Raw genomic sequence first — 70,853 nt, 5'->3', positions numbered from 1 at the left:
AAGGCTGGTGAGCGCTCAGCTCAAGTCCCTTGGAAGACAGGGTGGAAAGCAGGACCACACACCTGGTCTGAGTCGTTGACGGTGATCTTGAGTCCCCGCAGGATCTCTCCCTGAGGTGGGTGCTCGTACATGGACAGCTCAAATCTGTTCTGGGGTCCACTTTCACCATAGAATGTAGGCGGATGGTTGTTGAGGTCCACGATCCTGATGGTGACTGGGACCATGGCCTGGGCGGCTGGGATCCCGGCAGAGCTGACCTCAGTCACCTGGGGTGGGGACAGGTGGCTATTGCTGTGTGGCAGGAGACTCCAAGATGGCCCCATGGATCCCTGCCTCCACGTGTTCATCCTCTTGTATAATCTCCTCTCTTTAAGTGTGGCCTGCCCTAGCAACTGACTTCGGATAGCACATGGCAATGGTGATGGCATATACTTAGTGATTAGACCATGAAGATTGTAACTTCTGTTTTCTAGCAGACTGTCTCTCTTGCTGGCTCTGGTGAGACGAGTAGCTATGTTGGAGAGGCGCATGTCTCAAGGAGCTAATGGTGATCTCTAGCCTACAGGACACTGCCCATAATCATGTGAGCCTGGAAGCTGATCCTTCCACAGTCAAGAGAACCCAGTCCTGGCTGACAATCTGATGGCAGCTACATGAAAGATCTCACATCTGTGGACCTGGCTAACCTGGAATCCTGGCCCACAGAAACTGCGAGATACAAATGTGAGCTGTTTTAAGATTCTAAGTTTGTGGAAACGTTTCAACAGCCACAGGCAACAAGATGGTGCTAGTACTGATCCCATTTCTCAGATGAGGTACAGAGGGGTGAAGTAGTCACCTGGGGTCACACAGCTAGTGAGTGGCAGAGCTGGAACAGGAAGAACTCAGGTGTGTCTGATTCCTTGACCAGCGCTCTCTCCATCCCCCCACACTGGCCCCTCTTTGCATCCTGAGACATATGGGATCAAATCCCAGCCCTGCCGCATTCTGTCCTGGTGTCCATTTGGCCACAGGGAGGCTGTAGGGAGGGGAGGTGTGGTGACACAGCAACAGATAACTAACACAGGCGGCAAAGCCAGGGCTGAGAATCCACAGGCTCCATGTGAACCACTCCTTGTGACAGATACTATCAAGGACCTCCCTGCCCTTGTTCTTTAAGCATGCTCTGTCCTACCTATCCTGAAACTCTGCTCCTGGGAACCACTCTGTCACACCCTAGCTGCTATCCTGGATCCCTTCTCAGAAGCCTACACCTCCATTTCCTAATGCCTCTTCCTCTCTCAGCCCATCCCCAACAGAGATCCTTCACACCAATTTCCATGCTGCATGCAGCACTGTCACCTCCTTTGCCTTCCTGAGTGTCCTCTGCTAATGTGACTCTGCTCTTGGCAGGCTCCTCTCTACCTCTCCGATTGTTCCTGGATTTCCCTCACCTGCTCCCCCACCCCCCACAATCCTCACTCAGCCTCCAGTGCCCCCACAGCTGCATTCTCAGCCAGCGCTCCTCTGTCCCCACGGCCACTCTCTGGGCAATCCCATTCCCCCAAACCATCCTTCCACAGCTGCCTGTATGCTGACACTGTCTCCCCAGGTTCCAAACTTGTATATCCAAGTTGTGTGTTCAACCTGAATGTTCCTGAGACAGAGAAGCTTTCCATGCCTGTCCTCCCTAGCTGGACTCCTCTTCTGTGCTCCTGATGGCATGGCACCACTCCAGATGGCCCATCCCTGTCCCTTCCCTTACCCCTCACAGCCACATTCTGTGGAGTCAGCCTCCTTCATATTTTGCAATTTGTCTATTTCTGCTCTTCCACCTCCCTCCATCCCCAAGGGCCTTCTTAACTAATGGCTTTGCCTCCCTGCCTCTCATCCAGTTTCCTCCAAACTCAAGGTGGGACCAGTGTTCTCAAATTTTAGGCTGGAACTGGTGCCAGAGTCACTCGAGAGATTAGAACATGCAGAGTCCTGGATTTCTTCCAGACACACAAACTTCCTGCTGCCAGGACTAGGTCCTGGAAATCTTTGTTTGCCAAACTCTGAATCTGAAACCCGCCATCCCCCTGCCCCTCCACCCCTGGTCTAAAGCAGACAGATGAGTTTTTTAACAAGACTCTAATCATGTTCAAAACCCTTCAATGTCTCTTTACTCCTCTTGGGGAGAACCAGCTACATAATTTGCAGACCCAGTGAAAAATGAAAATATTCTCTAACAAAAATTTTCTTAAAAATTGTTTTAAAATCTTGTTAAAAAATTATTAAGGATTTCAAGACAGCAAGAGCAGAGCATTACGCCCAGCATGGGAACCTTCTGACGGTGATCCCTGTGTAATTACATAGACCACATGCCCACAAAGCTGGCCCTGTTCCAGGATAAAAACTGTATCTCATATTCAGGGCTTTCACTCCTCTGGCCCCAGCCTGGATCCAACTGTTTCTCTGTCTACATGCTGCCCGTGAACTCTAGTTCTAGTCATGGCTCTAGCTCATGACTCCTTGCTGCCTCCCTAGTCCGTCATGTGCTCTCACCTCCAGCCTTGTCTCACTTGGCTCTCCTAGCCCACGGTGCCTCCAGCTCACCCTCACCCCCACCAGTGGTGCCCCTCACTGATCTCCACCTGCTGGGTCCTCCCCTGTTCAAGACCTTGCTGCTTCAGTCCTACCTCCTTGTGAATTCACTTCTCCTCTTGCCAGGGGCTTTGTGTGTCTGCTGCAACATTCACCCAGGCTATGTGATGTAGGTGTTCTTTGGAGCAGCAGCTAGCTCTTTCCCTGGGTAGAAGGTGGGGTGCTGGAGGTGGTTGGGTCTCATCAACTTTGGAATCTCCCAGGGCCGGAGGGTAGGAGGAAGGGTCAAGCTAGAGGGAGGGTACCTGTACGTGCAGCTCATACACCTCTCTCTTGAGCTGGGCAGGGCTCTGCATGACTGAGATGACTCCAGACGTCTCATTAATTTCAAAGGCTCCATCACTCCCTGTCAAGGGGGAAAGACGTGCCCTGTAGTTCCACACATGGCCATGGGAGGCGCAGGGGAGCCAGGCCAGGCAGGGTGCCCCGTGCTCCTCAGGTGTTCATTCCCTTATTGAGGTCTGTATACAATGTATTTCTATCAGCTGGATCTTGCCAATGAGGAAACTGAGTTCCAGAAGGGCTAAGGCATTTTTCTAAGATTTCACAGCACGTGTAGAGCTGGGACTTAAACTCACTTCTGAGTCTGGCTTTCAGGTTTCATAGAACTGGCTTCTCTTACTGCCATGTGTATGCATGTGTGTGTGTGCGTGTGTGTGTGCGCGCGCACATGCGTGTGTGTGACGGCAACAGAAAAGGCGAAACAGACACCGAGATAAGGAGACAAGGAGGGAGAGAGAGAGGAGAGAAAGGAAAAAAGGGAAGAAAGAGGCCAGAGGCTGCGAGAGAAGAACGGAGGAGGGAGAGGAGAGAAGAGATGGTAGGTGCTGGGTAATTGAGGGAAGGCTGCAGAGGTGAAGGTCAGGGACGGGGAGCAATGGGGTGAGGGTGGGGTCTGGTGGGGGTGTCTGCGTGCCTGAGGAAAGGAGCCTGCAAGTGATGGGGGCACATTCACGCATACGTGAGCTGTTGGAGGGAGAGTGTGCACCAGGCATATCCCAGGGATAGGGTCAGGGAGGGGAAGGGTCTGAATGAGAGCACAGAGACATGTGCACATCTGTGATCAGGCACCAAGCGTGACCATCCCACTGAGGGGTCTGGGCCTGTGGGGACTGGCTACTGAGGGCCACAGAACCCACCTACCCGGGGCCACCATGACCTGCTCAGTTGCTGCTCAGTTATGCAAAGAAGAGTCTTGGAGACAGGAGACTTAGGTTCAAATCAAATGGGAATGTGGGATGCCCCTTTAGCTTCTCTGAGCCTCAGTTTTCTTGTCCACATATAGGGCTTACGGTAGGAAATGTCCTATCATCATTGCATTTAATTCTCTTAATCCAACTATATGCTCTAGGCCAGAAATGTAAAAAAATGAGAGGGGTGACTAGGTGGCTCGGTCAGTTAAGCATCTGCCTCTTGGTTTGGGCTCAGGTCGTGATCTCAGGGTCATGGGATCAAGACCCATGTCAGGCTTTGTGCTGGGAGTAGAGCCTGCTTAGGATTCTCTCTCTCCCTCTGCCCCTTTCCCATGAGGGGGAAAAAAACCCCAGTAATTTTAAAAGTGCAAGAAATGTGGCCATTCCCTCTTGTTAATCAGCGTGTGCCCAGGGTGAAGGGACATGAGTTGGAGCCACACACATTGTTTTCGGTCCCCCCCCCCCACCAATGCTTCTCTCTGTTGCTGGACATAGTGACAAACAGGAGCACATGCCCAAGAGACTTGTCACCTCCTGGAGGGACCCAGACCCCCCACCCAATACATCTTGTACTTCTGTCTTTACAAATGAGGAAACTGGGACCCAGAGAGATCTGGGCAGGTCACCCTGGTCACCCAGGAAGAAGGAGCTGCAGTCTAGCCACGGGCCTGTCCTCAAAGTTGCCCAGACTTACCATTCAAGAGGCTGTAGACAATTTGGTTGGGTTTGCCTCGATCTCCATCCATGGCAACCACCATCAGTACCTCTGAGCCCTTTGGGGGAACAGAAGCAGCTGCCTGAGGCCAACCGGTATGGCTGGGGCTCTCCCCTCCCCCCAAATATTGCCACTGTCAGAGGGGAGGTGTTCCTGCCACCCAAGAAAAGGGCCAGGCCTCTGTGGGGCCCCACACCAGTTCTACAGGGAGATCGGAGCACCCACTGCTCCGGGGGGAGCAGTGGGCTGGAGGTACAGCCTGAGCCCTGCTTCTTCCCACCACATAGGTTAGCACATGGCCACCCAGCGACACTCAGGCCCCCCAAGTAGGCCTCTTCCTCACAACCCTCCCTTCCCCCACACACACTCAGCTCTGGCCTCCACTATCCAGCCCTCAAGTCTCACCCTTGCTGCCTCATCCACCTTTTGCCTTTGGAGGTAGACGGAGGGAGAGTCAGAGACAGGTGAGAAGGGGCTGGCCACAGAAGGGTCTAATGCCGGGGTTTGGTTTGGGATGGCACAACTAACCAGCCTGCTCCACCTCAGCCTGCTCTTCTAAGCCCTCTGCTCAGGCCCTTCTCCTCCACCTGTCCACACTCATGGCTGCCTCTTGACTGTCCCCATGCTGCCTGCTCTCCCTCAGCAATGCTTTCCACCCTTAGCTCCTGGCAGGACAGCTGGCCTCCCCCGGCCCTGCCTTTGGCCCCCACCAGAGGAACCCGCCATTTCTCCCTCACTCTGAGCTCATCTCTACCACTCAGCTGCCAGCTTCTGGACAAGAGGTACCTTAACTTGGGCCCAGCATGTGAGCGGTCCTCAGAAAGTGCTTTCGTTATCTCCTCAAGTCTAGAATCATCAGACCAGGGGAAGGGAAAGGGACAATGCGGTTCAGTTCTACAGAGTCTTTGGGAAGTTTGTTCCCGCCTGGTCTCTGCCTCCAGGGAGCTCTTAGTCTGTCTGAGGTGGGGACATGTCAATCCATGGATGTATCCCAAGGCGGGATGGGGAGAGTGTGGGAGCGAAGAAGAGAGCTTCCGTCTCAGCTGAAGATGGCAAGGAAAACAGTGCCTGGGGTGACTTGAGAAGGGCAAGGAGCCTCAGGCCTGGGGGCGCATTTTAGGCAGAGGCTAAAGGCACAGCAGGGAGATTGGCTGGGTGCTTGGAGGCTGAGGACTCAGGGGTAGAGGGGAGGCTGGCCCCTAGATGCCAGAGTTGGGGGCAGGACCTTCCCTGAGAGGCCTGAAGACAAGCATAGTCACCAAAACATCAGGGGCAAAGACTGCACTGAAGGGGAGGAAGATGAGGCTGGCCTTGAAAGTGGGCCTTCAGGACAACCGCTGGTCTGAGCCACCCCAGGCTACGGGGCTTGGAGCTAAGGAGGCATAAAGGAATCTCACCCCCCTTGCCCGCCTATTGGTGTAGAAAAGGCCCCACCCAAACCAAGGCAAGGGGCCACCTGCCAGCCCCTCTTCTCAGCCCTTTTGAGGGGTAGAACATCAGCAGCTGGATTAGAGTAAGTTGAATGAGGGAAGAAATGCCTATCACAGTCTTGGCACCCAGCAGGCGCTCCACACACCAGCATCTGCTTCCTCTCCCTTCCACTCCCACTGGCAAAAGGACATGCACAGGGGCTGAGCCTGGGCCCGTCCAGAGCCAGCCATGTGAGCCAAGCCACAGGGGATCCCAGGGCAGTGCTGCCTGGAGGGGACACTGGGCTGAGGGACCAGCCACCCACCGGAAGGGTGTCCTCATACACATAGCCATAGTAAGGTGTGCCCACGAAGACGGGGGGCATGTCCTGCACGTCCTCCACATTGACTGTGACTGTAGTGGTGGTGGAGAATATCACGTTGGCCCCTCGCAACCTCCCTCCGCCATCCTGGGAGAGAACCAGAGAGTGAAGAGAGGTTGGGCCCTGGATGGCCCCCGGCGGCATCTGGCTTCTGCCACTTCCTGGCCTCAAGACCAGCTTCCTTCTCTGATTTTTGTCTGCTCCTGTGTCACCTGGAGATCAGTTCCTCCTCGAAGAGCTTACTGAAATGAGCTGATGCGTGGAGGTCTTTAGTCAGTGCCTGGTAGGCCCTAGGCACTCAAGTGCTCCTTTGGGAAAGAGTGAATTCCTTCTCCTGGGAAATTATGTTGGACAAATGGAAGAGGAGCGGTCAGTGCCAAACTCCCCTTCCTGCCGGGAGCTGAGCCTCCAACTCCTGAGAACCTACTAAGAGCGCGACGGGGGCCGTATGATGTAGATGTGTGCCCAGGAAGCCCAGCCCTTGAGGAGCTTTGGGCAGGTGCTACGGGCTGCAGAGGGATGGCCTGCAGCCATACGTGACCAGCAAGAGCCTTCCTGTTCCTGGAAGAGACAATGTTGAGCCCAGAGGGACAGCTGGGCTGTCCCCCCCTCAGGGGACAGAGTGCCACCTTGGCGGAGCACCCGCTGACTTGCGGCTCCCGCTCCCTGCCCTTTAGAAATCTGAGGAACTGCTTAGCCTCAGGGGTGGGCAGATAAGAAACCCCAGGTGCAGAGAGAGCCACTGATCACCCAGAGAGGGTGAGGTGAGCAAGCCCAGGCAGAGAGAGGGAAGCGCCTAGAGACCAGGCTGTGGGGGGATGGGAGGGGGCCCGGGTCTCCAAGCCATGGCCACCTGGTCCTCAGGAGGGGAACCTGGCCTGTCACGGGACATACACCATCTTCCAGAACAGAATATACCCTCTCCAGCCCCCACACTCCAGCCTCCCTGGAGACTATTTCCATGTCCAGGCAGAGTCCACATCAACAGAGGTTCTGAGCAGCTGCACCCCCCCACCCCTGCTGCCATCATACTTTCAGCCCTCCAAAGCACTCCCACTCCCTTGCAGAACCGAACTCTTTGTTCCAGTCCCCGGGCCCGCTTCCCATGGTAAAGCTGAAGGAAGACCAGAGGTTTCCAGTGCCTCCTTCTCTGTTACCTTGGCAACCACGGTGACAAAATGGGCCTGGGCCTTCTCGAAGTCCAGGGTGGCCCCAGCCCGGAGGCGCAGCACGCCGCTGTGGTGGTCCAAGGCGAATTTAGTGGCATGTACATTCTGTAAGAATGAGGGGCACGCTAATCCTCAGAGGGGGACCCAGGCTGGCCCAGGAATGGCTGCTTTGCTTCTGACGGGGTCTTCACTGTCCTCTGTCACAGGAACGCTGGCCTTGTGGGCCCCGAAGGTCCCCCTCCCATCCCTCAACATGTTCCCGGTAGGGCCCTAGCCTTCTTGCTGCCCAGCTCCGGCCTGGGCTTTCCAACAGGTAGACATGGCAGCAGAGTGCTCTAACCTAGAGAGTGTCAGGGCTCAGAAGCCACAGTGGTGGAGACAAGCTTCAGGATCATGAACCTCAACAAGGAAGGGCCTGGGGGCCAGTCACAGGCATCCTGGGGGATGGTGGAGGTGGGTGGGGACAGGAGGTGATCCTCAAGCTGGAAAAGGGCTACTGTGTGTCACAAGCTGTTATCAGAGCTGCATGTGTATTTAATCCCCACAAGAACCTGTGAGGATGGGCTTGTGCCTTTCGAGTTCTGCCCACGAGGAGCGAGAGCTGGGAGAGCTAGATGAGGGGGTGAAGGCCTCCCCAGGGTGGGGTGGCATCTTTCCGGTACAGGTGGAGCCTGGGGGATTTCTCCAGGAGCCTTGTCATCAGCCACCAAGCTGTACTGCCTTGACAGTTGTGAGAGCCAGGGACTAACCCAGGGGGAAGCTGAGGAGCGGCCCCAGGACCAGCAGCTGTGAGAGGTGTGGCTGGTTCCTGTGGAGCCCAGGGAGGAGGACAGGGAGGAGGAGGAGGTGCAGGAAGGGGTCTCTGCCTTTGACAGGGTTGGGGGAATGGAAAGGGGTGGGGCGGGGGTGTCATCACTCTGTTCCTCCTGACAGATGCCCTTTTCGCCCTTTTTCCTCTCCTCAGTTCTAGGCCAGGCAGGTTTTTTGTTTTTGTTTTTATTTTTGTTTTCCCCACCCTGTGTGGGTGTAATATGCCCAGACCTCTCCTGGGGAAGGGGTTGGGGGTAGAGAGCTGAGGGTCCTGGAGATCCAGGGAGAGGGTGGCAGGGAACGCAGACGGAGCCAGGATGGGCCGGTCAGGGGAGGATGGCCTCCACCCACACTCCTCTCATCTCCCCACCAGCCCAGCCCAGCCCTGAGAAGCTGATGTGACATCTCTGACAATCTTTGGGAAGACTGGAGGTGCTGACTCAGAGCCTTGGCGATGGAGGTGGGGGTGGCCATCCAGGTGTCCCTTCTAGCCTGGGGCCTCTGGTCATAACCCGTGTGCCCCTCCTTACCTGTAAGAAGTAGGTGACACTCCCTCCAGAGCCTGTGTCCTTGTCCACTGCATGCACCTTCATGATACTGCTCCCAGTAGGTAAGTCCTGAGGGGTCACAGCCATGGAGGTGGGGGAGGGGTCAGTCCCAGGGCAGTGAGAGAATGCTCAGGGGCGGGGGGGGGGGGGGGGGGCATAAAAAGATGGCGTCAGGGAGTGAAGGGCTGAGTAGAGGTGAAGAGGGGAGGATTAACCAGGGCACCCCGCTGGGGAGGAGGCAGCCAAAGTCAGCGTAGGTGAGTGGGTGCCGGGAGGAAGGAAGGGGAAAGACAGGCGGGAACAGACATTCTCTCGAAATAAGACTCCCGTTAGACAAAGCGTTTGAACATGAAGTGCGGAAATGGTTAATAGACATTCCACATTCCCAGGGATCGCGTACATACCATTTAGAGCCCAAATGAAGTATCTTCCTCCTACTGAATTAGCAAACATTAAAAAATTCGAGAATCCCCAGTGTTGGGGAGGGATGGGGAGACACACGTAAGGGGAGAGAGCCAGCGCGTGCTGCTCTGGGAACTCACGCTTTCAACCTCGGCACTTCACATCTTGGACCATTTCTTAAGGAAATGGTTCTAATTAGCTATATGGAAGTTTTATGTTGATGTTTAATGTTCAGAATTTGATGTTTCTTATGACAGCAAAAATCTAAAGCATCTTAAACATCCAGATGTAAAGGACTCATCCAGTCAATGATGGACTATGCACTAAGTGGAACCTATTAAGACGACAGTTGCCTAAACTTCACAATTACTGAGGAAATGCTTGTTGTGCATTATGTTGTGAAATTAAGTGAAAAATAGCATACAGAAAGCATATGTTTAGTATTGTCACAATTATGTAAATAAAACAAACAAAATAAATCCAGTAATCCCAAAATGACTAGAGAGAAGAACATCAAAATTTGACAATATTGTCTCAGGCTGGAGAAATTTGTTTTTTTCTACTTTTCTATATATTTCAAATTTCCACAATAAACATATATTATAACAGAAAATGGGAAATGGACATTCCTGTGGATAAAAAAGAATGTGTGAGGGGATGGCAGCAGAGGTGAGGGGAGGACATGAAGTGGGGGTTCTCCGGAGGGTGGAGGGCAGTTAGCATGAGGAGGTGTTCATCCCTCTGGGGCTGGTCCCCTGGGGGCAGGTCACAGGGCAGCCCAGGGGGAAGGCTGGGCGGAGTCTGGGGATGGAGTGCATCGGCTCTGCCTAGAGGCCTCTTGCTCACCTCAGGAACCTGGACAACATAGGGCTCCTGGATGAAACTGGGGGCCTCATCATTGGCATCGGTCACCAGGATCGTGACTTTTTCTTTCACCTGAGAGGGGGCAAAGGGAACAGGAGTTGGGGCGGTGAGACTTTCTGGGCAATAAAGGGACAGTGGCCTCTAATAGCCCAGGTGTATGTCTCTGCCTGGTGTCTCTCCTTCTTCATTCCCTGCCTCTCTCCCTCTCTCCCTCCCTCCCTCCCCCCCCTTCCTTCCTTCTTTTCTTCATCCATGCAACAAATACTACGAAGCAACCACTAGGTGCGAACACTGCCCTCCATCCCAGAGACAGAAGACACCCTCTAATGGCGCGTGTTTTGCAGAATGGGACGGCAGGGCAAGATCCCCGTATAAAAGAAAGGTGGTGATCTCACGCAGGGTGCTAACAGGGGCATGCCAGGCACTGTGGGCAGCCCCCTGTGCTATCTGAGTCTGGGGGCACGATGGCCTAGGTAAACGCACCCCTTGGGTTTGTAGGCACATGGTCTAAGAGGCTGTCTCCAGAGGCCCCGAGAAGAGGCATCTAGTCCAGCCAGTGGTGGGGACGGCAGAAAAGCTTCACAGAGGAGTGAGATTTAAGCTCCTCAGCAGGTGAGAGGGAAAGAGGTGGAAAGGTATGCCTGGAAGAAGGAACAGCATATGCAAAGGCGAGAGGAGTGGCATGTATGATGAGTTCAGAGAACATAAGCAGATTTGGGGCTAGATGTTCAGGAGGGTGAACGTGAGAGGGAAGGTGGGCGAGGCAGATAGTGCTAGATGGGGAGGCTCTGAGGGCCAGACGGGGGCTTGGACCACATTTTGAGGGCAGTGGGGACCTGCTGTGAGTGCTTCTGCAGCCAAGCTGTGGCCAAGCCTAAAGTTTCACGGTGATGGCTATGGCTGAACTTCAGAGATGGACTGGGGTCAGGTAGCCTGAAAGCTGAGGAACCCCTGCAATCACCCCGGCAAGCACTGATGAGGGCCGGGTGGGAGTGGTGTCTGTGGGGGAGGAGGTAAAGGAGCAGCTAGGTCTGGGGCCCCAGGCGTTCACCTTGCCTGGCTGGGCGGGAGCTGGTTGGAGGAGGCAGATGGGAACACATCCCCACTGGCCTCCCCTGGTGCAGTCCTGTCCTGTGGGCACATTGGAGGGCCTCGGCTTGGATTTACCAGAGAGCCCCTAGGAGGGAGGAGAAGCTGTGGGCAAGCCTAGGGAGCAGGTGCCGCCAGGAGGTTGGCTCAGGGGCACACTTACCAGATTCACACCATCGGAAATGCTGATGATGGCTTCAATCTCGTCCTCCCTCTGTAAAGTATAAAGCTCCAGTGAGTGTCTGAGAGTCTGATGTACCTGGGGACCCTGAGGCAGGGAAAGATTCTCCCTGCCCCCACTGAGCCCACCAGAGCAGACCGGTGCATGTCAAGGGAGCCCTGGTGCAAGGCAGGGTGACCAAAATCTGCCTCTGGCCATGTTTGAGACCTTGTTTCGGGTCTTGGCACATCAGGGGTTCTCATAAACCCACAGTAGTACTGAGGCACCGAGAGAGAATGTTCCCCTGCTAGAATGAGGAAAGACGCTAACCCAGCATGCTGGACATCCCAGCGAGCTGGACTTTTCCCTTTTTTCTTCTTTCCCCTCTCTTCCTCCCCAACCTCCCCATCTCTCCCACACCTCTCTGTGTTCCATGGTCCAGGTCTGCAGTGTCTCAAGCACTCCCTAGCCTATGGTGGGACCCCAGCGAGGAAGGGTATTGAGGTCAACAGGCCCCCAAGGGTGCTGGGGAGGGATGCATGGTGATACTTCCCCCTCGTGGTCCCTACAGCAGCCTCTGAGACCCAACTTTCTTTTCTCGACTCTGGCCTGCGGCAGGGTAAGTCGGCTGTCGGACCAGAGCTGGCAGTAAGCCCACAGTGTAGGTTCAGTTATGGGGTCCACGAGGCCCAACATCCTGGTGTGGGACTCAAAAAAGAAATGTAGCCCAGGCCCCAGCACCTGTAGGTTCAGAAAGGTGCAGAGGGATAGAGGGGTGGAGGTTTACCAAACTCAGACCCACTCTCTAAACCACTCTTTTCCAGGCTGCCTCAGTCAGTAGAACATAAAACTCTTGATCCTGGGGTTATGAGTTCGTGTCCAGTGTTGGGCATAGAGGTTACATATTTAAAAAAAAAAAAAAGTACTCTTTCCAGTCCTGAGCTGCTTTCAGTTTTCTGAGGCTTACAGGATCTCTCCAGGGATGACCTCTAGGGAAACATCCAGCCCACAGAGGTTTGTCTGCACACCTGAGAGATAGCACTTCTCACACCTCTCCATACCTCTCTGTCCAGCTCTTCAACCAAGGTGATGTTTCCAAAATTGGGATCAACAGAAAAGACACTTCTAGCACTGGGGTCAAAGCTGATGTGGTAAGAGACAGGGTCTCCTTCGGGATCTGTCCCATTTAGAGTATAAACATGAGAACCTGGAAGGAGACACAGAAGGGGAGACTAGAATCTGGGACCCAAATTTCCTAAAAGTGGCATCTATTCAGACCAAGGATTCAGCTGTTTCTAAGGCAGGTAATCAATCCAGTGCTAGAGGTCCTGAGCCGAAGTGAGCACTGGCCACTGGCTCACCCCCAAGGGCTGCTTCCTACCCCCGACCCTTTTCTTTACAACTGTCAGGGAGATGTTAGTGTCAGTCACTGTATGGACTGTAAGCCATAGTACAGATGACAGAGGAGCTTCAGGGCTGCTGTGCCTAACCCCAGGGCTTCTTCCAGTCCCAGGCACCAAGACTGGGGTTCCCTGGTATGGGGGGGGTGGGAGAAAAGGGAGGAGCCATTAAGACAGGAGGGGTGACCCAGGATGCAGCATTATGCCTCCATGTCTGAATGAGTTCTTTGGGGATTTCTAAGTAGATGCATTTTTTACACTGCTATCCTGCTCAGTGTTCCCAACCCAGACAGAGGGAGAGGGAAGAAGGGAGAACCTCTTCTTTCCCCCTTCCCCCTTTCTCATGCAGACCCCAGCAAGTTGGACTTTCATAGGTCTGTTTAAAGCCTAAAGATCCCAAGCTCCGAAGCTCCAGGAGGTAAATGTATTTGCTCAAGGTCACAACAGTGAGAAAGGGGCGATGTTGTGGCCAAGCTTCGGGTTTCTCATCAAGCTGCCAACTGCTGCCTGCTGTCTAGGGTGGCCCTGTCTCTGGGCTCTGCAGCAGCAGCTGGGTCTCCAGGACTGGTCTGGCTTAGGTCTCCATGACAGCCGTGACCTCCTTTCCTGCAACTTCCCTGGGGAACTCAGAGCACAAACAGGGCGCCCCAGAGGGCCCACAGCCTGGCACTGGGTGTCTCCATAGGTTCAGAGGAGTCACGGGTTCAGTCCTTGTGTCCAGGGGAATGAGGGCCATCCTCTGAGAAACCAATAGAGAGCAGGTGCCAGGGGTACTCACCTACAGGGGTGTCCTCCGGAAGGCTGAACAGGGCCATGTTTCCGTTGGTGCTGCCCACCCCGTTGTCGAAGAAGTGGGGGGCAAAATTGGCCTGGGCTAGGGGGAGAACAGGCAGGAGAACAGACACAGGGAGGGACAGCTTCACATCTGTGTGGTCCCAGTCTGGCCAGGCTGGGTGTCCCCTCCTCAACCCCCTGCACACCGTCAGACTGGGCTGGGAGCTGCGAAGGGGTCCTTCCACCACCACCTCCTGCAGGCTCAGACTCGGCTCAGGCTTGTCAGGGACACGCACCATCTGGGGCACTTAGAACCCAGGCAGTGGCCAATCTCAACCCACCAATGGACAGACCTGGAACCCCACGCCCAGAGAGGGACGGTGCCCTGGCCAAGGTCACACTGGGAGCTGGGGCACCCTCCTCTGCCCCAGCAGCCTTCAAAGCAATCACCAAACCTCCCTTCTGAAGAAGACAAGGGCAGCAGATGATCCTGGCTCCAAACCGGGGTGTCTCCAGGGTAGCCGCCACGGCCAGCAGGTGGAAGGATCGCCCCACCCCGCCGCGTCCCGTCTCCCCGCCCGAGTCCAACCGTGGAAATGAGCGGCCAGCGCTCTCCCTCGGCGCCCACTCGGGCAGTGCCCGCACCCGCGCTTAGCCCCGCGCTCGGGGGCCCGCGTCCACTCACCCAGGCAGAGGCGCAGCAGCCCCAGGGCCAGGGCGGCCCCCGGGCTGAGCCTCATGTCTCCGCGGGCGGACAGAGTCGTTCGCCACAGCCGGGCCGGGCGCAGGAGCGCGGAGCATGCCCCGGGCCGCGCGGAGTGCAGAGCCGAGAGTGGGGGCGGCGGCGGCGGGAGGGGCGCGGGGCGGGGGCGCTGGGTGGCGCGAGGGCGCTAAGCGGATGACACCGCTCGGATCCGCGCAGCTGGAGTGCTCCCGCCGGCTGTCAAAAGAGACCAATTAGTGAGCGCGGAGGTGAGGGGACAGGCTCCCAGCAGCAGGCGGGGCCGGGAGGGGTGGTAGCGAAGTCCTCTCCCTACCACGCCCCCTTCGCCCAGGTCTGGAGCGCAGGCGCCGAGGGGTCCCCAGCTCCGCAGCGGGGAGGAGGGGGGTAGAAGGGGGGACGGGGGCGGTGTCTTCCCCTAGATGGCCTTAAGCAGGACACTGGAAAATCGGCGCTTTGGGGGGCTCCGCTGGAGGTTTCCCTTTTTATGAACTTCCACTGTGACTTTGAGGGAGTTTGGCACGCTGAGCCTGATCATTCCGGGCTCTAAGAGGGCGGTAGGCGGGAAACAGATGAACCTGAGACTGGAGGGGTCCCTCCTGGGAGGGAAAATGCGCAGACGTGGGTGGATTGGCGGGGCGGGAGTGGCGGGTGCCCCCCAGGGCAAACAGGTTCCAGGGATAGTACCTCAGGCTTGGGGTGGGGGGGGAGATCAAAAGACAAAGAGGAGGGTTAGGAGAGGAGCAAATGGGGGGGGTATCAGGCCCACCTCACTGAGATCCCCACTCTTTCCTGTCCTAACCTCCAGGCGCTGGATCGCTAATGTGGTCACTAATGAGGGTCCACATACGTGGTGCACAGCAGGGAGGGTGTTCAAGTCACCGCTAAAGTGGGAGGTGAAAGTTACCAGGTAGCACACTGGCCTCACTCCCTATACCCAGGGTCCAGTGGGTGCCGATGGAGAAGTAGCAGACCCACCCAAGCCTTGTAAGGAAGGATGAATGGCTTGAAGGCAGAATCAAGCACCTCCCTGGGACCCACTTGCCAACAGAGCTGCCCAGCACAGGTATGGACTGCCCCAAGAGGGGTGAGCTCCCCATCCCCGAGGGCATTTAGTCAAAGCAAGGTACTGCTATGCCCCCCCCCCCCCACCGACACTGAGAAGAAGGAGAAGCAGGTAAGCTCAGGAACCTTCCTGGTTGGTGGTAGCTTTTCCCTGGGCTGGGCACTCATTCTCTCACTCTGATATTGGAGTTTGGTTGGAGAAGCGGCCTGGTCTCTTCTACTCAGAGGAGACACAGGGAGGTCACTTTAGGCCCAAACCTGGCCACTTCCCAGGATGGTCTTGGAAGGGTGTGTCCGCAGACCGAGGAAACACCTTTGGGTGCTTCCTGGAGAGGCCTCCACTGCTGGGGTCTTGGTATTCCTCCCCAGGGCCCTTCATCAGAGTAGAACATCACCCATCCCCCTGGGCCAACCCTCCTTGACCTACTGTTGGCAAGAGTTAGGGATTCAGAACAAGGAGATGAATCAGTAATCCCAGAGTGTTGGGCAGTTTTCAGGCCCAGTTAACCAGAATCCTTCTTGAATCCCCATGGGTTTGGCCCTTTGGCTGGAAAATGCACTCTATTTTTTTAAATATTAAAAAAAAAAATGCACTGCATTTCATTTATTTGAGAGAGAGCATGCATGTGTAAGTGAGCTGGGGGAGAGAAAAAGAGAGGCAGAGGAGCAAACTCCCCACTGAGCATGGAGCTACTACGTGACATCATGACCTGAGCTTAAACCAAGAGTCAGATGCTTAACCAGCAGAGCCACCCACATGGCCCTGGAAAATGCACTTTAAATTGCACAGACATGTCTGCATCTTTTGGTCACAAAATACTGGGACAAGGCCAAGGCAAGCTTTCATAAGTCTGCATAGAGATGAGGAGATTGGGGCTTTCTGTCAGTGACTCAGTAACCTCCAGGTTACTGCCTCAGTAGGCCAGAGGCAGAGCAAGTGTGTCCTGGGACCAACATCTTGCCCATGTGCTGAGCAAAGCAGCTTTCCCTGTGGCCTGTCTGTCTCCTTCCTCATCACTTGTTTCTGGTGCCTTGACTTCTCTGGCCTCCGTTCACTCAGTATGCAGACTTGCACTAGAGAGGGATAGCGAACGCACATTCCCACATGCTGTGTGTGTGTGTGTGTGTGTGTGTGTGTGTTCACCCATATTATCTCCTGTAACCAGTTTGACCTCTTCTGATGCGCTTGTCCCTGCTTTGGAAAGGAAGAAGTCAAGCACAGAGAGGGTAAGTCACTTGCCCAGCTTCACACCACCGGTTGGGGACAGAGCCTAGAGTCACATCCAGTTTGGGCCGGCTCCAAAAGTAGTTGAAACTTTCCATGATAGAGGGAGATGACCGTGAAACTACTGAAGCTTCAGCTCTGGGGCCCCCGATTCACACATCTCTTCCGTAGTCTATCTTTACTTGTGGTTTACATCTATTTTTTTTTTCCTTAAAGAGGCCACCTCCCCTTTCAATTGTATAGGCTCAGATCTGCGAGAAGGACTATCTGTCCTGGTTTGCCTGGGATGAGGGGGTTTCCAGGAATGTGGGACATTCAGTGCTCAAACTAGGAAGGTCTGGGGTAAACCGGCACAAACTGGTCTCTGCAGATCGATCCCTGTCCACAGAGCATTTGAGAACCTAGGAGAACAGCAGTAATTCATGGAGGTTCTCATCATGGACCCTGGTCTTGACCTTTAGCGTGGAGGAGTGAGAGACTCCGTGGAGGACTCAGTATGTCATAGCTGGGAAGGGCTCGCCTGCTGTGAGACACCGGCTTGGCTCTCACCTGCCGATCCTGGGCAGCCTCGGACACGTTACCTTGTCCTCCACGTGTCTATTACCCCGGCAGGGTGCTGAGCTCTCTCTTGACAGGGCCTCCTATCTAAGGCATCAAATCAGTTTCGCCTCTTGGTCCTGTCCTGACAGCATTTCCTCAGGTAGATTTACAATAGCTGGTCCAGGTGTCAGTAAGTGGGAATTCAAGTGTTAGCTGCCAGCCTGGGCATGCACGTGGGTGCTTCCTCTAGCTGCCAGCACACCAACCCAGGCTCTTACAGCCTCTTTGCCCCCATATGACCTACCTGAATGTGCTAACCCATGGAGCCTTGCTCCCTTGTGCCCACGCTCAGACAGCTGCCCAACTTGTCCCAGCCCAGGTGAGGTCCTGACAACTGTCCTCTGTGGTTGTGGATCAGGGTGTACCCACCTAGCTGGAAGTTGGGAATCTTTTGCCATAGCAGTGGCCTCTGGGGTTAGTAGCTGAGGGACCTGAGAGCCCGGGACACCATCTACTCAGAAATGTGGCTTTCCCTGTCCCCTTGCTCTGTCCGGGCCAGGTGTAGGGTGGTTGTCTCCGTTTTCTCTAGCGTGTAGATGGGATTCCTCCCCTATCTGTCTAAGGCACTGCCTGCCCCCCTAACTGAGGTACTAGGCAGGAGTCTGGGGCTGCCACCTGTTCCCCAGTACCCATCTCATTGGTACTAGTACCCACTGGTTTGGACTTCTGGGTTGTAATGCTGACTCTTGGCCACTGACACTCACACAGGTGGCAGAAGCTCCATCCTGATGTCACCTGTCTTCAGGCCACACTACTTTCCTCTGCTATCCTGGCTGCCTCCTGGTTAAGTCTAGGTAGGGGACACAGCAAAGAATGTCTTCTCCTCCAGAAGAGTTTTTCCCTCTGATATCTTCTGCCCCCAAGAGGAATTGGTCCCTACTTGGGACGTTGACAGAGTCTTTAAAAACCTTTAGTGCTGTAATCTGTCTGCCTTGTTATCTCCCCCAGAGTGCTGTGAACCATTTAGAGCAGAGATGGAGTCATGCGTAGGTTTCTTCAGTATCTGCACAGGGTTTGTCACATAGTAGGTCCTCAGTGGGTAGTTGTTGACCAGCTGAAGGAGTGACTGAATAATGAATGCATGACAAGGTCCTTGATGACATCATAACTCTTGCTTCTTGATCCTAGTCAGTAGCTAATTGTCTGCATGCCATTGACACACTCCTTCCCACTCCCTCCATCCTTAAGTGGGTAGACTGCGGTAGGCACGAGCATCCACTGAATGCCTCCTGAGCCAGGCAGGAGGCTAGTGTGTGAAGAGGCTGAGGGACAGGCAGCAGAGAGTGCTGGAGATTGCCGCACAGGAATATGTGCTCATACCCACAGTGTCTCTGAACACTGAGTTGATGGGGGCCCTGGGTGGCTCAGCTGCTTAAGTGTCTGCCCTTGGCTCAGGTCATGATCCGAGAGCCTCGTGTCTGGCTGCTTGCTCAACAGGGAACATGCTTCTTTCTCTCCTTCTGTTACTCTCCTGCTGCACGCTCTGCTTCGTGCTCTCTTATTCTTGCTCTCTGTCAAATAAATAAACAAATAAATAAAATCTTTGAAAATAATAATAAACACTGAATTGAACAAGCGACATGGCTGCCTTTTGATGTTTAGAAGAACCTATTTTTCTGTTCTGCTCTCCCACCTTCTGGTTCACACTTTGCAACTCCTCAGGGGCAGTGTGCTTTGACAGATTAAACAACAGATGAACCGAAGATCTTTTCCAGAGGCAGAGCTGTTGACAACAATTCTGCCAGTTGCCTCTGGACCTGTCCACATGCTACAAAGCTGCTAGTCAACATTCAAGGTCCAGCCACTGCTTGGGACAGCAGACTAGAAGCCTGGACACATTCCTACCCTAGAAGTTTTATGATGCTGTGGAGTCAGTCAGGGAAGTCACGTGGGGGGTCGCTCGTGACCATTAGCCAGTCAGCGTGTGGCCTCTGCTGCGCTCCAGAAGGTGGTCTGCCTTGCACAGTTTGCCCCCAAATCAGCTCGGAGCCGAGTCAGCAGAGCGGGTGAGCATGCAGGGCTATGAAGGGTATGTGGCAAGCCAGGGAAGAGATCGGTCCAGGAGGACCCTATCCTGAATGGCAGTGGGGACGGGGCCGAGAGCTGGATCCGTCTAGTTTGGTGGAAGCAGGTCTGCGACCACCATTTGGTTCTATTTCAGAGCCAGGCACTTCTTGTTTTCTTAGTCTCCCCAGCAGCCCTGTGTGGCAAGGGGTCAGCCTCATTTTACAGGTGGGGAATCTGGGGCTCCAAGAGGACACCTGACCTCCCTGATGTCACCCAGTCGGCACCTGACAGGACCCTCATTTGAACCCACATCTGTGAAGCCTGTGCTCTGTCACCTTGTCATGTGTCCTCCACAGCCAGGGGGTTGCCACGGGGACTGCACACTTTCCCTAGTGACACTAGTGCCAGCAGACACTCTGTCTAGGTTCTTCAGGGAGTCAATTAAGGGCAAAATAAGAATTCGAGTTTTATAAACTCAAGTCACTTCTGGATGTTTGGAGTACTCATGGGATCCCCAGTAGTCTTTTTTTTTTTTTTTAAAGATTTTATTTATTTATCTGACAGATCACAAGTAGTTAGAGCAGCAGGCAGAGAGAGGAGGAAGCAGGCTCTCCACTGAGCAGAGAGCCCGACTAGGGGCTCAATCCCAGGACCCTGAGATCACGACCCAAGCTAAGGCAGAGGCCCAACCCACTGAGCCACCCAGACACCCCAGGATCCCCAGTAGTCTCAAATAACCTTATTCATCAGACGTTCCCCGTAGACTCAATCTACCCTTCAAGGGTGACATTCTTTATGGTGCAACTTCTGGAGGTGACATCCCACAGGGTAGAGAGTGGGAAGGAAAGGTTTTGGCCTTTGGCCAGCCTCCAGGTCTGCATGGGAATCTCTGCTTGGGAGAGGGTCTTATACTTTCCCTCACTTCCCAGAGGAAGAAGAGATAGGGAGTTGGAGGGCGGCAGGCAGGAGGAGCAGAGCCCTCAGCTCCCTTTTGTGCCTCCCACTTTTGGCTTGGGCTGCTCTGAGGGGTTGGTGTCCCTGAAAGTCCTTGCCCATCCTACCTGGGGCTGGTCTCCCTGTAAGCAGGGGGCTCAGAGCTGCAGGTGCTGCATTCCTGCCCCACAGACACCCTCCTCCTTCCCCCAGTGGCTGGCTGTGTCCTCTTTTTATTTGTGTACACTAAGAAACTGGTCTTTCCTGCCGACAAGGACGCTGAGGTTCCTGGGGCTTGTGCTTTCTTGAGCATAAGGTCAGACTTCGCTCAGTGGTGGACACACACCCTCTGAATTGTTTTTCCTGGCTGACTCTCAAGCACACATGTTTAGTTAGGGTGAGTATTTTCCTTATCTGTCTGTGTCTTGCACGGTGGGGGTGGGGTTGGTGGTGATGGAGAGGAGAGGGGAAGGACTGGGGACAGGGATGTGGAACAGTCAGCTATCCCCCTGCTGGTAGCTGCGTGGTGCCCCTTGTCAAGGGAGTTCCTGGTGAGGGTCTGTCCCAGCACGGGAATGTGCACCGTGGGCCTGTGTCCACAGCCCACCCAGCTACCAAGTCTGTAAGGCCACTTCGCTGGTACTCAGAACCCTTTAATTCCTCTTCTCTGTGCATTGCCGATGGCCCTGCCTTGGTTCCAGCTCATTCCATCTCTTCCTAATGGCCCTTCCTCTCTGCATTCCCTCCTGCTTGCAAATACATCCGGCTCTTCATCGTCCTTAGGATAAACTTTCAGCATCTAATGACAGTCTGGACACCGCAGATCGAATTCTCTGCTTTCCCTTTGTCCCCTGATCCTGCTGTCCAGTTGCTGGGAATTCTCACTCAAGTCTTCTGCCTGGCCTTAACTGCTCCCTTCTTCACCCCCCGCCCCACACAGGCACACGTACGCGTACACACATGCACACATCTACACATGCTTGTACTTACGCCCACACATCCCTTCTCCAGCTGGAACTCTCCCCTAACTCAACTCAAGCGTCAGGTCATCTTTTCCCTCCCTCTCTGGGCGCGTCCCTCTGTTTCTGCCCCTGTGCTCACACCCCAGTGCCTCTCAGCCCGCAAGGACCCCATTGGTTCATGTCTGAGCCTCAGAACCTAGCGCTGTCTGACCATTGCCTACTGCCGGGATGGGTGAGTGAGTGAAGGAGCCAGCCCATGGATGCAGCCTCCGAAATGGAAGTGAAAGGTTTGGCTGACGGCGAGGTAAGGGTTCTGGCTGACCCTGGGACTGCTGTCCCCAGAGCCCCATGCCAGAGAACCTCTGCCCACCAGCCTTTCTCCTGGTGGGCCTGGCACTCACAGACACGGCTATGGGGGAGGTGTGGGGAGGGGTTTTTCACCTTGCCGGGAGAATCAGATAAGAAGGAAGCTTTACAGAGAGATAAGCCTCTTAGACCTGGGCCATCTGTTACGTCTGAGTCACAGCTCGAGAGCCCAGGCTCATTGTGGGCAGAAGCTCAGCCCTGGGGGAGGGCAGGGAAAGCAGGGACTTCCTGAAGCTAGTCGGTCTGTGTGCCAGCCCCTTTGTGGGCCCTTTACATCCATTTGTATGCGGGAGCCTCCTGTCAGCCCTCCAAATGGGTCCTGGGCTCTGCAGTTTACAGAAAAGGGAACTGACTTGCCCGGGTCATACAGAAAATCCTGGACAGGACTGGGATTTGAGTCCTGGTGTATCAGAACAAGAGTTTTGCCATTGTTAGTAGTGCCCACTCCTCCTTCTCAGAGTTAGATTTTGCTGTGATGAAGGGGTGGCCTGCAGGAGAGGCTTCAGGGCACAGGTCTCCTCTAGCAGAGGAGGCTCAGGCCGCACTGCTGTCTTTCTCAAACTGGGATGTGCCATGGGTTTTATGCATTTATTTATTATTATTTGTGAGCTTTGGTGTTCTTTCCAGCAGACTCACATCAGGAAGTTAGGAAGGGGGCTATCGGGGGTGGGGCGGATGAAGGCTATGCATATCTCAGGACAACTGAGCCTCTGCAGACTTGGCCTCTGCTCTTGGGGGCCTGTTACCCTGCACCCTAGCAGGCTCGAAAGTGTCTGGATCTGCAGCCGCCCCACGTCACAGTGGAATCTTGACCGTCTGCACTGGAGGGGCCAGGTGGGGACTCAGACCAGGTGGGCTGAACCTGAATAGCTCTTAAAGTTGGTGGCACAACTGGGACTGGCCTCTGGGAATTCCAGAACTTTCTCAGGGCCCTTTCTGCCCAAGGTGAATCCCTCCAACCTCCCAGCTCACTGCTATGAAGGTTGAAAAGGGTAGTGAAACCCACTGATGCCGGTGACCGAAGGGTCTTCCCTGGAGGGTTTTTTTCCTCTCTGAACTTTACATCCCTGAAGCCAGCATGAACCCAGAGAAGCTAACTTACTTGTTCAAGGTCCCACAGCAAGACAGGCAATCCAGAGTTTTGACCTTAGTATTCATGTTGTGGTTTTTAGAAAATTCTGGTTCAGGTTTTTCTAAAAGGCATTATGAATACAGTCCAACACGGCAGGCAAGAAATGTTGTGTCTTTAAGAGAAGAGGTTCGTGGTTCGTGGGCAGAAGCTTCCATGGGCCAAAGCTCTTGACATCTTTGCCATCAGCCCCAGCTTCAAGAGGAGCATCCTGGGAGAACCCAAGACTTCTGGAGGTCTCGGGCACTGGGCATGAGGGCCTCAGCTGCATGCAGCCTTGTCTGGGGAACATTACACTTGCGGGAGAGCCCCAGGTACCACCCAAAGCCGGGACTCTGGCTTGAAGTTACACAGTCTGCAGATCCTCACACGGTGCCCTGGGAAGGTGATGGTGCAGACAAGACAAGAGTCAGAGAGGAAGGCAGAGTTGGGGTGGAGAAAGGAGACAACACAAGTAAGGTCATTTCTAGGCACAAAGAGTTTTTAAAAATCAAGGCAAGAAGCTTATCTCCTTCCCGGAGGCCCAGAAGGGACCTTTCATGGCAAATATGACTGGTTCAGTTTATTTAGTAGCATCAGCAAGAAATCTGATTTACCAGCAGAAGATGGAGAGAAGGCGGCTTATGAGCTAAACTGGCTCCGTCAAGAGCACAGTCTACTGAAGCTGACAGGTCTGGGAGGCGTTTTTCTGATGGCCGCGGTAGGAGGGTGCGCCTATATGTCCTCGCAGGCCCTCAGACCCCTCGGGCTCTCTTCTCCCAGAGAGCGTGTTGCAGGCAACGTGTGTCTCAAAGCTATGTTTGCATCTTGACAGACCCGTTCCACTTATGGGAGGAATAATGCACAAGAAAAAACCCCGCCGACAACAAACTGTTCTTTATAGTTTGGTTTTGAATACCAGAAAAAAAATTTCTGAAAATAAACTGAATATTGCGTGGTGGAGAAACAGTATGTTGGTAGTGGTATCTTACAATGGCACATGGTTAGTGGTGATAAAACCCTGTGATTATGAAGACTAGGTAGCAACAGGAAGAAAAATGCTCATGATGTAATGTTCATTTTAACATGAAAAAAATGAGATACAATAAAAATGAAACATGGTTGCATTAAGATAAAAACGAAAGAAACGAATGAGAAGAGTTATTAAGTTGCTGTGATGGGATTATTCTTTATTTTTTTTCTCTCCTTCAGTTTCCAGATTGTTACTATGTGCAAAGTGGTGTGAGAGTTGAAAACAGAATCTGGAACCAGAGGGTTTGGATTCAAAGTCCTAGCTTTACCACCAACTTAATAGCTGGGTGACTGTCAACCAAGGACTCAACCTCTCTACGTTTTGGCCCCTCATCTGTAAAAGTGGGGACAGTAATAGCATCTAACTCTTAAAATTATTGTGATTTAGCAGATGTAAATGCTATACAATAATTGCTGTATAGCTACTGACTATAAAAAATAAATTTAATTATCATAATTTATTCATGGCCTCATATCTTAACCATGAATCTGTGCTAGTATTGGTGTGGTTTTCTTTGTATTTTTTCCCCCTTATTTGAAAGCACTTTCATCTTCCAAATGTGATTGTCACAGTATTATACAGTGTGAAATTATCTTTTCTATTAATATCATGTTGCGAGGATTTTTCACCAGCATTTCTGATGGAGGACCATGAACCCTGTTTCCACCCCCTGTCCCCCTCCTTCAGATCCCCAAGACTCTCTTCTCTGGTTCCTACAATAAATACAGTGGTTGACTTATTGCAAATATAGTTGCAATTCTCCACCCTGTTTTGACAATGTGATTTTGTATCTTCTCCACCAAGATAGGGAGTCTAGTTCTCTGCTCCTTCAGACGAGGCTGCCCTGGTGACTTGCTTTGGCCAAATGAATGCAGCAGAGATAAAGGTGGGCCAGTTTGGGGGCCTCAAGAAGCCTGGGGTGCCCTCATTCACATAGGTGGAACCCTGCAGCTTCTGTGAACAAGTTGGAGCTAGCCTGTTGGAGGACAAGAGACCATGTGGAACAGGGTCGAGGTGCCCGACTGAGACCATCCCACATTCGCAGATCACCAACCCCTGAACATGTAAGAGGGCCCCGCCAACATCACCATAGATGAATTGCTCAGCTGACCTGTAGATTCGTGGAAAATATGAAATACATGTTGCTTTGGGCCACTGAAGTTGGGAATTTTTATTTTAAGATTTTATTTATTTAAGAGAGAGATAGGGAGAGAGATCATAAGCAGGGGTTGGGGGCAGAGGGAGAGGGAGAAGCAGGCTCCTCACTGAGCAGGGAACCCGATGCAGTACTCGATCTTAAGACCCTGAGATCATGACCTGAGCTTGCCCCGGGAGTGTTTTGTTATGTAGCTATGGCTCATAAGTATAATCCCAAGGAAGCAGGCTACTGCTGTGAGAGCCTCTGATCTAGTGAGCCCTTGGACAGGATAGACAGGGCATCTTCTTTACCTCCTCCCTTCCAGGGTCCATGGTACTGGCCCTGTGTCCACCCAGGTGTCACCCAAACTCACCAAAACCCTCAAGTCATCACACTCGTGGTCCTGGGTGGGTAATCTTTGTCTCTGCAGTTTGGGCTCCTTCTCAAAGACAAGGACAACCCCATAGTAGGGGAGAATCTCTCTGGGCCCATCCCACCCCGTCTCCCTACCGTGGGTTAAGTAATTTTGCTTGTCTTCAAAACAGGGAAGGTGGCGTGGAACTCTTGGGTCCCGGGCAGTCTGTGGGAGGGGCAGGTACATGTTCATGCTCCAGGGGTCTTCCAGAAAGACTTCCTAGCCTTCCCCCCAGAGCTTTCTTATCAACAGCTTCGGGACACCTGGATGGAAAGTGACCTGACAGCCTAAACAGCTGTCATTCTGCCGCTGCCTCACCCTGATGTCCCTCAGACTCTAACAGAGCTCACAAATTGAACACTCCATCAAAAAAAAAAAAAAAAAAAAGACGCTGCCATACAGATTTATACACTATACACAACTTTTCAAATATTTGGAAGAGTATTTTTTTCCTTTTCTTTTTTTTTTTTTCTTTTTTAGTGAACTGGTAAATGCAGTAAATTCAGCAAATTGGCTATTCATTTAGCCCATCGATTTTGGGTGTTGGTTTTGTGGAACTGACCCAGAGTCCTGTGCCTGCCACTTTCAGTAATGCCCACAGGCCTAGCACTGCACTTGCATATGAAGCAAAGCCCTGGAAAGACGTTTGAAGAGTCGTGTGTGCTGGTGGTGTCAGCTCAGGGACATCCTCTCGGCACACTCAGTTATTTTCTCCTCGGACAGACAGGTGTACAGACACTCATATATCAGGGAACAGGAGTAGAGAGGCCAAATTCCCCGAGCGTGGCTCCCCCAGTACCTCTGCTGTTGACTGGGCGGCATTGTGTAAGCCCCAGGGTCGGGCCAGGAAAATGGCGGGTGGAACCACCTTAGGCTTTGGTTTTCAGTGTGGAAATCGCTGGCCTCCTTCTTCAGGTGCCCTGGCAGGGCTCCGACTTCCTCCACAGCCAACAGTTGGATGTGTTGATGGGGTACTCGGTCACAGGCTAACACCTGTCTTTATAGTCATGACCTCACTGACGCCTTACCCGAGCCTGGCATGGTAGATTCTAGTATCATACCCTTTCACAGGTGAGGAGACTGAGGCTTAGCAGAGCTGGGTGACATGCTCAAGAGCACGCAGCTAGCAGGTGGTGGAGCTGAGATTCCAGCCCAGGAGGTGTTCTGCTTTGGGGCAATCTGAGGTCTTGGGCATGGGCGTGTCTTCTGGAGCTCACTGCAGGAAAGCTGCTCTCTATGGAGGAGGCAGTTTGTTGCAGTGGAAAGAGGTGGATAGATACAGGTTCTTGACTCTGCCTCAGATTCTTTCTGAGTCTCAGTTTCCCAATCTGTAAAAGGGGGACAATGCTTCCCTGGGGGTGGTTCTGAGGATTTAAATGAGATTATATAATAGGGACCTTTACGCTCTTTATGTTCGAAGTTGTTTGCAAGTTTCTGCAATTGAATTAAAAAATATATTTTTAATTAAAAATATATATTTATATATACCCACACACACACATACACAGAGAGAGAGAAATCCAGAGTCAACATGAAAGTTATGCACCTAGATTATTCTAAAGTGTTGAGTCACTAACAAAACAGCTGCCCTTGTACTGTGCACAAGGAGTTAAACAAACAGCACTGGCTGTTTCTCCTAGGAACTGTGTGTTTGTGTGTGTGCATGTTTGTGTGTCCATGTGCGTGTGTGCACATCCTTAACTTCTTTTTACAGCCTGTGAGTCCATCCTGGAGAGGGGTTTGGGGATGAGCTCACTCAGCAGCGAAGGACCTACTTCTCTCTTCCCTAGGGTTTTGCCTTATTTATTTCATGGAAACACTCTTCCTCCTCCTCCTCCTCCTCCACCTCCACCTCCACCTCCACCACCACTGGCTGGGGCCTCAGCGGGGAGCGGAGCCGCAGTCTGTCAGTCAGTGACTTACTCTCACCTCTCCTGGGCGGGTGCTTCACACTTGGGTCCAGTGTGTGAGTACTGGTTATTTTTATCCTGCCCCCAATTCATGTGATGCCCGTTTGGAAGGAGGGGCTGCCAGCTTCTCCAGAGAAGTGGCCTGATACTAAGCTACCCTGTCTCCCTCCCTCCTTCCCCTTCACACCCAAGCTCCCCTGGCACAGGACTCTCAGTGGTTGGCTGGGAGTGGGGTGGAGGCTCTGACTCTGGTCATGGGCTCCCTGGGCCATGGCCCCAGGGGAGCCAGCAGGAATGGGGCCTTCTCAGACCCCTGGAGGGACTTTAGGCTGCAGAGAGTAGGGGGCAGGAGCCCTGGATTAGTGTCAGGTCTGTGGCTCAAGGCTCTGCTGCTTTCCCCTGTGCGCTCTGCCTGCCCCGGGGCCGTGGGGCCCTTCTACTGAAGGCCAGCGGAAGTCTAGTGGTGCTAACTGCACGCTGGGGCCAAGCGACCACCATGAACCAGTGGGCACCCAGCCTAGGCCCGTGCTGGAAACCGGGGGTCTGCAACCCCCCTTGGGCTTGTCTCCTTCAGCATCCAGTGCCCCCCTGCCAGGCCTTGTGGGAGAGGGCAGTTTTGTTCTTCCAGGCCTCACCCTGTCATGGAGCCCAGCTCTGCACTTCCAGTCTGTATCCTGGGACTCTCTGAACCTGTGAATCCCACTCCCCTACTGGATCACCTTTCCTCATGTGCAACTCACAAGGTCAGCTTTGCCTTGGGTAATAGCTTCTGTGGACACCCCCCGACTCACCAGCCTCTCTTCTGTCTTCCATGGCCCCCTCTTGCCCATCTCAAGCCCCTATGACTGCTGCTTCCTCTGCTTGAACACTCCCCTCCACATTCCTCCTTCTGACTCCTTGCTTTTCTTCAGGTCTCAAATGTGGCCTCTTCTGATGTCACCCACCCAGGGTAGGGGTTGTTCCTGGTATCATTTCGAATTGCATTCCGTTCTTTCTCTTGACAGAAGTATTTTGTTCAAGATGATTACTTCTTTGATTTTTATTGGTGGGGAGGGTATGGTTCTCTGCATTAGACAGGAAGTTCCACGAGGCCAAGGTCATATCTGCTGTGGCCCCTCCATGTCAGGCACAGCTGGGGGCTGACCCACATGTACCACCTGTCCCATGGCCTCCCCAGAAGCTCTTCTTAACCATCTGGATAGGGTGCGGTGCTTACCTTTCCGGGTCATCAGGGCAGGGTTAGGAACTCGGGAACAGCATGGTCTACGTTTCCAGGGCCTGCTGAGATGACTAGAATTTTTTCTCCCTGAGGGTGGACACAGAGGGGCACCTTAGGGGACACCATGGTATTGGGATCTGTGAAGGAATGACTTGATTATGCCTCCACTCCCAAGGTGCGGGGGTCAGGAGTATTTATTCAAGGAAAATCAGGATGGGCCAGGCTATGGGAGGGCCGAGGGGGGAAGGGTAGGCCTGGGGGTGACTTTTTTTTTTTCTTCAAAAAGAACAAAATCAGTGTGTGCAGCTACCGTCTTCTTCACGTCCCTGTTCAAAAAACACCATCGCTCAAAGTGCTCAAAATGTGCACACACACACAAAGTGTCTATGCCCATTAACTCAGTATTCTCCCTTTGGCCATCTAGCCTAAGAAAATAATCTTAGATACAAGACATGTTTGATTTTACAGATATGCTTTTTACCACAGGCGTAAAACAGGGCAACGTTGTGAACCATCTAAATGTCGAAGCATGAAATTCATCATAACACATTCACTGGATGGCACGTTATACCTTCAAATATTACTTAAATAACACACACTGGAGCCTATGCCAGCGATGCTCCTAAATGGACTAGAGACTTTATGGGGAAAGGTACTTATCTTCAACGGGCTGTCATTAAGGTAACAGTGGCAGCCTCTCACATGGCCCCAAATCCGAGGTCTGGTAGACTGCATTGCTTTGGACGGTGCTGACGAGCAATTCTAATCACTGTTTTCTGTATTACATATGCAGCAATGTTCATGGCAAAAACTTTAGAAAACAAATACTTCTTATGATCCTAAAGCTCAGAGACAATGGCTGTTGATATTCTGGTGGAAATGCTTCCAGAATAATTTTGATCATAAGTATCTTTGGTGATTATAATAATACAGTGATAACAAAGAGATACAGCATTGAACATATAGAGATATATCAATTTCAAGAAAAAAAATGCTTGCCTGCAATATTAAAAAGAAATAAAATGTTGAACATGGTATTCTTGAGTCATGAAGGTATGGGTGTGTTTTGCTCCATCTCTACACATGTCTGTATCCCCAACTCCAATAAATGTTAAAATAACCATAATTGCTAATAATAATAATAATAATGATAATCATAGTAATAGGCATGATCTAGTGGAGTAGGCAAGAGAAAAAGCTCAAAATAGCTATTTGGTACAAGAAAGGCAGGAGAGCGAAAATATGCATATCCACAGAGGTGCGAGGACTATCTCCCCTACTTGCAAACACAGTAAACATGTCCCTCCACCCCACCCCATGCATCCGCTCTGCTGCGTCTGCTGTACGTGGTTGCTGTGCATGAGATCTGGAGATGTTCGGACTCAGACAGTCCACTCTTCCAACTTCCTGTCCTGAAAGCATGATATGCCTACAGCAGAGTGGCTCCAGCATTTCTAGCTAGGTAGGATTCAGGTGCAAGAATTAGTCTTGCCGGGAAGTTGTGTGCTTGCAGTCACACATCACTTTCTACATAGCTTGTGTGTGTGTGTGTGTGTGTGTGTGTGTGTGTGTGTGTTAGGGGAGCTGGGGTTATAGATGTAGATCAGGGGGTACTGCCACTGTGGATAGAGGTGTCACAGATTTCGGAGGGTGAGCCTGTCTTTCCGGGCCCAGGCCTGCCTCCTGGGGGGCCTGCCCTCAGATGTTACCTGATTCCAACCTCCCCAGGCCCTGCCTTTTGCTCAGGAGCCGGCTCCCCAGGAGAGGGCCCTACCTTCTGTGGAGAAGATGGAGAAGCAGAGGAGCAAGATGCAGAGCAGCCTGGAGATGACTAGAAGCCTCATGGCGGGGTGGCCAGAACCTCACGTCCCGGGGAGAGAGCTGTGCTGCAGAGGTCCTCCTGGGGCTGCCTCAGACTTTTATAGGGTGACACAGTAAGGTGTTTCCCAATGGGCAGGGCACCACCGGCAGCCCTGGAATTCTCATAAAGGGTAGAGTCAGCCGCTCCCAAGAGGAAAAAACCAGCTTTTCAAGAATGTGAGGGTATTTAGTGAACTGTAACACGCAGAGCTATAAATGCCCAGCCCGGGAGCTCCCAGCACCGGCCTCAGTGGTCAGAGTGGGAAACTCCCACCAGGGAAGGGCCACTTTCCAGTGTTGAACGTTAACTTTTACTGTCAGTAATTATCCCATCAAACACAGATCTTCCTGATCATTCCTAAGATGGGGCTGGGAGGGCCATAAAACCCTTTGCGAAGCCTCAGGGAAGAGTGTCAAGATATCCGCGAAATGTAGGGAGCAGAGAGCCTGGAATCAGAGGACCTGGGTTTGAGTTCTTTGCCATCTAACAGCACTGTGACCTTGCACTTGCCATGAAATGTCTCAGAGTCTGCTTCCTATTGGTGAGATGGACACAAGCCTGAATGTGCACACGTGTGTGAGGGGCCATGTGTGACACGGTGAAGAGCCATGAAGGAGGTGGGGCTGCAGCCGGACCTTGACAGATGTTTAGGATGAAATGAAAAGGCTTCAGGCACAGGGTCAGCCTGAGCAAATGTACAGAGGAAGAAAACATCTTACAAGGGCAGGTATAAGGAAGAGTCCGCCATCAACACCTACTAACTGGACATATTCTCTGGGCTAGGATGTGCACAGGCGATGCTGAAGTTTCTGCGCCTGGCCTCAGGGAGCCTCTGTTGGTGGAGACAGCCGTGCAGATACACAGAATTGTGTTTGCCCTTGTGGTAATGTCGTAATGTCCTTCTAACCATCTCTCTGGTTTCCAGCTTCCAAGGGCACATGGGAAGAAGCCAGTATCCGGTTCCATTACCAGGAATCTTGCTGGTTCCTGGCAGCCAATGCAGACATTCCCTGCTGTCCGAGACTGGTCAGTGGGGAGCTTCACTGGCCCTCCTCTCTGGCTAGAGATTAGAGATACAATTTAAACCACGTGCTCAGATAGCTTGGTGAGCAAAGTGGTAGCTGGGGATGTTTTTTGAAAGTCAACTCTTAGCATTTGCAGAAACTGTAAAAGCAATCCAAAGAAACTGGCTGGGCCACTGGACTTAAGGACCATATATCTTATCATGTGAGTCACCTGTCCAGCTCCAGCCTGATTCCCTATCCAGGCTGAGTTCTGAGCAGGCAGTGGCCGTGGCAGAGGGTGTGGTCAGGAAGACGCCCCAGAGCCTACCATAGACAACTCCGGAGCTGGAGCCTAGGAGAGACTTCCAAGCAGCCAGTGTTGGAAAGAGGGCTGGGAGCAGTGTGGGATGGATCCTGAGGTTGCACTTGCCAGCCAGCACCCTGTTCTTACTTAGATTGAACATTACAGGCCCATAAGCTCCACAAAGTTTCCTAAAGATGTTGTTTCCTGATATTAGAATTGCATCTGTGGTCCACATCAAGGACTAGCACCACTATTTTATTTATTTTGATGTGAGGTCATTTGGGGGACCCCACTGAGTTCTCTGCACAACAACACACCTTTGGGCTGCCATTCTTCCATTATCTGTGGTTGTAACAGGTACTTTTTGCTTTTGGCAGACTATCACAAGAGGAGAAAAGAGCAACTTCCTGCCAAAGGGGGCAGGGATTAGGCCAGGCCTTAAAACTAACTCCAGTTGCTGAGCAGTGGTGCAGAAACTAGACTCTCAGGCTAGTAAAGGGGGAGATATGTCTGGACGAAGTGGACTTGGGTAATTTTCCCAGGCCCCTCAGCCCCGCAGCTGTGGAACCAGAAACAGATGTTAGGTTCTCAACACGGTTTTTTTCTCACCACAGATCACAGATCAGGGCCAGAACTGGCTATCTCCAGGGTTCTTCTGTTCCTTATCCACTCACACATAAAATTCACAGATTTGCAGGTGTTCCTGGGACTGATATGTTTAAACAGAAGAATAGATTCAGATGTCAGAATTCCACCGTGCTTTGTAAATGCTTATGACAACTTACTGAAGCAAGCTAGGCCTGCGCGAATTTAAATAACACAGGGTATAAAGTTTTGGTTCCACCCAGGTTCCCCCAGGCTCCCCCACCCCCTTACCCAGAGACACTGTTCACAAATTCTCACTTGCTTTTTTAACATTTCAAAGATAGCTATCAACTTATTACTTTAAAAAAGGAAGAAACACCTTGGGCACTTCAGAATATTTGAGATCTCGTGTTGAGTTGAGGGAGGTGAAAATGAGAAGCGTTTTAACAGGAACAGCTACCTGTTAGTTTTTAAGCTTATGCCATTTGGGTACAAAAATAATATTTGAGGCTTTGAATTATTTCTAAAGATGATTTTGAACACTTGGAAGCCTTCCTAAGAAAACTCAGAAACACACTTAAGGCGAAGGGAAATTTACTAGGAAGGAAGTGTATTCAAGTCAAACTTGTGATTTCTATAGTCAATTAGGAAAATGCCTGAAGCGTCCCCACCCTTTACAGGTAGAGCATTTTTGGCAGGAGTTCCCACACCTTACTCTTCACCTGTGTGAGGCTTTCTTCCAAAGATGTTTTATGAACCTGCAGTTGATCAGAAATGACTCTCCTGCCTTTATTTGCTTAGCAAACTGTAGACCAGTTTTTATAGCAGGAGGGGCCAGACACTGGAGCGATCCTTCAACTGGCTTATTTAACAACCCCCCCGCACCCCCCACCAAGCTCAAGGATACAGATCTTGTATTTCCAGCTTGCAACAGGGGAAAATGAGGTTTTCTTTTATCTCACAAAAAGACTTGTGGTAACTTCTTATCTGGAACCAGGTCTGCCTGACTCCAAAGCTGAGTTTCTTTTCTAACATTGATTCTATGAGAGCTCACAAGTAGCTGAAAATGTTCATCTTACATGCCACCCTCAAACTGTACAATAAACCAATAGCTTCCTCCATGTTTTACAGTTGATCCGAACTTCCTCATAAGCCTCCAGCTCCCTTGCCTGCCTCCTGCTCCTGGAATAAGATGGTAAATCCAGGATCTGTCCCTTCTACCCCTGCCGTCACTGGTTTCCTGGGTTCTCCTAGATGCCATGCACCCTCCCTCTGTCCCCTCCCCTGTGGTGTGGACTGTCTACCCCTAGCCATGGCTGTGGGCGGTCCTGCCTCACCGCGGTGTGTGCCAGTAGGCCCAGGGCTCCTCCATGGAAATCATGCTGGAAGGTTACCTTTTCCACACCACCAAGGCACCTGGGGACACTAGTAGGCACTGTCTTTTTTTTTTTTTTTTTTTTTATCCTGCGGCCACTTATGTTGGTAGTGGAATACTTCTGAAGCCACTGTCTGACAGGAATATTCCCTTGGCTGCTTTCCTGTCTCTGTCTCCTGTCTCTGCAGCTCCTGACCCTTTGCCCTCATCACCTCACCCTCACCCCGTGGTTTTAGCCTGCAGTGGGGGGGACCAAGGACCCCTGTCTGCAGTTTCTGTCTTCCTCCCTTCCCTACCCCCTAGAGTCACAGGGTCCAGGCTCTAACCAGAGCTCTGCCACGTTTTAGCTTGTGTGACCCTGGCCAAATGGCTCAGCCTGTTTTTCAGTAAGAGAGTAGCTGAAGCTCGAGAGAAACATCTTTCTGAGAAGGTAACGCTCAAGTGTCGTGCTATATGAAAACAATTGTCAGACTAGGTGGTCCACTGCCAGGAGAGGGGGGCATAGTTTCCTTCCCTTTGTCGACAGCATCCAAAACATACCTTCCACTTGTGTTCAAGGATGTATGATGCTTCTTTAATGCAGAACAATGGTTGTCTTTTGTTGCATTTCACAGCAGATTTTTTTTTTTTTTTTTTTTAAATAGACCATTGGTGTTGCAGTATGAGGTATGAGGAGAGGGGAAGCATTTTTTTAAAGATTTTTTAAAAAAATTTATTTATTGGACAGAGAGAGATCCCAAGTAGGCAGAGAGGCAGGCCAAGAGAGAGGAGGAAGCAGGCTCCCCGCTGAGCCGAGAGCCTGAAGTGGGGCTCCATCCCAGCACCCTGGGATCATGACCTGAGCCGAAGGCAGAGGCTTAACCCACTGAGCCACCCAGTTGCCCCTCACAGCAGATTTTTAAAAAGCACACTGAGGGGCGCCTGGGTGGCCCAGTGGGTTAAAGCCTTTGCTTTCGGCCCAGGTCATGATCTCAGGGTCCCGGGATGGAGCCCCACATCAGGCTCTCTGCTCCGCGGAGAGCCTGCTTCTTCCTCTCTCTTCCTGCCTGCCTCTCTGCCTACTTGTAATCTGTGTGTGTCAATTACATAAATAAAATCTTTAAAAAAAAATAAAAAGCACACTGAAATTCAGGTCTAAATGACTCAAGAGCATGTCCATTTATAAACGTGAAGCTGGACTAAGAGGGTAAGGGCCAGGACAGCAATTGCCAGAGACTTGGGCAGCGGGGGCGCGAGGAATGCCAAAGTCGGTCACTTTCGCCAGCACTTGCGGCTGGGAAGCTGCAGGTAGAGTTGGACGAGTCCTGTTTGCCAGCATCTGCTCTGTGCTTTGCAGGTTTGGCAGCAGGCTTCCCAGAAGAGAGGTGTCTCCTTCCCAGATTCTCACCCCCCACACCCAGCACCACCAGGTCAGGGTGGATGAGCAAGGTGCCACCGGAGCGCTGCGTCCTGGGGGAAACTTAAGTCCTGTTGTTGCAGACACAGCATGGGCAGAGCTAAGGGGAACTTGAAGGCTCTGGGTCTGGTTCGTCTGAGCAGAGATGTGCCAAAGGCCACAGAGTAGAGAGATGTTCTGTGTTCTGGGTCTTTCCACTAAGTTCCTAAAACCTGAAAAACTTATTTAAAGTGCTCCAATGTTTTTCCATTAAAAAAAAAAAAAATTGCTTAGGGGCGGCTGTAATTGACGAAGATACAGAACACCCCAGTTTTCTACCAAATACCCGTTGGTTTTTTTTTCTGCTGCTCAGAACTAACAGTGAAAATCTTGGCATAGTCTCCAACTTCTTTGTAGATGACTCCTCTACTGAAATGCTGTAGTGAGCGATCTCCCTCGTTTCTGAGGCACCCAGTACGGTCAGGGAGACCTTTTGTGAGCACACACAGTCACAAACACATTTGGTTTGCAAGCAGAGAAGGCTGAGGGCTCAGCAAAGCCACGCAGGATTCCTCCCGATGCTGCACATGGGGGCTGCCCAAGCACTCCCCCTTTTCACAGAGGTGAGGAGCCCCCTCCAGCCCTCAGCCCTGTGCTGGGGTGTGTGGACACCTACATTCCTGTGGGCACTCACACAACTGCCCCCTTTCTCCGAACTCCCGGAACAATTAGCCTGGATATGTTTTTGAAGTTTCTAGAAAATGACCTCACAATTACCTTGGGTCATTATTTGCTATTTCTCATATTTTATCTACATGGTACCTAATAGAGGGCCCAATAAGCATTTGTTGACTTGATTGCTTAATAACAGTGACTTGTGTGCTGCCTGGGTGGCTCAGTGGGTTAAGCCTCTGCCTTTGGCTCAGGTCATGATTTCGGGGTCCTGGGATCGAGCCCCATGTTGGGCTCTCTGCTCAGCGGGGAGCCTGCTTCCTCCTCTCTCTCTGCCTGCTTATGATCTCTGTCAAATGAAGAAATAAAATCTTAAAAAGAAAAAAAAAAAGTGACTTGTATTTGGGCCCTAAGTTCCCCCACCTGCAGTTAAGGCCTTCGGCCTGCAGCATTCACTGCCCAAAGGCCAGCAGGACTCCCAACCTTCACTCACCATCAATCCCTCCCGGCTGCCACACACTGCCTCTGCCCAGCAGATGCTGTTTTATAGACTTTCAAGCCCGGCTGTGATGTTCATCCTTGTTTCTCCCCACAGTTGGTGCTGAGTTAATTCCTCCTGAGTAGCAAACTGAACAAACCGGTCAAATCCCTTACTCTGTTAACAGATCACATCAAACCACCAATGCTTTCCCTCTCAACTTCTACGGATTCTCCTGTTTGGAATCATTCTGCATTGCTGGGAAATCAGTCCCTTTAACCTCCATGGTGCACATAACTGGGTGGGGCTAAGTTTGTACTGTCTTGTAGAGGATTCCCCTATGAATCATCAGTAAAAGTTCCTACAATGAGGGTGCCTGGGTGGCTCAGTCCGTTGGGCGTCTGCCTTTGGATCAGGACATGATCCCAGGGACCTGGATTGAGTCCCACATACAGTTCCCTGCTCTGTGGGAAATCTGCTTCTCCTTCTGCCCTGCTTTCCACTCGGTTCTCTCCAACTCTCTCTCTCAAATAAATAAAAATTTTTAAAAATAAAAAGCTACAATTATGAAAAGATAATCCTTTAGGTATCTGTTCTTATAGGACAATTATTAGAAAGGAATAAGCCAACCACTGAAAAATAACACTTTAAATCCTAAAACTCCACTGATTTTAAGGTAATTTAGTTTTGCAAAAAACCAAAAAAACACCTAGTTTTAGTATTTGAAGAATGGTAATCATGAAGTTAAACACACATTAAAATTAAACACCCATGAAATTAAATACACATTTCAGAAATGAAGTGTGAAAAATACAGCATCTTGGATTTGAGTTAACATGACTAATGAGCAAATAAATTAAGAAATATAACACCCTTCCTGTGAAATCATCGTATGAACCTTGTTTCACCAAGCTCTGTGATGCTATGTAAAACCACCCTGGGGCATATATGTGAAGAGTCCAGGTGGACAGACAGGTAATCGGGCAACTTTTATAAAGTGCTCATGGAAAGCAGGTCTTATTTTCAAAAGTTGTTCCTCAAATTGTGTGCTCATCTTTGAGTGTGAATGTCAATGTGGTCTTGCTAGAAAGTATCAATTCTCTATTTCTAGATCCAGGGAGGTTGCCATACCCTCCCCGCACCCAATCTATGAGACTCTGGCCCCGTAGAAGAATAGCAAGCTGAGAGAGGCAGAATGAAATGCTAAGGCAGGAAGAGATTGTGCAGCGCCTGCTCTCATGTTAACTGGCCAGAAGAGCCCGCATAATCCCTCCTCCCCCATCAGACCTCTAATTAATTTCTCCTTTGCTTCTGGCACAATATGCTCCTTTTGTAGTTTTCAAGTGTCAGTACTGGGGGAATTTTCTCCAGCTTCCTGAACAGCTTCTTTACAAAAGGCCAAGTCTTCAAAGTCATAGCTTCATCTTTTCCTGAAAAATGGCTTCCATTCTGACTGCTAGCTAAATTGAGTACATTTAGGGAGCACTCCATCTTACTCATTACACTGACCTTAAAAAAACCCTTTGATTTGTAGCAAGAGGTGACCTCAGCAATTGAGAAAAGGAGTTTCTGGTACTATATATAAGAAGTAGGATCTGGGAAAGTGAAACATGATTACCACTTATTCTTAAGAGACTAAGGTCAATCCCCCCCCCCCCAAGACTTTATTTTGAGCGAGAAGAGAGTACAAAAGTGGGGTGAGGGGCAGAGGGAGAAGCAGACTTTTCACTGAGCAGGAAGCCAGATTCGGGGCTCGACCCTGGGACTCCAGGATCATGACTTAAGCCAAAGGCAGACACTTCAACTGAGCCACCCAGGTGCCCCTTTTGATAAACATTAAAATTCTAATGCTCTAAAGTATTTTTAGCAAAGTCTCAATCTATTTAATTTGTACAGTGCTTTTGATCCTCAAATAGGATTTCAGATCTGTGGTACTGGTCAAACTTTCCAAGCATAACTGGCTAAGACATTCAACTCTACCACTTCTTCCCAGCCCTAAGACCTTGTGCAAATACTGAGCTTGTGGGCTTCAGCTTAGTCCTTGGCAAGATGGGATTAAGAACCTAGTTCAAAGTAATGTTATGATTTATACAAGACTTAGCACACATTATGCAAATAACTGAATCATGAGCAATTAACAGGGTATCTGGACCCTCCTACCATATTGAAAGGACAAAAATCTCAGTTGTCATTCAGTTTCAAGAACTTGAACATGGATATACACACCCTCTATGTAGATGAACAATTTTAAGGGAAATGTGCCTGCCTTTCCCTCCCCACATGCTAACACTTTAAAGTGCACAGAACATATACGTGTTGTGAGCAGAAATCAGGCTTCAAGGGACTGGTATTTCTTGCCATCCTTCCCTGCTTTCTGACCCTTTCTCCATCACATTCTGGCTGTGAGAAAACACCCTCACTGCCTTTATTATGTGCTGGAACTCTTGCTTAGTCTTGGAAGACTTCTTCCTGGCACACTTTGGAAACTCATTGCTGTGCTCTTAGGACACTTGCCCTAATGGACCCTGGCTGTCTCCCCTGGGTTTCAGTGGCACGGTGCCTGCCACACTCATTTTCTGACTGCATGTCACAAGAGCATTCTAGGCAAACCAAAAGGGCCTTTATTTTTTGTGTGATTATTTTTAAACACACATCTCAGTTATTCTGTAAAACTTCAGGTGATGCTTCAGAAAATGAGAAGGTTTTTGTTTTTTGCCTAAAGCCTATTAATGTGTAGGTCTTCACTCTTCCTGTGAGTGATGTGAAGAAAACCCCTCAGCAGCATGTTAATAGAGCCTAGGAACCAGGGATTTTTTCATTACCACTTTATATAGTATTTTATTTTGTAGAATTCACATTTTATATAATTCACTTTATATATTGAAGTCTTGTCTTAGCAAAGTCAGAAAAAGTGATGTAAAAATATACCAAGTTACTAAATTAACCACCTTGTTTTCCTAAATAAGCTTCTGCCTAATACCTACTGTTGAAATTCTATCATTCTGTTTTGTGTGATACCATCCAAACATAGGGATATAAATTTTGGGTTCTAAAATGACTGAAGACAAAAGGACCTTCAAGATCACATTGAAGGGTAGTGACTAAAGTAGAGAAGGGAAAAAATAGAAGTTTGGCGCTTGGATTTTTCTTAGGACAACTCTCCTCACCACCCAGCCCCCCACAAACCAGCAATAGCAGTTAAAACTTACATAGTGCTAAATGTCCACACATTTTACCCCAATCCTATGATGCTGGTTCTGTTACCATCTCCATTTTACAGATAAGAAAATGGGCACGAGAGGTGAAGTAATTTGCCCAAGGTCACCTAAGAAATAGGTGGAAAAGGCAGGCTCAATTAAAGGTAGTCTGGAGGTAAGCACCATGGTCATCATCACACTATATTCTACATACTAGGTCAGGAAGAGAAAACAAATGAAACAAATCCTCTATTCAAACAGTATGCATATGGTTCAGCTGGAAAAATTATAGACCAATCACCATCTGGCTGAAACCTTTATTATTTCAGAAAGAAGCATCCTATGTAATTTGAGGTGGTAAGAATAATTACTTCTGGATTACTGTAATAAATATTTGTCAAAAATACAAGTCATTTTGATAATCATACATACTTAGTTCATTCATTAAGAACTTCCAAAAATAACTCTTTCGTATCAAAACACAAATGTCACAAGAGAGTCAAGTAATAGTCTATGCAGGTGAAGGAAAAGTCTGCTGTGGGAAACTCTGACAAAGCATTTTGCCTATTACAGTTTTGACTGACACAGTTCATGAAGAAAGACTAGCTACGTCCTCCCTTTTTTTTTTTTTTTTTTTTTTTAAGTGCTTAGTCTGAGAGGAACAGAAGAAACCAAGTCCTGGGAGCTGGGAGAAAAACTGCTTTCATAATCTTATGTGTGAGCCACATAAGGCTTTTCTGATGCCTGAAGTGAGATGGGAAATGCAAGCATGTATTCTATTAATAATATGTCAGTAATATCTCAATAAATATGCACAAAAATCCAGCAATTAGGAACACAGTGTTTGTATATTTGAAAATGCAAGAGTTTTCATGCTTTGAATGCTTTATCCTGAGAAGAATTTTAAGGATATTTTGTTCTATAAGGTTCAAAAATAAAACTTACACATACATAACACGTATCAGGAATTCTCCATACAATTAACATTCTGGACTGTCCTAGCAATGTCAAACAATGAGAAGCCAAACAAAATTATATGGATGTTGTAAAGATAGCACTGAGAAAGAAAGGAACATCAGGAGAATGAATCACCTGTATTTTTGTTTTATGCTCAATGCTTTTGAAAAGTTCAACAGATCAATGTAAAAATAGCTATGATTTGTTTTTAAATAGCCAAAACCCTCTCAGTAGCTCGGCACCAATTACACAAGTGCTACATATTCAAAGAATGACTGCAGGTGACTCTTTGCTTCTCTCTGGTCCCTTTACCAAACCTCTACATCACCTACAAGATTACTTGTAATATTTCTGCATTTCAAAAGATACGCAGCAAAACAGAGTTGTCTAGTTTTCAGTCAAATTAATTTTAGAATAGAACAGTTAAATTCTCACAACACAAACTTTAGTTTTCACATTCATTGAAACATTTAAGAATTACTCAAACATGAGCACTAGAAATGTGTGTGCTTATTTGGAAGAGAAATGAATTTATTCTGCAGAAGAAAAAGGAGACCGGAAGCATCACATCACCGGAACAACTGAAACATGGTGACAAGTCTTATCTTCTAAACTTCAGTGAAAGCTGCTTGTACGAACTATTTAATGAATACTTGTCCCTATTAAACAAGCAAGATATCTGACGTATAAAGAAGTCAGAAGCTGAGGCATGTCATTTCTTTCTGTTGCTTCCAGTTGCTAGAATACTGGCAACTCGCATAAATATATTTAATGTATCCATGTAGATTCCCAGCATCCTGGAAAAGCAAATTATGGTCAGTTATAGAGGATGTAATTCTAATAACAATGATAAAAACTATTTCTTAATCTAGACAAGCTATTTCTTAATACTGATTACTTGTCATAGGTATATGAAATGGAAATTAAAAAAAGAAAAGATGTCAACTAAGGAAGCCGTGGACTGAAGTCAAGGTTTTCTGGCAGATTAATCTTTGAAATGTTAAAAGGCAATTTAAAAAATCATTATTCTATCCTCTGACATGTTCTTATGAGTGTAGTATCTTGCCAAAAAAATCCCCTGGGTGATAGACAATGAAATAATCGAGCCAAAACCAAAGAAACACCTTCACAAAAATGTGTTAGACAGAAGTCTAGCATTTTTAAATATATCTCCTCAAGGCAACCCCTCTTCCTACCACCAACCAAAGAAAAGTGTTATAATCTGTGTTAAAGCAGCATTTAAAAAAAAAAAAATTACACTGAATTTCAGTTTCAAGGGAAAAAAAATTACTTCAAAAAATGTGACAGACAACATGAAACTCAAGAAAGCTAAAACAACCTATTCTGGTGAAGAGTCCAAGAAAAGGGAAAAGCATTATTATGTAACAGTTGCACCATAAAGCTAATCAACAAAAACAGGTAAATACTGCCTTAACCGAATACCTAAATATTACTTAGTCATGATCTAATCAAATGTTCTGTGGATACTTAGCTTACTGACGAGATAAAAAACAGACCAAACAGCAACAGAAATAAATATGATACAATTTGACAAACCTACTGCTGTGGGTTGAATTAAAAAGATACACTGACATCCTAATCCCTCTACCTGTAAAGGTGACCTTATTTGGAAATAGGATGTCTGCAAATGTAAACAAGATGTGAGTTAAGATGAGGTTAATATGGGGCGCCTAGGTGGCTCAGTGGGTTAAGCGTCTGCCTTCGGCTCAGGTCATGATCTCAGGGTCCTGAGATCGAGGCCCACATCAGGCTCTCTGCTCAGCAGGGAGCTTGCTTCCCCCTCTCTTTCTGCCTGCCTCTCTGCCTACGTATGATCTCCGCCTGTCAAATAAATTAATAAAATTAAAAAAAAAATGAGGTTAATATGGCAGTAGGGTGGGCCTCAATCCCAAATGACCGGAGACAGACACATAGGAAGAGTGCTGTGAAGACAGAGGTAGAGACTGGGGTAATGTGTCTACAGGCCAAGGAATACCCAGGGCTGCTGGCCAAAACAAACAGCTAGAAGAGAGGCATGGAACAGTCTCTCAAAGACCTCAGAAGGTATCAATCCTGGTCACACCTTGATTTCAGACTTCTCGACTCCAGAAATGCCGGAGTGTCAATCTCCCTTGTTTTACCACTCAGTTTGTAGTCTGTTACAGTAACCCTAGGAAACTAAAATAGATAATTCCACAAACGTACTATGTAACAAAGGGAAGACGTTAAAGACTACTTACGAATTGATGGGATCATATTTTTGAATTCCATACGCTGGTATTATTTCTGCACGCTTGATTACTTTCTGTGTATCATGCAGAAGAAACATACTGAAAAGAACTAATCCACCATAAATTGCCACTGAGTACAAAGTGGCACCAGCCACAGTGGTAGGTGGAAGAAACATAGATCCTGGAAGGGGAGAAAAAAAAACTAGCCTCATTTCTATAATTGATCTATGATGAATGTTACTTAAGACAGAAACAAGCAAACTTCTTTTGATGTACGGCACAGATAAGAAAAGGACTGACTATATACACTATATAATTTCATGCATATTCAATTCCAAATCCATTATACTCATTCCTGCAGCAGGTCACTTGCTTACATTACAGAAAGGCTCTTGATCAAGAGTAACTTTCATGTTCTTCAGACCAACTTTTCCATTTTAGATGTATTGGGTAAAACAAAAAATAATAGTTTACCATGATGCCAAACAGGAAAATACACTCTAATCAGTGTCTCCCTTTTAAACTTTTAAAAGTGACTCTTAATAAATTCCCTCCATTAGGATAACTGAGTACCAACAATGATTTTAGGATACCAAGAGTCTCAAAACACAGCCGCTTACCCAGTGAGGATACGAAGACGAGACCCAGGCCCACTCCCAGGGGTGCTCCCATGTTCAGAAACTTCTCACTGGGTGCACACATGGCCACAGTGGAGAGGCCTCCCACAATGCCTGCTGTATACCACGCAGCTCTGATGAGAAGAGGCCCCCCTAATATCGTCAGTGGAGCCACCACTGCACCCATTATACCTGGAGAAACAGCAAGCAGTTTTTACTAAATAACCAAAAAAAAAAAAAAAAAAAAAAAGCCACTTTTAGGTGAATATCGTACACCTCATTGTTAAACAACAGGACTACGAAGTCTCTCCCTTATCTAGGTCATACTACCCCTGAATCCCACAACCTAAACTTGCGGCTATCCAAATTCGAAATCACAACAATAACACTGTTCTTTTTTTTTTTTTTTTCCTTTAAGGATTTTACTTATTTGAGAGAGAGAGAGAAGGAAAGAGAGAATGAGACAGAGAATACAAGAGGAAAGAGGTCAGTGGGAGAAACAGACTTCCTGTCGAGCAGGGAGACCGATGTGGGACTCAATCCCAGGACTCCAAGGATCATGACCTGAGCTGAAGGCAGTCGCCCAACTAACCAAGGCACCTAGGTGCCCCAATAACACTATTCTTAAACTGTCTCAAATCAAGAGTACAAACACTAATCTAGATTTTTAAGTAACTTTATCAAATTCTTTATACGTCATTACCGGGATGTGAGCCTACTGGTATTCTATGCAACAACGACCATTATGTATGAGAATTGAGATTAAACGCCTTGATAGGAATAACTGAAGGTCTTGGCTCCTGCCAAGAGGGAACAAGGTAGAGCGAGAGAATGGTATAGGATGCTAATCCTAAAATGCAGGAACTTCAAGGACAGGCAGTGCTGTTTCCTTGTGGAATAGGGAATATCATCTCAGCTTCTGAATAGTAATTTCAGTTGTCAGATATTTACAAACAAGTTCAGAAAAATTACAGCAAAAGGTATCAAAAATTAGCAAACAGAACTCCCTAATTAAAAAAAAATTAATTGTAGACAAGGCATTATTTCAGTGGTAAGTAGAGCAAGTTATCAATCCTCTTAAACATTAAATGTCCATATTTAACTCATGGAATAGGCACAGCTATTGCCATATATAATGTCAACACCAGTATCTCTTTTGTTGAGAGTAACATTTCTAGATTGAGTAGGAAGATATAACTCATGATAATAAATAATTAAAAATATATTTTGCTGTAAGAAAGACACTGGATAAACATTCCTCTAGGAATCTTTACATTTCTATTAGGAATCCCAACAGAGGTGTAGGGGTGTGTGTATGTGTGTGTGTGTGTATGTTTTTAATTTTCTCGGTTACTCTACTGTCTTTCTTCTAATTTTTTAAATTTTTTATAAACATATTAATGTATTTTTATCCCCAGGGGTACAGGTCTGTGAATCGCCAGGTTTACACACTTCACAGCACTCACCAAAGCACATACCCTCCCCAATGTCCATAACTCCATCCCCCTCTCCCAAACCCCCTCCCCCCGGCAACCCTCAGTTTGTTTTGTGACATTAAGAGTCACTTATGGTTTGCCTCCCTCCCAATCCCATCTTGTTTCATTTATTCTTCTCCTACCCCCTTAACCTGCCATGTTGCATCTCCACTTCCTCATATCAGGGAGATCATATGATAGTTGTCTTTCTCTGACTGACTTATTTCGCTAAGCATGATAACCTCTAGTTCCATCCACGTCGTTGCAAATGGCAAGATTTCATTTCTTTTGATGGCTGCATAGTATTCCATTGTGTATAAGGAATCCCAACAGTTTTACAACAGACAGCAAAATTTTTAGCAAAAAAATGTTTTTAAAAAAGATTTTATTTGACAGGGAGAAAGATCACAAGTAGGCAAAGAGGCAGGCAGAGACAGAGGGGGAAGCAGGCTTCCTGCTGAGCAGAGAGCCTGATGTGGAGCTTGATCCCAGGGCCCTGAGATCATGACCTGAGCTGAAGGCAGAGGCTTAACCCACTGAGCCAACCAGGTGCTCCCAAAATGTATTTTTTTGCAGAAGCCAAGAAAAACCTTTATTCTCCATCAGGCTCCCAACTTTACTTACCCCAGGTAACTCCCTGTCCTGAAATTTGGATTAAGCCACAGGAAGAGGATGAAAGAGTGTCCTTCTTCCTCCTTTCTCTATACTGATGTGCCAGCTAATTTCTCCAGCTTCCTTTGACCCCATTAGCCACCAATGGCGGGGGGTAGGACACAGAGCTGGTACCAGGGAGCAAGGATGAATGAGGCCCTGTCTTCCTCATGGCCCTTTCACCTCCCACCCCATGACACCTGGTCGTCCCCTGGCTCTCCAGGGTCTAGCTTGGTGGTCCTGTTTTCCATGGTCTGTCCCTCCCATGGTTCTCTTCTATGTAGGCTGACCCTGCCGAACAATTTCCCAGCTGGCCTTGACAACCATGGTACAATCCTCTTTCCGTTCTTCATGGCTAGGTTCACTGGAGATTCTATCTCTGGAGCTTTTATCACTGGGGGGCTGGCCCTTGGGTGGCTTAATCTTCCAAAGATCCTGGCCACCATGCTCTGCCAAGGCCTCATCCTAGACGCCACAGTCCTCTGAGAGGTCCAACTCTCGTGGCCTAACTCTTTGGCAATCAGGCTCGTGTGTTCTGGCCCTCTGGGAGACCTGTCCTCACAGAATGTGGGCACCTGAGTCCTGGCCTTTTCACAACAGTAGCCCCTAAGTTAGAGGCCTTTGTGGGGGGTAGTCTGGTCCTCCAGACTTTCTTGTCAGCTGCAGGAAGGTCCCTCCAAAGGTCTGTTCCGCACCATCTGGCTCTTTGGTGAGTCTGTTCTCTAAGGCTAGTTTTCTGATGGTGTAGGCAGCTGTAGTCCAGCTGTCCTGCACCTTTAGCAAAACTTTTAGGGAGGCTGTCAGAGATCTTTCAATATTTTCTCATAAAAATCTTAAATGGTAACAGATGTTTGCTACTTAAGGACATATCAGTTACAGAACAAGGATAGCTCAACATTATTGTGGATCAAACTGGCATTCATCCAACTGGTACAGCCAGTATGGAAGAGTATGGGGGTTCCTTAAAAAATTAAAACTATAACTACCATATCATTCAACAATCCCACTTCTGGGCTTTTAACCAAAAGAACTGAAATCAGGATGTCACAGAGGTGACTGTGCCCCCATGTTCACTGCAGCACTGTTCACAATCTCCAAGATGCAAAGATCAAATTGTCCTTTAATGGGTGAATGGATAAAGACAATGTGGCATATATATAAAACAGAGTAATATTCAGATATAAAAAAAATAAACTCTTGCCATTTTTGACAACATGAATGGACCCTGAAGGCATTACACTAAGTGAAATATGAGAAAGAGGGGCGTCTGGGTGGCTCAGAGGGTTAAAGACTCTGCCTTCGGCTTAGGTCATGATCTCAGGGTCCTGAGATCAAGCCCTGCATTGGGCTCTCTGCTTGGCAGGGAGCCTGCTCCCCTCCCTCTCTCTCTGCCTGCCTCTCTGCCTACTTCTGATCTCTCTGTCAAATAAATAAATAAATAATCTTAAAAAAAAAAAAGAAAGAAAGAATAAAAAGACAAACAGCACATGATCTCAATTGTATTAGGAAACCTAAAAAAATGATCATTTCAGTAATTCCTACATAGTAAAAAAGTCATAGTAAAAAGTCAAATTCAGAGAAACAGAGAAGAGTGGTGGTTACCAGGGGTAGAAATGTGGGGGAAATGAGGAGATAACTGGTCAAAGGATATAAATTTCCAATTATAAGATGAACAAATTTGAAGCCCTAACATACATCATAGTGATTACAGCTAATCCTGTATCATATACTTGAATGTTGTTAACAGAATACATTTTACATGTTCTCACCACAAAAAATAGTAAATGTGGAATGGAGTGTTAGCTAATGCTATGGTGGTAATCATTTTGCAATATATAAATGTATTAAATCAACCAGTTACACATCTTAAAATTTATAGGATGTTATGTGTCAATTATATCCTAATAAAGCTGGGAGGAAAAACACAATTAGAATAGTTTTTCCAATGATCATTCAGTAATTCCTACATAGTATCACTTAATCCTGAGTAAGACCACAGCTGTGTTAACACAATGCTAAACATCTGGGTGAAAAATGAAAATGGAATGCACTGGTAAGTTAATACTCGTCAAAAGCCAACTCTGATGTCCCTTTAATATTGTGAGGGACTGCCTTTGGGTCATCCAAACTCCCTGCAAGTCTCATCTCAATCATACCAGCGAAAGAAAGAGTAGAAGAGAGAGGGCTGGACTCGAAGAAGTAAGTGTGTCAGTTTTGACTGTGGCACCTGCCAGTGTGACCTCACATAGCCTCTATTTCCTCATCCATGAAATGGAAATGCGAATGCCTGCCTGCATGGCTCAAGATACAGATGAAATGTAAAGCAAAAACTGACATTCATGCTGTACAGCGAAAGGTCACTATAGCAAGCCCAAGGTCATCTTTAAAAAGACTTGCTTGCTGGGCTGGTCCTTGGCTACTTAAGAACTTGGCACATGAAGCATTCTGTAACTGGCAGGGTTAGACTACTTGTGAAAACAATGTGAGTTATGCTGAAAGCCTGCTTTCCTTCTGGAAATCTGTATCTTGGTAGTTACTAGGAAGGTACTTCTATGATTAGCCCTTAATAAAAACCCTCAGCCCTCAGGCTTCAAGTCTCTAATGGGCTTCCATCTCACTGTACTTTTCACTTCCTTGCTAAGTCCCCTCAAAGAAAGCAGGGAGCACTGAAAGCCTGTGGATGAATTTCTCCAGACTCTACCCGTATTTTTTCCCCTTGCAGATGCTATCATGTGTCCTTTTATTGTAATAAACTTTAGCTCTGAGTACAAGTATATGCTTCTTCTAAAAAAACCAAAAGAACTCTAAACGAATGAATGGGTGGTCTTGGGGGCCTCCTCCAACACATAAAATACTTTGAGCCCAGTAGTTTATAGCACATTAAAGGAGTTTTCTAAGCAACCCAGAGAGCCCTTATTCTAAACTCACACTATATAGCTATTTTGACTTAATTCAATAAGCCTCTAAGTATTTAATACTTATCAGAGATAAAAACACTGAACTTGTCCTCTCAAGGAAAACAGTGTCTAAAATGGGAAAAAGGTGCAGAACTCCATTCTCTGGGTAACATACTAATGCTAAACTCAGATGGTGAGGATTTTGGTGTTTTAATGCAAGAATACATATACCTGAGAGAAAAAAGTTTTGTATACTACTATGGTATGTAGTTGTTCTAAAGCAAAATAATCCTTAAATATTTGCAGATAGCACTCAGATATTACATGTCATAGAAGTACATGTATCTTGAGTAATTTTTTTTCCTTAAAAGCAGGTTATTGGTACTAGAAGACAATAGACCACCTCCCTCAATCACAAGGATTTTATCTGGTAAAGCTCCCTGGAGAGTACCTACAGTTGAATAACCTCAGACCTTAACAGAAGAGACTTTCAAAACTAAGGCTGTCAAGTCATGCTGTCTCATATTTACCAAAACAAAGACAGCACGGGAAGAATATAAATGACAGTTCACGCCAGAAATTTTTCATACTGGATGCCAAATACCTAATTTCCATTTACTGACCCAGGTTAGAAACATTTCCGTCTGTTTCCCTGTAAGTTTCAAGGAAAATGCTTATAAAATTTGTCTTGTTTTATTTAAGTGAATAAACGAATAAAAAGCAGAAACAGATCCATAAAGACAGAGAGCAAATTGATGGTTGCCCGAGGGGAGGTGGCAGGGTATGCAAAATGGGTGAAGGGGAGTGAGAGATACAAGCTTCCAGTTATGCAATCAAGTCACAGGAGCAAAAGGCACAGCGCAGGGAACACAATCAGTGATACTGCAATAGTGCTGTGTGTGGTGACAGATGGTAGCTACTTGTGGGGAGTATAGCAAAACATACAGAGAAACTGAATCACTATGCTGTATACCTGCAGCTACTGTAACATTGTGTCAGCGATACTCAAATTAAAAAAAAAAAAAAAACAACTGGAAAAAAAACAAAATATGTCTCATTTTGTGGTAAAGAACATGTATCTAAGTACTTTTGTTTCTGGGTCTAGCTGCCTCTGTTCAACCCACAGTCAGACTCTCCTGGGATACCTGAGAAGGAAAACATGTTATCCAAAGTATTTGTGTCTCCACAATTAAGGGAGGAATCACAACATACACCTACAAAAGGATATTAAAACTGTCCTACAATACCCAAGGTGGGTAGCCTTCGCCCTGTCTACAGTAACTTTGTGCTAAACCTATCTAAATAATGACTGAGCTAACCATATCAGACACAAATGTGCATTTCCAATGATCTTTTTTACTGGGTTCTTTCTTCCAATGCTCCACTGCAAAATCCTCTACTCCTATTTTTTCATGTGTCTTACCTCCTCCTTTTCTTCTCCACCCTCATTTAAAAAATTTTCTAAAAATACATTAAGAACAATTCTCAGGTAATGTGTACCAGGTCTGAAACCCTCCCAGAAGCACACAAAATACATAAAGGAAATCTCTGCATATATACTAGACTGCCATAGGAGGCCAAATGTAATACTGGGGATGCCCATGGTCTAAGCAGCAGAATCATTAACTTTTCAGAGAAGATGTCTGGCAATAAACAACCACTAGTAAGTACAAAAGAACTAGTAAGTGTTTTCTAAACACAAGGTTTTATTAAATTATACACAAGTCATTTACAGTTATGAAGAGCCACTAAAAAAAGAAGAAAAAAAAGTAATGAAGGTTGCTAAGTAAAAAATTAAAATTAGAACATACCAGAATGCAGTAGCCAAGCAAGATGCTTTGGGCCTGGGCTCTGGTCATATGGTATTGATTGTACCATCATTCCAGCTCCAATCATGGCTGCAAAGGTTGCACCAATCGTCTAAAAGACACATTATTACTGAGAAAAATCAATCTTTATACAACAACCAAGTAGAAGCCTACAAGTTCCAAGTTTTGCTAGTCCCTCCAAAACACCCCACTTAAAGGATAGTGAAGGGATCCAAGCAGGAGGCAAGAGTGCCCCCTACTGCCACACAAAGTTTTGCAGACACCTTCAAGTGAGTTGAGCTTTGACAGATACCATCTTTTTAAAATTTTATTTTTGATAGACAGAGAGGTCTAACAAAACCTCTTTAAGGATCCCAAAATAGAGATGCCTGGATGGCTCAGTTGGTTAAGCATCTGACTCTTGGTTTTGGCTCAGGTCATGATCTCAGGGTCATGAGATGGAGCCCATGTCTGGCTCTGAGCTCAGCATGGAGTCAGCTTTGGATTCTCTCTCTCTGCCCCAACTACCCCACTACTCCCAGTCACCCCCCCACCCCCCACCTCCTCAGGCACACATGCTCCATCACACTTATTCTCTCAATAAATAAATCTTGAGAGTGCCTGAGTGGCTCAGCTGGTTAAGCATCTGGCTTCAGCTCAGGTCATGATTTCACGTCCTGGGACTGAGTCCCACATCCTGCTCTCTGCTCAGCAGTGAGTCTGCTTGTCCCTTTACGCCCCACCCCCAACATTCATTCTCTCTCAAATAAAATCTTTAAATAAATAAATCTTAAAAAATAAGAATTCCAAAATATTTTTTTTGTATAGCACAGACAGCATTTTAAAAAAATTAATCATGATACACCAATTAGAATATATACATAATAGTGCATTGTCTTGAACTCCATCATATGCTAAATAAAAACCTAAAAAACTGAAGCACATGGAAAATAGAGGAGAGGGTAAGATTCTACTTATCTATTCTCTTAGTTTTCTGGCTGACTTGGGTCTTCCATCCCTTTTCTTTGCCTTAGATTGCCATATTGTTTTTCACACTTAAATATTCCTTGTGCATATAATAGAAAATGATACTGAACCTTTAAAAAACATGAAGCAGGAACTGCACACCTGCAGCTCTTGGATAAAATGGCAGATATTTTGTAGCCCAACTATTCAAAGATCAATTTATTTCCTCTGCATTACCTGTCTGACCCACGGCACGAGAATGTTCAACCACTGATGTAAAGTAGAGCTGTTTTTTCTCCCATTAATATAAATAAGCACACTGGGTTCTACTTAATCATTTTTTAATGGAGAGATAATTACTAAAAATGACTTCATACATTTCTTCATACTTCATTCAAATGTAAGGCATTTTCAGGATATTTACAATTACATTTTTTTTTTCTTTAAGGTTCTTCATGTTCATGACCCAACTGCATTTTTTGCTTTTTACTTTTCCATACTCTACACACTCCAGCTACATGAAATGGTGGAGCTGCAAATAGATCTTTAATTCTATTCATTTTGCCTAAGAAATCCTCTTTTCTATCTGGCTGACTTATCCAAGGGTTACCTTCTCGCATGGGAAGTTTTTCTGGGAGGGACCCTGACTGCCACAAGCCTCTTCTCTTTTCCAAAATCACTTGGTACTAACTTTGACCTTATTGGTATGTCTGTCACCCCTCAAAAGCTTCATCTTCATCTCTGTAGCAGCTGCCTGGCCTTCCAAACTATTTTATTTAAGTAGCCCTAACAGCAGGTGAGTCATCTTCTGCCCACAGGAAGCTGAGAATATGGCCCAAGCACAAAACTTCTTTGAAGTCTTACTTCAGGGGCTGAACTCTTCTGTATATTTTAATTTTTCTCTTGCAGCCATAGTGTTTTGTTAAAAAGCCCTGTTTTATATTATCTACCTGATAAAACTTACATTTCTGGTGAGAATGCACCATGCTTAGTCTGTGCCCTCATGAACTTCTGGGTTAGGAGATTCATAACACCCATTTGAATTATACTTGTGTCCAAAAGGCCACGCTATCCTAAATGGTTCTCCTTTGGAAAGTGCAGTGGAAATAGTATGGTTTTGGAAGATGGATGGAAGTTAGTTAGATCTGGCTAGCGATGGGACATCTGTATGATACAAACTCTCCCCTCCCCCAGTCCCTTCTAGTCTCAAATTCATAGTTCACATTCTTACAATTCCTCATTTCACAGATTTTACAAAGCCGTAGTTGGTATACTCGCTTCTCGTGTCTTTCATTTGAGTTCTTAAATAAAAAAATTTTTTTGCTGTTTCAGTATTTGCCCTGGCCTCTGACTACTTGGGTACTCTCCTCAGTGTGGCAATTGAACATTGTCTTCCTAATTGTCTTCTTCACACTCTAGACCTCAAATACTCCAACTTCACTCTTGACACTACTGTGAAGCCAGTTTTATCTCAGTTTTTTTTTTTTTTTTAAGGTTTTATTTATTTGAGAGAGAGTGAGCAAGTGAGACAGTGAGCAAGCAAGAAGCAGACTTCCCACTGAGCAGGGAGGTCAGTGCGGGGCTGAATCCCAGGACCCTCAGATCATGTGTGAAGCCAGTTTTAATGACTCCTCTTCTCCTCTGTTCAAGTTGTTCTGCAAACCTTGACTACCTTTGTCCTCTCCTGCAATAAAAAATGCCAACCTCCAACAGTTCTGATGCAATAATGTCTCTTGCATAGAACGTCACGACTGGTCTAAGACAAAAACAGTCTTTCAACTTGTTTTACATTTTCTAATTCCTATTGCTCATCCTTTACCACTTACTCAAGCTCATTTCTTCAACCAGACAATAGAAAAATAGCTATCACTTTTGAATTTTTTTTTTATCTAGCAAAATAACAAAAGCTCAAGAAACATAGAATCTAAAACCTTACACAGGGTCAAGAGAGTTCAGAGTGTTAGCAACAAGTATTTTCCACTGATGATTTTGCATTTATTGCCGGCCTCCCCCACCTCCCATTAATCAAACTCTATAAAACACAGGCTGTTTGATCTCTGCTCCCAGGTGAGTTGGATATTCCTTGTAAAGTTTGATTTTCAACCCCTTTGCCACTATTTGAATACAATACTCAACAAAGAATAATCTGTGATTTACCTCAGAATATAATTTCTACTTTGTCTCAGTTGCCTTATTAATTCATAGATCTGAACAACTGTTCAATATAGTAAGGGATTCCCTTCCATTTAATACCCCCCCAATATTTTTGGTTTAATCATTTGATAATTAGTGAAAAAGGAAAACAAATCTGACTTACCACCCAAGAGCCTCTCATCATGAAGTTCATGAGAACAGGAGTTCTGCTCACTGCCAGGGCGGACAAAGCTGTTAAACCAATACTTCCTGCTAAATACATATAGGTAGAATGAATTCTATCCTTCACATACTGAGGCCAAATTCTGTAAGAAACACAACATGATTAATTTACAGAAATATGGATATAAGTTTTGGTTAAATCATTCACAGCTGGGAAACTTTGGGAAATACCAATTTATTCCTCTAGTCTTATTTATTATGGAAATGACGGATATATTGGGAGTTATAAAATTAAATGATACAAGGGACGCCTGAGTGGCTCAGTTGGTTAAGCAGCTGCCTTCAGCTCAGGTCATGATCCCAGCGTCCTGGGATCGAGTCCCACATCGGGCTCCTTGCTCAGCAGGGAGCCTGCTTCTCCCTCTGCCTCTGCCTGCCATTCTGTCTGCCTGTGCTAGCTCTCTCCCCCTCTCTCTCTCTGATAAATAAATAAAATCTTTAAAAAAAAAAAATTAAATGATACAAAACGTAAGTGCTCGGCACATATACAAAGCAACACATTTCCTCCTTGCTTAAACACATATAACCTTAGCAAAAGACTTACGTTTGAACAGATGCTAAGAAATTTTTTTCATGCAAGTGTATTTCTATAGTTAGAAGTTTAGATATAAAACATTCCAAAAGTGGCAAAAGAGATGGATGAAAACAAAACTGGAGCCTTGAAGATAGGAAATGTTTGGGAATGATTTACTTACACAGCTTTTTCAATAGCCCCGATCTCATTAGACATTCCCAAGCCATAGTAACACAATGCTCCAAGACCAACAGCAGCCCCTCCAGCAATAAACCATCTTCCCATCTGATCAACTGCAGAACACAGGGGGAAATGCACATTAATACAGTCATGTCTTGACTAAATTAAACATGCTAACGGTAAGCCCTTTCTAATATTTGTATGGGGAAAATCTATATACCACAGTCCTTTGTAACAGCCATAATTAGAACATATGCGGATGTAAGTGGCTTCAAAATTAGGGGACCAGTAAAAAGGGCACTGCTAAAACATAGGTGTAATAATACAAAAAGGACCAGAACTGATTAGCCTCTAATTTCACTCTGAAGAAATTTAAGGAGGCAGTGTGTCTGTAGACATGGGGATATTTCTCTAATACATACTATTTCATTCATAAGAATCTGGGTTATGTCCTCATGCTCTTAGAAAGAAAAAGATGAGAAAGAAATGTTAATAGTTATACCAGTGTATAAAATGCCATTAACTGTCAAATAAATAAAATCTTAAAAAATAATAAAATAAAGTGCCATTAACAAAGATGATGCTTGATGTAGACAAAGGAAAAAAGGAACCAAGGATGTAATCAGTGTTTATGTAGCACAATCAAGGGAGAGGGTGCCCTGAAGAAGAGCAGGTGAAACAAACAATTGACCAACCCTTACCTGGCTGCACCTCACTCCTTTTAGTTTGAATCTGTTCACTCAGAGTACTACTAAGCTATAGTTTATGATTCATGTAATTTATTTTTTAGGGCAAACTTATTAATCAGGAAGAACTGTCCAGATGGATACAGATTACAGCTCTTTCCCATTATATTGACACTTTGTAAGGTTGTTAGCCAGCAAGTGTTCTATGAATAGATTTGGGTAGATTAACAATCTAAACTTGCAAAGATGAAATTCAAACAAACTTCATTAAGGTATTGTTTCCAGGGAGGCCATATATGAACAACCAATTATGAGGACTCTTATTGAAGAGCTAGGCTTTTATTAATATCTGTTTTAGTGATTTTTCTCCTAAAACATTCATAATTACATGCTTGAATTAAGAGTTCATGTAACTTCAACTGAACTTCCTTAACAGATTGTATTTTTTATATCATGGCATATTAACTATTAATCCTTTTTTTTACTTTAATGGTAAAAGTAAAATTTTCTTTAGAAGAAATATGATTGGAATCAATGAAACCAGTGTGAAGTATCAACCTTTTCTGGATCATGAGTTCCTGAAGAATGACTGCCTTTCTTCCCAGAAAACAGTCACATACATAAGTTTGCACACATTTTTAGAAGGCTGTTCATGGACTTCTTAAAACATTTTCACATACTCTAGTTCAAAAACTGAAGACTACTGCCTACTTTTAAATATTTTTTCCACTGATGGTTCCATTGCTGCCTCCTTAATTTCTTGACCAGTTTTCCCGCGCCGGATCCCAACTCTTGTCTTGGTGGCATATTGCTGATATACATGAAAACAAAGACAGTTGACACATAAATCAAAACAATGTTATTAATAGAAGATAATTATATCTCATTATACTAGAAAACTCTATATAACTTGGTACTTTCTATGTATGTAGTTTCATTATAAAGGTCTGTTAGCCAATCTAAAAAATTAAATGCAGACCCTACCTACCTATGGTCTATCTTTGAAGTGATTCACTTAAAGACTTAGTTTACAACTTAACTTTTTTTTTTTTTTAAAGATTTTATTTATTTACTTGACAGACAGAGATCACAAATAGGCAGAGAGACAGGAAGAGAGAGAGGAGGAAGGAGGATCCCCGTGGAGCAGAGAGCCTGATGTGGGGCTCGATCCCAGGACCCTGAGATCATGACCTGAGTTGAAGGCAGAGGCTTTAACCCACTCAGGTGCCCCTACAACTTAACTTCTTAAAGTTTTAATAATAATTACTTCATTAACTACAGACTTATATCTCCAGAATCATATTTTAAACACTAGCTTTTAAAAAACATTCATGCAGGGGCACCTGGGTGGCTCAGTTCAGGTCATGATCCCAGATTCCTGGGATCGAGTCCCACATCGGGCTCTCTGCTCACCGGGGAGCCTGTTTCCCCCTCTCTTCTCTCTGCCTACTTGTGATCTCTCTCTGTGTCGAATAAACAAATAAAATATTAAAAAAAAATTATAAAAAACATTCATGCATTAAGTATTGGCTACCTTTTTTTTTTTCACCTGGGAAATGGGCTCAAGAAAATTACCTTTCCTTAACATAAAGTCAAAGGGATGGATGATTATTACCTTTTTTTTTAGCTCTTTTTCAACAGCAGAACAGTTAATTCAAGAGGAAAACAGTTGTCTCTTTTAGCTTATATATATTTCTTTATCTACCTCACATTTCAAAATTTATACTTCTAATCTGAATTCTGGAGAAATCTATTAGAAAAGAAAAAGAAAATCTCTAACCTGATGGATTTTACCACTCTTTAATCAAGAGCTGAAATGACATTATTAATAAGCTACTAATGAAATGTTAATATTCCTGTGTTCTTAAGCTTTTGACTATAGGTTCCAAGATCTCCTTGTTGTACCATACAGCTCTCAATCTCACACAATCACTGTAAATTCTCAGAATAAAACTCTAAAAGCTGTAGATAAAGAGAAAGTTATAGAAGCTCTTTCTATCTTATATGATAAGGAGGAACACAATGACACAAAACTAATGGGGAGTAAGAGCTGATGTGGGACTATTATCATGGCTAAGTGTTTCAGTAAATCACTAATGGTAGAACAGGGAGCTTCATACAGTTTAAAAAAAAAAAAAAAGGAAAGAGTCCCCGTGCACAAAGAGATGGACATAATATTAAGATATCAGATTATCTTTACCCGGCTGGGTGTTAAGAGCCATTGATTCTTCGTGATGGAATTCTTCACAATAGGCGAGGCCTTGGTGAAAGCTGGTTGGAAGACCCTGGAAGGGAGTGTCCGGAGACACACAAATCTTGCTGCCAGCATGATGGTGCACCAGGTTTACCAAGCAGATCTGAAATGCTAGTTTGAGACACAAACAAAAAATAACCCATTAACCAACTAAGGGAATGGCACAGAAAAGATGCAGAGACACAGAAGGGCCGGTCAATCATGTTTTAGTAGAAAAATGGAGTAGGGACCTTTTAAAATTTAATGATGAATTGTCGGCTTATTTGTTATTTCACAAATGGGTTTCCACAGAACCCAATTTGGGATGATCACCAAAACAGAATTAAATCCCAGCTTGAACAGTATGGTGTATGACTTGTCTGTGCAGATGGTAATATCTTACTACGACTGCAGTGTATGTGATGGCTTTTATAACTGTGGTTTTAAGCATTCAATGGGCAAATTTAAAACAAGACTGTATAACTTTTGAGCAGAAGAAAAATGTCATCCAAGGAAGAGATTAGTAACTCTTCAAGGTCATGCTGCACTGTAAGGTTTCACAACAGTAATCAAACATTTAAATTTCTGCTAAACATGCCAAATATTACTTCCCTTCAAAATGTGATAAAAATACTCAAGGCACTGACACCACCTGGGATGCATCTTAAAATACAGATGCTGGGTCTTAACTCTGGTCCTAATGATTTAACCTCTAGGACCGGGACCCACGAATGTTTTACCTAGCATTCCCCCAAAGCTAAGAATCTTCGCTAAAAAATACCTAACCCAGCGAACTTCCAGCTCTGCCCCTGAATCTATACCGGGTGTACACCACTGAGAATGTACCGAGACCTTCTACAACTTTCACGCCATTACATCATCTCAGCCTGTGGCGGTTTACCTCCTTCGGTAGTTAACACACTGACCCGGAACGAGGCCTCGTTGAGTGGCCTGCATGTCGCGCAACAGAACGAAATGGAAATCTGCCCAAAGTGGCCTCGTGAGTGTCTGGCCTCCGAGATTCAGGTGCGTTGGCTATAAAACGGATGAAGTATGACCGAGCCCAGAGGCCCGGTCCCCCGAGGAAGTTCACCCAGCTCTCCAGATTCGGTAGAGAACTCGGCAGCAAGCGTCCAGTCTCCCAAAGTCAACGCATAACCCTACAACACCCTCGCCTCTAACACCCCCACTCCCGCACTCCCTTATCTGAAAGGGCGGCGGCTGTGCGGCCCAGCCGCTGGGTGATTCAGCACCTCTGCCCGAGGGAGAAGAGGGCAGCGGGGACGAGCCCCTGCCCGCCAGCCCAGGCCCCGCCGCCCCCTTTCACCCGGTCACCCGCAGAACGATGACCCTAACGAGCCGCCAAGCTGTGGCACCGCCAGGCTGTGACGCATCCAGCAGCGACGCCGCCTTCAGCCCATCTCAGATGCACCCAACGGCCCCACGAAGCCGATCGTCAGGGCAGCGGATCTCCGGTGCTAGGAGGCCCGGAGTAGCCATACCTCAGTCCCCGGTCACCTCAACCGCACAATTACCCTTCCGGGCCGGCGAAACGCAAACGCGCACACCTCTCTGGACCTCCGCCCGCTCCTTACTGCCTCTGCGCGCGCAGTTTCCCCTACTCACTGAGTGACGCAACATCCGGAGAATCGCCAAACACTAGGGTCACCCAATCATGAGCAGATCTCTGACGGAAGGGCTGGTACAGTAGGCAGGTGGGCTTCCGGGCCAGAGGGAAGCGTCATAGTCGGAGTCCATTTTGGGTGTGGGCAGCGAAGGCATTTCAGCCATGTTAGCTATGGGTAGCGGGGCTAGTCTTCTTTTTTGTCTGAACAGTTTCACTAGCGGCACTTAACAAAAACGTAAAAATTGAAAAAGAATATTAAATGTGTGAGAACTAAAAATTTTTCCGTTGCCCCTTTACTTTCCTCATGTTGCTTTTTTTCTCCTTTTGCGAGATGGAGAGTGTGCCAAACGTGGTAGTTTCAGAGTGGAGCCAGTCCGTTTCTTGGGTCTGACGCCTAAGGCTGGCTCATGAAATCTAGGAAGGGGTCTAAATCACACAAGGTCACCGGCCGGATTTTAGCAGGGTTTCCTCCCGGTTGCTCTGATCTTCCACGAAACATTTTCAAGCTTTGGTGTGTACTTGTATTACAAGCATGATACAACAGTCTCTGCATCTTACTTTGTCCTGAGGACTGTGAAGATGTTTTCATTACACATAATTTATAAAGTGAAAAGCCACCTCTCGGCTACACGACAGAGATTTTGTTTTGTTTTTTTCTTTCACTATCTTTTATCCATTATACAAATATTTGCTGAGTCGCACTTTGTACCAAACACTGAACTAGGGATGTATACAAATGAATAAAACACAACCAATACTGTTGTTTGGACAAAACAAAGTCCTTGCCATTACTGTGTTGACTTTCTGGTGGAGACAAAAAATAGACAAAACGTTTGGTGGTGATAAGTACCATGGAGAAAAATAAAGCCGCATAAAGCCTTAGAGGGATGTTATTTTAGATAAGATGATTAACAACATGTAAAATTCATGAGCCTTATCTCCTCAGTTATTGTTAATTGTGATTTATGATAATCCTCTAACCATGTAAATCTTGACAAACATAAAGGTTTACATTTTATGTGGATAATAAAACAGTTTGGCAGCTCACAATTTTTATATCTGTACTTTGAAAATGGCAAGAAAACACTGTAGAGAAGCTGTCACTTAAGATAGTGAACAGGTCAAGCAAGATCAATTTAATCTTTAGATCTTCACCCAATTTGATTAGCTAGCAAATGGATTCTTTGTTTAGCTACGTTAGTGTTTTTTTTCTTCTTCTTCTCCCTATAGCTTCTGTTATCAGCAAAGAGAAGGGATTCACAACACAGTACCTGAATAAACAATATGCCTTTTTAAGTGATTTGTAGGATTCTTTATTTCATTTCATTTCATTTCATTTCATTTATTTGAGAGAGAGAGAGAAAAAAGAGAGCCAGCACAAGCAGGGGTAGGGGCAGAGGGAGAGGGAGAAGCAGGCTCCCTGCTGAACAGGGACCCTGACCTGCTACTTTCCAGCATGCGGGATCATGACCTGAGCAGAAGGCAGATGCTTAACCAACTGAGCCACCCGGGCTATTTATAAGATTCTTATTAATTAAAGCTTATTCTCCTTATAAAGAAAAATACATTTCTGATTGCATTATTTTCTTTTCTCGAGTATGGGGTTTGTATTGTTTCCACAGATGTCAGATATTTTGAAAAAGGAGTGTTACCTGGTCACATCATTGGGAAGATATACTGAGTGTGGGGTGGGGAGAGATTTCCTTGACTGGAAACTAATTAGGAATTTATTGCAATTGTTCAAGCAAAAGGTGTTGAGGGCTGGAATTAAGAGAGTAGAGGGACAGAGAGGGGGTTTATGACAGAGATATATGACTAAGGAGGAATATCCAGGATTTAATGACTGATGGAATATAGCTGATAAGGATGAGGGAGGCACCCAGGGTAATCCATGTATTCTGAATTGAGTGAAATTGGGTGGATAATTACACCATTAATTTAGAGATAGGAGGGGGAAAGAGATACAGATGTGGGGGAAGTAGGTAAGTAAAAGTTGGTATTGAGACAGGGAATTTGAAGGACTCCACGAAAATCTATGTTTTTGCTTCTTTTCCTGCTTCTATTCTTGCCAGGACCTGCACTTCCACCCCACTTTACATATGCCTTGTAATATCCTCCTTGTAAGGGACAAGGAGTTAATGATTTCTTTAGAATCGATAACATCTAAGGAAGGACAAGGTGACAATAGCTGGACAGAGCAATTATATGGATATTCCAGACCACAGTGCTAGACATCTAGAAGCCAAGGCCCCCTGGCTCCAAGGAATAACACCTGGGCCCCCATTTTGTTCTAACCAGTTTCTGGATGCCTGACGGGACATGTATACCATACCACCCTCCTCAGTTAAAACCCCCAGACCCTGAACAAAGAAAGACAAGACTCATGGTCCTTTCCTTCTTGAGTCTCCCAGACACTCCCTCTCTATCTGCTTGCTCTGTATCTTCCATAAGCTCTACTCTCACTTCCGGCTGGCTCGCAATTAATTTCCATCTTACAGGAAACCAAGGACCCTCTTGGCTGGTCCTGCATGACCCCCTCTAGATCCCTGGACCCTGCCTGCGAGCATCAGAATGAAGTGTTAAACTCTAAGTTCTCAGGTTTTAAGGCCTTGGAGCATAGGACGGAAACCAGAACATGACTTGAGTTATGAATCCTAATGCTGTATATCCACCACTATTTTTACTGAAGCCTGCTTACTGGTTCCTTATCCTCCACCTGCTGACTAAATGAAAACTGCTGGGTTGTAGAGGAGAAAAATCAGATTCAAGGACTGAAGAAAAAAGAATTTCTTTCTTTTTGGTTAAAAAGATTCAAGAGGACTGTGGAGATGTTTTTCCCTTTCCCCCACTAAACTTTTCGATCAGGAGACGTGGGGTAGGTGAAAGAGAGTTGGAAGGGGAGTTTGTGAAGGTTTTACCACTGCTCTCCCCAATGTGCTCAATGTGTCTCCGTACAAAGAAAAGGTGCTTCCCTGAAAGGTTGGTTATGCTTGTGAACATGGGGGGCCAACTGGTAGCTGCTTTTCATATGGTGTTTGTTAAGTGGCAGAAAACAAAGCAGGTGGGAAGGGGTCAAGATCTTCCCTCCTTGTTTTGTCTTGGATTTAAAATTTGCCAGGTCAGATTCCTAGAATTCTTGAGACCTGGATAAACCCAAGAATGTAGCTGTGAGTATGGGCTAGCTTGTTTGCACCCTTTAAGACACTGTTCATCAGTGAGGCAGTCCCTTTCCAGAAATACACTTAGATGGGCACCAGCAGATCATGGTGGGTGATACACAACAGAGCCAGCATCTCTCTGTCTGAGTCAGAGATCCAACTGTGCCAACCTCAACCGAAGAGAAATGAAGCCGTAGCTAAGAAGAAACTGCTCCCTCTGGGCTCTGCTGGAAGGATTACTTGGAAGCAGGTACATTGACCAGAAAATAGAGTGGAGGAATAGAAAGCAGTCCACACCTGTTTCTTCTTGTTTAATGTAAAGTTTCTCAGCCATAAGGGGCCCAGGAGAGGAGAAAATTCTTTGAACTGGAAGGTGACTGGTAATGAGATGTCCTAAATCTGACTAATAAATTGTCAGACTGTCCTGAGCCTACCAGAATGGAATAGACTAAGCTATGTGCTTTAGGCCGACTGTTGGCTCAAAAGCAACACTGATTCCAGATTAAGGAAGAATGTAGTTCATTTTCATACTCATTTCACTGGCAGTTTTTCAGTGTATACCCCTCACTGAGATGCATCCAAATACTGCATATGGATCAAAAGAGCAAGTTCATTAATGGGATAGTATCTGTGAAGGGGCAGAACATTAGGGGAATCTTGAGAATAATCTCACACTTTCTGGTCAGATTGCAAAGAGGACACTAAAACTCATAAATGATGTTAACTTAAGTAAACACAGCAAGGTAATGGTAGATCTGGGTCTAGAAGAAGCATTCTCAACGGGGGTTAAAAACTGGTTCTTGGGAAAATACATTATATGTTTATTAAAAAAACAAAAAAAATTAAAAAAAAAGAAAACTAATAAAATTGTTTTCTAGTAACCCCCCCCCCCCCCCCGCTGGTTCTTGGGGCATCTGGGTGGCTCAGTGGGTTGAGCCTCTGCCTCTAGCTCAGGTCATGGTCTTAGGGTCCTGGGATAGAGCCCCACATCGGGCTCCCTGCTCGGCAGGGAGCTGGCTTACCCCCCACCCCGCCTGACTCTCTGCCCACCTGTGATCTCTCCCTTCTTATCTCCCTTCTTATCACTTAGGAAATTCTAAGGTTTTTAGGAACTGTGTGCCAGTAATCATGGCCACTTAAATATATATTTTTTGTAAATCACAATTTACAACAATCCTAACAAAAAGGGAGGATATCAAGAAATCTATATGGTGGTAAGTCTTAATTTTGCTTGAAGTGGTAAATATTAAATTCGAGTCAATTGTGAAAGTTTGGTATGTATATATTGTAAGTCCCAGAGCAACCACACCAAAACAAAAAAGAAAATAAAACCAAAGCAACAACAGCAAATCATACAAGGTTATATAGCCAAAGAGTCAAGGAATAAATTAAAATGGAATGCTAAAATATAGTCAAATATTCCAAAAGAATGCAGGGAGGGGAGAAAAAAGGAACAAAAAAAAAAAAAAGAGGGGACAAACATATCAATATTAACTTATCAATACAACAAATACAACCATATCAATATTAACTGGGATATAAATGGTCTAGATACCCTAATTAAAGATACAGATTTTCAAATTGTATTTTAAAGACAGAAGACCCAGGTACATGCCATCTGGAAGGAACCCGCTTTAAATAAAATAACATAGATTAAACGTAAAATGATGGGAAAACAAATACCTTGCAAACATTAAGAAAAAGAAAGGTGAAGCAACTATTTTAATTTTAGACAGAGTAAACTTCAGAATAAAGAAAATTACCAGGGATAAAGAGGGATGTTACATACTGACGAAAGGCTAAATTCATCAAAAAGGCATAGCAATCTTGGATGTGTGTGTCCCTCCCACAAAACAGAGATTTAAAAAACCATGAAGAAAAAGGGATGTGACTGAAAGATGAAATAGACAAATACCCAATTATGCTTGGAAACATCAATACTGCTCTTTCAGTAAATGCTAGAATACACAGACAGAAAATCAGAACAGTTATGGGAGACCTGAACAACACTAAAAACAATTTAATCTAATTGATACTTATAGAAGACTCCACCCAAGAATAGCAACCTACACATTCTTCTCCAGTACACATGATAGATTCATCAAGATAGACCATGTTCTGGGCTAAACCGTAAAGAAGTTAAATGAGTTAAAATCATATAAAGTGTATTTTATGACCATAATGGAACTCAGTGCGGAACCAATAACAGAAAGTTATATAGAAAATATTCAAATATTTGAAAATTAAACAATATATCTCTAAGTCACCCATGAATCAAAGAAGAATTCTCAAAGGAATATAGAAAATATTTTTTAATTGAATTAAAATAAAAATGGAACATAGAACATTCGTGTGATGCAGCTGAAACAATGCTTCACAGAGATGGACTGATCACCTTAACACAAGAAGACAAATTTTGTCTGCCAATCTTTATTGATGGGAATATAAAAGGAAATATTTCCTACATTAACTGTTACCTACCAGCTGCTAGGGTGTTTGTGGTTGCTACAGTAAAGATACTATATTTGGTGGAGCCAGACAGCATAATGCTAAGAGAAATAGGTCAGTCAGAGAAAGACAAATACCATATAATTTCACTCACATGTGAAATTTAAGAAACAAAACAAATGAGTAAAGTAAAGGAGAGAGAGAGAGAGAGAAACCAGGAAAAAGACTCTTATGGATAGAGAAAAACTAATGATTACCAGAGGGGAGATCGGTGGGGGAACTGGTAAGATAGAAGGTGGGGATTGAGGAGTGCACTTGTAATGAGCCCCTGTGATGTATGGAATTCTTGAATCACTACATCATACACTTGAAACTAATGTAGCACTGTCTGTTAGCTATACTGGGATTTAAAAAAGATACTATATTTGGAACTTCAGGTACACTTGACATCACCACCTGATTAAATTTATGATAATTAAGAGTCATTTCCAAGGTGTAGAAGACTTTCACACCAGCTATTTTGGCAGGTTAAATGGAGATATGAAGAAATTACCACCCTTGGGTCTTACAGGTCTTTGGGAATGACATTATTCCTGCATTTCTTTGGGAATGCATATTGCTTTTTGTTTACTATTTTGGCGAGGAGTATTCCAGGGGCTTCCTCTTGACCCTTCCATAATTTGTGTGAGGAGGAAAGCAATGTGTAGATTCTTCCAGTTATAAGTAGTTTCTTTACTCTATGGTTCAGTTCTTGGGAAACAACCACAGGATGTGTCTATAGACCTGTTGGACTTACTGTAAGACAGACTCAGGCTAAGATTCTACATAGCACCTGACCTCCGTAAGTTTTCATGCTTAACAGTGGATCACAGCAATGTTGTGATTCTTCAGGGATTAGTGACACTTCAGAGGCAGTATCTAATAATGTGCAGAATGGCTGGGTATTTTTGTTTCTCTAGTAAATGGTCATAGATCTTTCCAAAGAAGACTTCGAAGGAGAATCATAGTCCATGCTTATGGCTGTATTTCAAGATCGTTCTTCAGAGGGACTTAGTCTCCCATTCAAACAAAGATTTCTGAGTCTGTTTAATGGTTTTGGTCCAGGAACTAGGCAAGAAGCACTGAATCTCCACTAAGGCAACTTCAATCTGTTGTCCACTTATCGGACGAAGACATTTTCTGTTTATATATTATGAAACAACACTTCATTAGGCTACTTGTTTATTTCATTTCCAGGGACTGAATGGTCCATTTTGTTAGTCACATTTGTCTACACAGCACTACTCTGAGTACTACTCTGTTTTTGAGGTTTTTTATAGCAATTATTACCATTGTTACCTAATTGCTAAGGATCAAAATCTGGCCTCTAGTGCACTGGGATCTCATCATTCCCATTGAGATCAGGGAGCACAATTCCATGTTGACATCACAAAATTGTCGTCTCTAAACTGCAGAGGACAACCACCATGGAAATTCTGAGGATGTTGGGTATCCTCTTACCAAAGCACTTTCTGTGAGTAGGACTAAGTGGTGGTTCAGCAGTTGCACATAATGGATATACTCCAATGTTCTTCTTTCCCCTAGTCTTCAGATTCCTTTATAGTAGTGCTTCTCAAAGTGTAGTCCCAGGTCCCAGTGCTGGCAGCAGTGGCATACTCCCTGTGGTTGTTAGAAATGCAAATTCAAGGACACCCTCAACCTACTGGATCAGAATTTTTGGGTGTGAGATCCAGGAAACTATTTAAGCACATCTCCATGGGATATTGATGCATGTAAAAATGTAAGAAAATCACTGTAAAAATGTAAGAAAATCACTGTTCTACAGCATGCCACAGAAGTTTTGGCATCTCAAACTCATAGACTATAGGCTGTTGTTGTGTCTAAGCTTCAATCTTAGTCTACCAACTAGAAACTATAAAGGCACTTTATAGTTTAAATCTCAAATTCTGGGGGCTCCTGGTTGGCTCAGTCAGTGGAATATACAACTCTTGATCTCAGGGTTGTAACTTTGAGTCCCATGTTGGGTGTAGAGATTACTTAATAAAACCTTTTTAAAAAAAACCCAAATTCCAGCAAGTGCATCTATATTGAAACTCAAAACACATATTTAATTTTCCTTAATATAATACCCTTGGGGTCTACATCCATACATGTTAACTGGAATCCTGATGATACTAGTTGGTGATATCCCATCACTCCTTTTGGTATATGATATGTCTCTCCAGGAGCAGAGTTATACTGCTCTGTTAGGACTATGCTTAAATCTAACTTTTATTTTAGGTCCAGAGCCAATGAGGGACAGCATAGGTGATGAGATTCTGCAAATCTAGTGAGTCAAGTGCTTCAGGAGTAGTTGTTGAGTTGTATTTTTTAAAAAAATTATTCTTATTAACACATAATTTATTATTTGCCCCAGGGGTATAAGTCTGTGAATCATCAGGCTTACACATTTCACAGCACTCACCGTAGTACATACTCTCCCCAATGTCCATAATCCCATCCCCTATCCCTACTCCCCCACTCCCCAGCAAGCCTCAGTTTGTTTTGTGAGATTAAGAGTCTCTTATAGTTTGTCTCCCTCCCGATCCCATCTTGTTTCATTTTTTCCTTCCCCACTGCCCACAATACCCCACCTTGTCTCTCAAATTCCTCATATCAGAAAGATCATATGATAATTGTCTTTCTCTGATTGGCTTATTTCACTCAGCATAATACCCGCTAGTTCCATCCACGTCATTGCAAATGGTAAGATTTCATTTCTTTTGATGGCTGCATAGTATTCCATTGTATGTATATAGCACATCTTCTTTATCCATTCATCTGTTGATGGACATCTAAGTTTTTCCCATAGTTTGGCTATTGTGGACATTGCTGCTATAAACATTCGGGTGCATGTGCCCCTTTGGATCAGTAGATTTTTATGGTAAATATCCAGTAGTGCAATTGCTGGGTTGTAGTGTAGCTCTATTTTCAACTTTTTGAGGAACCTCCATGCTGTTTTCCAGAGTGGCTGCAGCAGCTTGCATTCCCACCAACAGTGTAGAAGGGTTCCCCTTTCTCCTCATCCTTGCCAGCATCTGTCATTTCCTGACTTGTTAATTTTAGCCATTCTGACTGGTGTAAGGTGGTATCTCATCATGGTTTTGATTTGTATATTCCTGATGCTAAGTGATGTTGAGCACTTTTTCATGTGTCTGTTGGCCATCTAAATGTCTTCTTTGCAGAAATGTCTGTTCATGTCCTCTGCCCATTTCTTGATTGGATTATTTGTTCTTTGGGTGTTGAGTTTGCTAAGCTCTTTATAGATTTTTGGACACTAGCCCATTATCTGATATGTCATTTGTAAATATCTTCTCCCATTCTGTCAGTTGTCTTTTGGTTTTGTTGACTGTTTCCTTTGCTGTGCAAAAGCTTTTGATCTTGATGAAGTCCTAATAGTTCATTTTTGCCCTTGCTTCCCTTGCCTTTGGTGATGTTTTTAGGAAGAAGTTGCTATGGCTGAAGTCGAAGAGGTAGCTGCCTGTGTTCTCAAAGATTTTGATGGATTCCTGTCTTACATTGAGATCTTTCATCCATTTTGAATCTATTTTTGTGTGTGGGGTAAGGAAATGGTCCAGTTTCATTTTTCTGCATGTGACTGTTCAATTTTCCCAACACCATTTGTTGAAGAGACTCTTTTCCGTAGGACATTCTTACTTGCTTTGTCGAAGATTAATTGACCATAGAGTTGAGGGTATATTTCTGGGCTCTCTATTCTGTTCCATTGATCTATGTGTCTGTTTTTGTGCCGGTACCATACTGTTTTGATGAGTATAGCTTTGTAATAGAGCTTGAAGTCTGGAGTTGTGATGCCACCAACTTTGGCTTTCTTTTTCAAAATTCCTTTGGCTATTCAGGGTCTTTTCTGGTTCCATATAAATTTTAGGATTATTTGTTCCATTTCTTTAAAAAATGGATGATATTTTGATAGGGATTGCATTAAATGTGTAGATTGCTTTAGGTAGCATAGACATTTTCACAGTATTTGTTCTTCCAATACATGAGCATGGAACATTGTTTTCATTTCTTTGTGTCTTCCTCAATTTCTTTCATGAGTACTTTATAGCTTTAGATTCTTTGTCTCTTTGGTTAGGTTTATTCCTAGGCATCTTATGTTTTGGGTGTAATTCTAAGTGGGATCAACTCCTTAATTTCTCTTTCTTCTGTCTTGCTGTTGTGGTATATAAATGCAACTGATTTCTGTACATTGATTTTGTATACCGACACTTTACTGAATTCCTCTATGAGATATAGCAGTTTTGGAGTGGAGTCCTATGGGTTTTCCACATAAAGTATCATATCATCTGCAAAGAGTGAGAGTTTGACTTCTTCTTTGCCTATTCCGATGCCTTTTATTTTTTTCTGTTGTCTGATTGCGAGGCTAGGACTTCTAGTACTAGGTTGAATAGCAGTGGTGATAGTGGACATCCCTGCTGTGTTCCTGACGTTAGGGGAAAAGCTCTCCATTTTTCCCCAATGAGAATGATATTCGCCCTGGGTTTTTCATACTTTGATGATATTGAGGTATGTATCCTCTATCCCTATACTGTGAAGAATTTTGATCAAGAAAGAATGCTGTACTTTGTCAAATGCTTTTTCAGCATCTATTGAGAGTATAATATGGTTTTTGTTCTTTCTTTTATTAATGTATTGTATCACATTGATTGATCTGCAGATGTTGAATTAACCTTGCAGTGCAGGAATAAATCCCACTTGATCATGATAAATAATCCTTTTAATGTACTGTTGGATCCTATTGGCTAGTATTTTCGTGAGATTTTTTTTTTAAAGATTTTATTTATTTATTTGACAGAGAGAGAGAGAGAGAGATCACAAGTAGGTAGAGAGGCAGGCAGAGAGAGGGGGAAGGCAGTCTCCCTGCTGAGCAGAGAGCCCAATGTGGGGATCAGTCCCAGGACCCTGAGATCATGAACTGAGCTGAAGGCAGAGGATTAACCCGCTGAGCCACCCAAGTGCCCCTTTGGTGAGAATTTTTGCATCTGTGTTCATCAAGGATATTGGTCTGAAATTTTCTTTTTTGATGGGGTCTTTGTCTGGTTTGAGGATCAAGGTAATATTGGCCTTATAAAATGAGTTTGGGAGTTTTCTTTCCATTTCTATTTTCTGGAACAGTTTCAGGAGAGTAGGTAGTAATTCTTCTTTAAAGGTTTGGTAGAATTCCCCTGGAAAGCTGTCTGGCCCTCCTCTCTTGTTTGTTGGGAGATTTTTGATTACTGCTTCAATCTCCTTACTGGTTATGGGTCTATTTAGGTTTTCTATTTCTTCCTAGTTCAGTTTTGGTAGTTTTATATCTCTAGAAATGAATTCATTTCTTCCAGATTGTCAAATTTGCTGGCATATGGTTGCCCATAATATGTTCTTATAATTGTTTGTATTTCTTTGGTGTTGGTTGTGATCTCTCCTCTTTCATTCATGATTTTACTAATTTGGGTCCTTTCTCTTTTCTTTTTGATAAGTCTGGCCAGGGGTTTATCAATTTATTAATTCTCTCAAAGAACCAGCTCCAAGTTTAGTTGATTTTTTTTCTACTGGTTTTTGTTTTGTTTTGTTTTGTTTTGTTTTTTTGGTTTCTATTTCATTGATTTCTGCTCTGATCTTTATTATTTTCTTTCCCCGCTGGGTTTAGGCTTTCTTTCCTGTTCTTTCTCCAGCTCCTTTAGGTGTAGGGTTAGGCTGTGTACCTGAGAACTTTCTTGTTTCTTTCTTTTTTTTTTTTTTTAAGATTTTATTTATTTATTTGACAGACAGAGATTACAGGTAGGCAGAGAGGAAAGCAGAGGTGGAGGGGGGTGGGAAAGCAGACTCCCTGCTGAGCAGAGCGCCCAATGTGTGGCTCTATCCCAGGACCCTGGGATCATGGCCTGAGCTGAAGGCAGAGGCTTTAACCCACTGAGTCACCCAGGCACCCCAGCTTTCTTGTTTCTGAGAAAGTCTTGTATCGCTATATACTTTCCTCTCAAGACTGCCTTTGCTGTGTCCCAAAGATTTTGAACAGTTGTGTTTTCATTTTCATTTGTTTCCATGATTTTTTTCAATTCTTCTTTAATTTTCTGGTTGACCCATTCATTCTTTAGTAGGATGTTCTTTAGTTCTTTCCAAATTTCCTCTTGTGATTGAGTTCTAGCTTCAGAGCATTGTGGTCTGAAAATATGGAGGGAATGATCCCAATCTTTTGGTACTAGTTGAGTCCTGATTTGTGACTCAGGTTGTGATCTATTCTGGAGAATGTTCCATGTACACTAGAGAAGAATGTGTATTCTGCTGTTTTAGGAAAGAATGTTCTGAATATATCTGTGGTGTCCATCTGATCCAGTATGTCATTTGAAGCCTTTATTTCCTCGTTGATCTTTTGCTTAGATGATCTGTCCATTTCAGTTAGGGGGTTGTTAAAGTCCCCAAGTATTGTTGTATTATTGTCAATATATTTCTTTGATTTTGTTATTAATGGCTTATATAATTGGCTGCTCCCATGTTAGGTGCATAGATATTTAAAGTTGTTAGATCTTCTTATTGGACAGGCCCTTTGAATATGATATACTGTCCTCCCTCATCTTTAATTATAGACTTTGGCTTAAAATCTAACTTATCTGATATAAGGATTGCCACTCCAGCTTTCTTTGGATGTCCGTTAGCATGGCAAATTATTTTCCACCCTCTCAATTTAAGTCTGGAGGTGTCTTTGGGTCTAAAATGAGTTTCTTGTAGACAGCATATTGATGGGTCTTGTTTTTTAATCCATTATGATACCCTGTGTCTGTTGACTGAGGCATTTAGTCCATTTACAGTCAGGATAATTATTGAAAGATATGAATTTAGTGCCATTGTATTGACTGTAAGGTGACTGCTACTGTATATTGCCTCTGTTCCTTTCTGGC

General features: G+C 45.9%; 2 protein-coding genes and 1 long non-coding RNA gene across 4 annotated transcripts in view; all 3 read right to left on the bottom strand.

The window, feature by feature from the left end:
* CDHR1 (cadherin related family member 1) overlaps window positions 1-14,584 on the bottom strand; it is a 22,374-nt gene extending 7,790 nt beyond the window's left edge. For both annotated transcript variants that reach the window (XM_059397932.1, XM_059397933.1), the window contains exons 1-11: window positions 14,227-14,584; window positions 13,546-13,641; window positions 12,429-12,574; window positions 11,371-11,421; window positions 10,101-10,190; window positions 8,835-8,921; window positions 7,483-7,599; window positions 6,269-6,412; window positions 4,513-4,591; window positions 2,871-2,971; window positions 63-266 (exon numbers count right to left, since the gene is read on the bottom strand). In XM_059397932.1, the coding sequence (XP_059253915.1) occupies window positions 63-266; window positions 2,871-2,971; window positions 4,513-4,591; window positions 6,269-6,412; window positions 7,483-7,599; window positions 8,835-8,921; window positions 10,101-10,190; window positions 11,371-11,421; window positions 12,429-12,574; window positions 13,546-13,641; window positions 14,227-14,281 (1,170 nt within the window). In that variant the 5' untranslated portion in view covers window positions 14,282-14,584. The remainder of the gene's footprint in view (window positions 1-62; window positions 267-2,870; window positions 2,972-4,512; window positions 4,592-6,268; window positions 6,413-7,482; window positions 7,600-8,834; window positions 8,922-10,100; window positions 10,191-11,370; window positions 11,422-12,428; window positions 12,575-13,545; window positions 13,642-14,226) is intronic.
* Window positions 14,585-22,554: 7,970 nt separating this feature from the next.
* LOC132015266 (uncharacterized) lies at window positions 22,555-30,183 on the bottom strand. The gene is made up of 3 exons (XR_009403607.1): window positions 30,018-30,183; window positions 28,241-28,330; window positions 22,555-22,926 (listed from the first exon to the last, which is right to left on the bottom strand). It is a non-coding gene; the product is annotated as an uncharacterized LOC132015266 (long non-coding RNA).
* A 9,208-nt stretch (window positions 30,184-39,391) lies between these two features.
* GHITM (growth hormone inducible transmembrane protein) lies at window positions 39,392-58,321 on the bottom strand. Its single transcript, XM_059397931.1, has 9 exons — window positions 58,188-58,321; window positions 56,653-56,817; window positions 55,164-55,263; window positions 53,768-53,879; window positions 53,014-53,155; window positions 49,734-49,842; window positions 42,903-43,091; window positions 42,292-42,463; window positions 39,392-40,848 (listed from the first exon to the last, which is right to left on the bottom strand). The coding sequence occupies exons 2-9, from the start codon at window positions 56,779-56,781 to the stop codon at window positions 40,764-40,766; spliced, it is 1,038 nt and encodes a 345-aa protein (XP_059253914.1). The 5' UTR covers window positions 56,782-56,817; window positions 58,188-58,321; the 3' UTR covers window positions 39,392-40,763.
* Window positions 58,322-70,853: the final 12,532 nt, after the last annotated feature.

This window comes from Mustela nigripes, chromosome 4 (genome assembly GCF_022355385.1).
Source record: "Mustela nigripes isolate SB6536 chromosome 4, MUSNIG.SB6536, whole genome shotgun sequence".
Lineage (NCBI taxonomy): Eukaryota > Metazoa > Chordata > Mammalia > Carnivora > Mustelidae > Mustela > Mustela nigripes.
The sequence above is the reverse complement of the archived record's forward strand: the minus strand, read 5'-3'. Positions and strand labels throughout refer to the sequence as shown.

Coding starts and splice junctions, on each gene's coding strand:
- GHITM (XM_059397931.1), bottom strand. CDS start 56,781: ATGCTGGCAGCAAGATTTGTGTGTCTCCGGACACTCCCTTCCAGGGTC. Junction 55,264..56,652: donor GGCTCTTAACACCCAGCCGG/GTAAAGATAATC, acceptor CATGTATATCAG/CAATATGCCACCAAGACAAG. Junction 40,849..42,291: donor AAATATGATCCCATCAATTC/GTAAGTAGTCTT, acceptor TTGCTTTTCCAG/GATGCTGGGAATCTACATGG.